Source organism: Chenopodium album, chromosome 11 (assembly GCF_948465745.1).
Source record: "Chenopodium album chromosome 11, dcCheAlbu1.1, whole genome shotgun sequence".
Lineage (NCBI taxonomy): Eukaryota > Viridiplantae > Streptophyta > Magnoliopsida > Caryophyllales > Amaranthaceae > Chenopodium > Chenopodium album.
In genome coordinates this window covers 24153011-24225099 of record NC_137844.1, presented here as the reverse complement: position 1 = coordinate 24225099, position 72089 = coordinate 24153011, and the positions used below count along the sequence as shown (strand labels likewise).

The following is a 72089-nucleotide window of genomic DNA, read 5'->3' as shown; positions in this document are numbered from 1 at the left end:
ATTAGCTATGTTTGAATGTCTTAGACTTTCATTTGATTAAAAAAGCTTTGTTTGAATGTGTTTGACTCTCATTTTAGTTAATTAGCTTTTTTGAACGCATTTTGACTTTCATTTGATTCAAAAAGCTTCGTTTGAATGTTTTAATTCTATTTTATTCAATTAGCTTTGTAGAATTCATTTGACTTTCATTTGATTCAAACATCATTATTTGAATGTGTTTGACTTTCATTTTATTATTAAAGCTTTGTTTAAATGTGTTTTACTTTTATTTGATTCAAAAAGCTTTGTTTGACTGTGTTTGACATTCATTTACTTCAAAATTCTTTGTTTGAATATGTTTGACTTTCATTTGATTCAATTAGCTTTGTTGAATACATTTGACTTTCATTTGATTCAAAAAGCTTTGTTAGAATATGTTTGACTTTCATTTGATTAAATTAGCTCTATTTGAATGCGTTTGAATTTCATTTGATTCAATTATCTTTTTTAAATGCATTTGACTTTTATTTGATTCAAAAAGCTTTGTTTGTATGTGTTTTACTTTCATTTGATTCAAAAAGTTTTGTTTGAATGTGTTAGACTTTTATTTTAGTCAATTAGTTTTGTTGAATGCATTTTGACTTTCATTTGATTCTAAAAGCTTTGTTTGAATGTGTTTAACTTTCATTTGATTCAATTAGCTTTGTAGAATTCATTTGACTTTCATTTGATTCAAAAAGTATTATTTGAATGTGATTGACTATCATTTTATTCAAAAAGCTTTGTTTAAATGTGTTTGACTTTTATTTGATTCAAAAAGCTTTGTTTGTATGTGTTTGACTTTCATTTAATTTAAAATGCTTTGATTGAATATAATTGACTTTCATTTGATTCAATTAGCTTTGTTGAATGAATTTGACTTTCATTTGATGCAAAAAACTTTATTAGAATGTGTTTGACTTTCATTTGATTAAATGAGCTTTGTTTGAATTTTTTTGACTTTCATTTGATTCAATTAGGTTTTTTAAATACATTTGACTTTTATTTGACTCAAAATGCTTTGTTTGAATGTGTTTTACTTTCATTTAATTCAAAAAGCTTTATTTGAATTTGTTTGACTTTATTTTAGTCGATTAGTTTTGTTGAATGCATTTTGACTTTTAATTGACTTAAAAAGCTTCGCTTGAATGTGTTTGACTTTCATTTGATTCAATTAGCTTTGTAGAATGCATTTGACTTTTATTTGATTAAAAAAGCTTTGTTCGAAGGGTATTGACTTTCATTTGATTCAAAAAGCTTGAGAAAGCCAAGTCTCATCATTTAAATGACCTAGTTGGAGGTCATTAATCGTCCATCATTTAAATGACCTTGATTAAGGATAATTTTCGATTATAATATTCAAAGTTCACTTAATATGTGTTTCTTTATCCAAGATTGGTCTTGATACCATATTTTGAATATTCTCATAATCAAATGGACTCAATATTTAATTCTAAACAACAATTAAATAGAAACGGAGTGATAAAATTGCATGAAATTAAATTACTTCAAACTCCCCTTTACAGATTTCAGTTCTAAAATTCAGCACTGAATTCAGTTCAAAATTTCAAATCTGATTTTAGTTCTAGAATTCAGCCCTGATTTCAGTTCTGAATTTCAGCTCTGATTTCAAGTTTGGATTTCAGTTCTGTAATTCAGCTTTGAATTCAGTTCTGAATTTCAGCTCTAATTTCAGTTCTAAATTCAATTATTCTTGTAGCTCAATATAGAAGACAGAATGTTGAGAGGGGAAAGAAATGGTGACAGTGGTGGGAAATTGGCAGGATCAAGGAGAAATGGCAGTCAAATGATAATACATCTGGTCTGATTTGAAAGATAATTGACCATTGGAAGCATGCTCTAGCAATACACCATAATATCTTAACCTGAAATGAATATGTATGATGTCCTAGAGAAGCAAGACATATTAGGCAAGTTCCAGATTATTAGCTACTGAGCCAACAATATTTATCTGATCTATATTAATCAGAGAGTCTTGAGTTATATACACAAAATAGGCAGATTTTTACATGAAAATTTGCATAATAGATATAAAAACAAAGTTATCATGGTATAATCATAGTAGAAAGGGTACAAATAAGATTCAAAACTAGGACATACAAGCTAACCACCCTAAGATTCCAAGGCATTAATGTATTTTCCATATTAATTTCAATATTGCGGATGCTCTCGCGAAATTGGCCTCAATGGTGAACATTCCCAAAGAGTTGAAAGAAATGCGGATTTCTCTCCGGGTTCAAACCCTGAATGCCATACCTTGCGGAAGGCGATTCGCGAGAGAATCGCGCACAGTTCTGTTTGACCGAGATGTGAATGCCCGTGATCTGCTCAGTATAGTGATGGATTTCATGGCCAACCAAATCATTCATCTATCTCGATCTGGGAAAGAAGCGTCTTGAAAGGCCAATGTAGGATTCGAACCTACGACCAATCAGTTAACAGCCGACCGCTCTACCACTGAGCTACTGAGGAATAAGCCAAAAAAGAAAAAATGAGATAGACAGGAATGAAGAAAGAGCAGCTGACTGGAAATTCAAGTACCTTGAGCACAGAAAGAGAACCTCAGCACCTGACTGCACATAAAACAAAGTCTAGATTAATTTACAAATTCTTAGTAGAAAGGGTATTGCAACAGTTAGCTAATTGTAATTTGGGTCCTAATGAAAATAAGAATGACCCTCTGAATATTCAACAACTCATGGGTATTCAACTTCCACTATAATATCAAACCTCAAATCAAATCAAATTTCAAAATAGAGGTGCTCTATCGCATAAAACTAAATTTAACCACTAACTTACAAAAAAAAAATAACACAAGTTCAAATAGAAAAATAAAACACTACAATGATAGTTTGTCAAAATCACATAAGAAAACAATAAAGAATGAAAGCATTAACTTACCCCAAAAACCAGGAAGTTTAGGAAAATAGGTAGCCTGATCTGATCCTTGGACCCATTTTAGCATTAGGGGAAAGGAACCTAGAATCAGCAATGATGCAGGAAGAATAGGTGGTCTAACACCAGGTCTCCACACTGCATAGGTTGGCCACTAATACCTTAATTCTCTGATCGATCAAACTTTGTGTTTGTTCGTTGCTCCTCAAATTGTTGATAGTATATCCATACATTTGCATTAAGCGTGATAGTTGACAGCTATTTAAACTAATGACTAACCCCTTCCCCAACTCACATACACACACACACACACACACATGAATGACAAAGTCTGAACCTTTTATGTAGATTTGGCACCCCTATGACCTCCTATAAAGTGCGCCTTTCATCTTTGCTAGTTTTATTCGTTAATGGTTTGGAGGTCCCTTCCTGTCTTTATGATGAGACGCTTGTGCTTTTGATACGTTTCCTCCCTTCTCTGCATCATTGTTTTCATTAAAAAAAGTACAGCATAGATCATGTTCACATATAAAAAGAGATACTTACTCTAGGAAATTTAAATTAAAAGTAAAATGATTACATGAATGCAATCAATGTGAGAGAGGAAAAAAATGACATATAAAATCCCACACAATAAAAGGCTACAAAATGCATATATTAAATGCAAATCAACACAACAGCAATGACAATTACGTCTATATTGTAGCTTCTTGTTGGAGGAGGTCTAAAATAGATGTACAAAGCCCTGCCCCTAAGTCCCGAACTCTATTAATGGAGAATTAGTGACAGAAGTCAGCCAAAAAGTGTAGCCAGATTTGAAATTCTTGACCCCATTCTAACTTGACCGTGGACATTGTAAAAGGCTGAAAGCATGGCTTCCCATAGCAGTTTCCCAATTTCCTCCCCCTAAGGATTTTTTTTATATAATACGGAGTACTCTTTTAGAAAACTTACTTTGATTGGTTTTTATATACTGTAACTGTAATCTGATAAAGAATATTTAAAGTGCACCAAGATAAATTCACTTTTGTTCAATTCATTCCCAAGAATACTACTACAATCATATTGTTTTGATTCAATTAAGTAGAGTTAATTCGACAATCACCATTAATGGACTTCCTTCAAAACCCAATTTAATGCACAATCATGGCATAAGCTACTTTGTAGAATAACTTGTTTAAGAAAATATGCAAAGTGACTTGATGTAATACCTCGTATTTTTATACGTATTTTATTTAAAATAAGTATTTTGAGAAGTATTTAATTGAATTTAAATGTTTTATTCAAAGTATTTTATTTATTTATTTATTTTAATAAGTTGGAAATATTTTATAAAAGGAAAGTTTATTTAATTAATTATTTTAATTAAGTTGGGGTTTAATTTAGGAAAGTTTATTTTAGTAAAGTTTTATTAGAGATGGGATTAGGAAAATTAAAAAGGGAAAGTTTAGGGAGAAGGTTTTTAGAGAAGGAGTATAAATATCCCACATATGAGGCAAATCAAACTTTGACCAGAGTGGAGAAAACCCAAGGTAAACTTCTCTCTCCTTTTCCTTATTTTTCTTTTTTTTCTTTTTCCTGTCTCCCCTTCCCCTTCTTTTTTTTCGGCCACCCCCCCACCACCACTGCCAGCCACCGGCAGCAGGTGGCTGCCGCCACCAGCAGCACCAGCCGCCGGCAGTAAGCGGCCACCGGTGCCGGCAACCGGCGTGGTGGCTGCCACCTCCTTCTTTCTCTCTCCTTTTTTCGAATATAAAAAAAAAATTATTAACTTTTGTTTTAAAAATCAATTTAATCCTAGATCTAAATATTAATTATGGGTTTTGTGATTTGATTTTTGATGTTTGATTAAAAGTATTATGTTAATTAATTTTCAGATTATGTTTTTAATTAAAAAGCCCAAATTTTTGAAACCCTAGGTTTTTGATTTATAAATTATTGAAGGATTATGATATATAATGGTGTAAACCTTTGATTAAAGTGTTTTAAGACTAAATTACAGCAAGATTTAATTAAAATAAAGTGCTGAAAATTTTGGTAAAGCATTAGAAATCAAGTTTCTTTAAGGAATTTTAATTACCCATTAATTGAGATTTAATTATAATGTTTTAAATATAATTTCAGCTTATTTTAAATAAATTATGAGGGGTTTTATAATGGTATATATTGCTGGAAATTTGTGTAGAGTGGGTTTTAATATCCTTTTATGATTTTAAATGAAGTGAGTGATTTTTATTAATTGTGGCGATATTAAGATCGTATTCAAGGTACGTTCGCGTACTTAGCATAATTATGTTGATGTAATAGCATGCTAAATGTGTTTGATTGATTACAAGTAGTATCATGCTAAGTTTGGATTGGAAATTATGATTTGGATGTTATTGGTAATTGGATTGTGAAGCATGATTTATTTGTGATGGATTATTGAATGGAAAATAATAGCTTGGAATATTATTTATGAACCACATATTTATTTATGGCATGATATAGAGCATGTTTAATTACACTAAATGTTTAATTTGCTTTGGAATATTAAAAAGGAATTTTATTGTGGTTCATATAATTTTTATTGATGCTTTAAGCATGAGGAAAGGAGCTATATAAGTGTCTATGTACACGAGGAGTAAATTGTATGTTGGTGCCTTAGTGCACTTAAGGTGTTTTTAACACCGAGGGATAGGATTTGTGGCGTTTTATGCGTTTAAGGTGTCATTGGCACCGAGGTAGAATTAAAAAGGGTTCAACATTAAATATTATGTGGTCACTAATTATTCAAGAATTAAATTGATATATTTGATTGTTTGAATAATTATTGTTGATTGAATGATTATGGTTCGAGAGTCATCACCAAGTTTAATAATCGGTAAATAACGTAAAGTGAAAGAGATTACGCACCAAAACTCTTGGAACGTATATACCTTGAGTATGAACATACGGGGGGAGTTATGGGGTTTTATATTTAACCATAACTTCTAATGGAGTACAGGACGCTGTATATTCCTTTTTATTATTATTATGCGCAGGAATTCCGCCACCTATGTGTGGTTTTTTATGCTGGCACGATTAGCTCCCGTGTCAGTAACCTCAATTTATTGGGGGAGGCTAGGGGGAAACCCGTTCGATGCGTAATCAATGCTAAATAAATTATTTAGTGTCTAGTGAGAATTTTTATTGAGTGTTGTATGCTTGGAAAACAGGTGCAACAAGGTAAGTCGTGTGTTGATAGGAATTTGTATGCTAGTGTGTTAATTACGCTTATATACTCAGCTTTGCTGATTGTGTGTTTGTGTGTTTGTTGGCCTTGTCTTTATCTTGGCCCTATGATGACCCATTTATAATGGAGAGTAGTGGAAATAGGTAGAGATAAGCTTTTCAGGTGTTGAAGCATATTCATGAATGGGCATGAGTGAAGAGCGTATCATGCTAGTTTCCATAAGTTTATGATGTGTTTATCGCTTTAATTATTTATGATAATATTATTATGCGTGACTAACGAAAAGGTTTTGAATTTGGTTTGGTTTTAATAAGGGCCTATAATGGTTCCAAGTTGTAGGTCGATTTTATTTTACCTTGTTTGACTTTGGTTTGACTTTACTTTCGTTGATTTACTTTTTAAGTTGACTTGTTTTGAAAGGGTTTGAAATTAGTCTTCCGCTATGTGTCTTTGATAGTTGCCTTAGCCGTTATCACGGTGGCGGTAATATCTTAGATATTCCTAATTAAAGTTTTAAACAGAGAAAAACAGGTATTTTAAAAGAAAGGAATTTCTAGGGTGTTACACTTGATCATATCTATAAATGGCCACACATAGACAAAATACAAGCAATAATACTCTGAATTCTACAAAATAAGATAAGAAATTAAATTAATGTAAGATTTTACAATAAAAAAATAGTATATATATAATATGATCTTAATTAGATATACTATTTTACTCACAAGAGTATCTTGAATTCTTGTAATACCTAAATAAGTATGACTTTCATAAGCTTTTTAAACAATAGCTAGGTTTATGACAAGTTGTTGGACACCTTTACGCAATTTAATCAACTAATGAATAGGTACTACGGACCTTTCAAATAGAATGGTTTATATATTTTGTCATCATTAGAGTTTCTTTTGACTAATACTATATAACAAAATGTTTCAACTAGTTATTAGTCTTGATATGCATACAAGCAGCAATATACAGGCAATGACTAAAAAAAAAATCAGAAATTATTGTCAATTACTTCATAGTAGCAGGCACCCAAACCGTTATATAAATTAAAACAGCTAAAATAACTTCCCATAAGCACCAACACCACCCCAATTGAAAAAATCAAGCCAATTTGAAACTCCACAATAGCTAAAATCCCAATATCATAATTTCAAAAAACATAGTCAAACCAATTTCAGCAATTTCACCATCAATTAAAATTCTAACTAGTAGTATACATCTATATTACAGAAATTTCAAACATGAGAATGAATTATACACATAATTAACTGACTACTTCAAGCTAAAATCACTAAAACTTCATATTTCAGCAAATAACTAGCAACTGAAAGATAACCTAATTTAAGAAAATTGAGGATGAATTGTACACACTCATACACAAATTAAAGCTAAAATCACTAAAACAAACATCATGAAAACCCTAAATTAGAGAAAAAAGAAGAGGGAGGGAAGTGAAAACTTATTGGTGGAAATGATTTTTCATTGAGAAAAAACAGAAATAGGAGGAATTGAGAGATTGGAGAAGAGTAAAGCGAAGAAGCTGAACGTATAGGTGAGAGAAATTATGCAGATGAACATAAACCCTAATGCTAATGAAGTAATGAACATCATTGTAGTACCATATGTTGTGATTCCTTCGCTCTCGATTCATTTGATGATGTTGATTGTGATTCAGATGATGGTATTGATGATGATGATTCAGAGGATGATGATGAAGGTGACTCCTTGGATTAAAGAATCTAAACTCATTTAGAGAGAACAGATATTTGAGCGAGAATGAGAGGAGGAGATAGATTAGAATGAAAAATTAAAAAATTAAAATAAAGGGCACCGATCAGTTTTTTCTACAATGAGATTAGAAGAAAAAAATATTTAATTAGAAAATAAAAGGATCGAGTAACATCAAATTAAGTGTTACAACTAAGTGATACCTAATATCAAAGTGTTACCATAAAGTGTTACATAATATTAATGTGTTACAAAAAATGTTACTTAATACGACAATGTTACAAAAGTGTTACGTAAAAATCAAACAATCCTAAAAATTTTAAAGTGTTACCAATGGGTGTTACTTAAGCCCAATTTTGTACTAGTGTTGTGTGTCGTATCGGCTTCATTTATTATAAGTGTAGTGAGAATAATGACATCTTTTACTTAGATGCATATATTAAATACTCTGCTTGGTGTCTGACACTCCAAAAACCTGTTTGTCATCAATGATGTCCGCCGACTAACTGTCTTGTATGTTCTTTGTAAGAAGCAAGATCCAAATGGCAGATTATGAGAAAGCTAGATAAACAAGGATATAACAAAATAGAAGCAACCGGGGATATGTTCACTAAGGGGAAAAAGCAACAAACCAATAATTCTTGATGAGTTCTTAAAGCCCTATAAAGACCAAATTGTGAAAGAAACTGTAGCAGAATTAATGAAGACACTTGAGCAAATTGATCCGGAAGTGTTGGATACTTTGACTCGATCACTTGAAAATGTGTCATCCAATCCAGAACTTACAGATCATATTCCCATTGTACACTCTAATGAATAACAGCGAAATGAGGTAATAGTTAATATATAATCTTTTAAAAACAAGTAACTCTTATTATTGCGTTATTTCATTTTTTTTCTAGTTGTTTGATATATGATGCTTTCACACATAGGATCAATTGGATCAAGATGAAGAATTGGGATAACAATTTATGATGCTACAAGAACTTAATTTTACCGCTGTTTTGCTGCTGTTTTTAGCTGTTTTGCTACTGTCTTTTGCTGTTACTGCTGCTACTGTTGTCTGATCTGTTGCTAACTCTTGCTCATTCGGTTTGCTGCCACTGCTCTGCTAATGTTGGTTGCTGCCAACTGATGTCTGCTACTGCTGGAAGCTTCCACTACTGTCTGCTACTGTTGGTTGCTGCTAAAGACTACTGATGGCAGCATCTGTTACTGCTTCTACCATTCTGCTAGCTAGCTGTGTAGCTGCTGCTATACGCTGTTATTATTAATGCTCTTTACTGTTATCGCTGTCTTTTTTTTAATTTGGAGTTTTTTGTTTTTCCTTACTTTTTCCAACCTAGAGATCGAACTTAATAATCTTTGTGTTTGGATTATTATATTGTTTGGCCACAAACATTAAAATTGGTGTTTATGGATTTATTTTGTGAGAATTATGAAAGTATTTCAATCCAAATTGTTTTCTATCATATGTGTTGATTTCTTATTCATATAGTTGTTGTACATATAATTTTTTTTCTTATATTTAAAAAAAAAATATAGTAAATAATAATTAATAATAATAATAATAATAAATGTTACCTATTAATCTATAAAGTGTTACATTACTTTGTAAAAAGTGATACATAATGTCGAATAAAGTGCTACTATATGTCAAAACATGATTGAAAAATGTTACCTAATAATCAACAAAGTGTTACATTAGTTCGAAAACGTGATACATAATATCGGATAAAGTGATACTATATGATTGAAAAATGTTACTAAAGATAAGTAAGTGTTACATAAGAAATAAAAAGTAACACTTTAAAAATGATACTAATAATGTAAAAAGTGATACATAAAAGGGTTTATAATAACACTCTTGAAAGTGTTACCATACGTTACCCAAAGTGTTGCATAAGACCTTAGGTAACATGGGCGGATGTATCACCTAATAAAGTGTTACCTATTGTCTATAATAACACTTTTATCACCTTGTGTAACACTTTTTGGGTGTTACTTGAAGTTAGTTTTATACTAGTGTAATTCTTCTGAGCCTTCATATACCAGGAATTTATCCTTGTTCCTTTTCAGGTACTTTAGGATATTCTTGGCCGCAATCCAATGCACCTCTCCTGGATCTGATTGGTATCAGCTCGTAGCACTCAAGGCATACGATACATCTGTCCTAGTACATATCAAGGCATACATGATCGATCCAATTAGCGAAGCATATGGGATCTCATTCATCCTTTCTCGCTCATCAGGTGTCTTTGGACACTTCTTCTTGCTTAAGGTTATGCCATGTGACATGGGTAAGTGACTTCTCTTGGCCCCTTCCATCCTGAATCATGCCAATACCCTATCAATGTAAGTACTCTAGCTCAATCCAATCATCTTCTTAGATCTATCCCTATAGATCTTAGTGCCCAATATGTACTGAGCCTTTCCCAAATCTTTCATTGAAAAATATTTTCCAAGCCAGGCCTTTACAGACTCTAACATCGGAATGCTATTTCCAATGAGCAATATGTCATCGACATATAAGACTAGGAAGGCGATGTCACTCCCACTGACCTTCTTGTAAACACAAGATTCATCTGGATTCTTGATAAAACCAAATTTACTGATGGCTTCATCGAATTGCAGATTCCAACTTCTTCTAGCTTGCTTTAGCCCATAAATGGACTTGTTAAGCTTACATTGTTTCCCAGCATTGTTTTGGTCGACAAAACCTTCAAGTTGTGTCATGTACACAGTTTCTTCCCAAATTCCATTGAGGAAGGCGGTTTTAACATCCATCTTCCATATTTCATAGTTGTAATATGCAGCAATCGCTAGGAGGATCCGAACGGATTTAAGCATTGCGATTGGAGAAAAGGTTTCATTGTAATCAATACCATGAATTTGCCTGTAACCTTTTGCTACCAATCTGGCTTTGTAAATGAATACATTTCCATCTTTGTCGGTTTTCAATTTGAAAATCCACTTACATCCGATAGGCGTGTAACCCTCGGGTAAGTCAACCAAGTCCTAGACTTGATTTTCAAACATGGAATCCATTCAGATCTCATGGCCTCTTGCCATTTAGCAAAGTCGGTGCTCGCCATCGCTTGCTTGTAGGTTGCTGGTTCGTCTCCATCCAATACCAGGATGTCCTGATTCTTGGTTAATATAATACCAAGATACCTATCAGGTTGAGACCTCGGCCTCTGCGACCTACGTAGGGTAACGAATTGAGCATTTGCATCGTCGGTTTGAATTTGCACATTTTAACCAACGTCAACAGATGTTGTTTGAGCACTTTGACTGTCAATCTGATTTTGTTGCTCGTCCTCTCGAACTTCATCGAGTTCGATTTCCTCCCAATTGTCATTTTGGAAAGGTGTTCCTTCTCCAAAAAGACACCATCTCAAGCAAGAAACACTTTGTTTTAGAATTTATTGTAGAAGTAATACCCTTTGCTTTCTTTTGGGTAGCCCACAAAGAAAACCTTGTCAGATTTGGGGTGAAGTTTGTCAGAAATTAATTTCTTGACATATGCTTCGCATCCCCATATCTTTAGAAAAGACAATTTAGGAGGTTTCTTCGTCCATAGCTCGTATGGAGTCTTTTCTACAGCTTTTGATGGGGCACGGTTCAGTGTTAGTGCCGCAGTTAGAAGATCGTGTCCCCAGAAAGAGATAAGAAGATCACTAAGACCCACTGTTGATCGTACCATGTCCAGAAAGGTTCGATTTCTCCTTTCGGATACTCCGTTCCATTGTGGAGTTCCTGGAGGTGTCAATTCTGAAAGTATACCCTTTTCTTTCAGATGGTCATTGAATTCTTGGCTCAAGTATTCACCACCTCGATATGATCGAAGGGCTTTGATTTTCTGACGTAGGGAAAATGTAGGTCGTTTTCTACCCTCCCCTAGAGCCAAACAAAATTTATAAACACTCGACCAACCTAATATGAGTATATGGTAAGTCAAGGGTCGAACCTAAAGGAATGAATAGGCACAAGCTATAGCATAGGTCAAGCTACTTCGAAGATTGTAGTAAGAAATGGTTGGTAACTAAGGTATCAAAAAGCTAGATAAATCGAGAAATTCAATATGCTAAACACTAGGGATATAGGTTCCACATGCAAGCTCAATGATTATGCTAATTGATAGATGACTCAATCGATTCAAACATTGCAAAGGACAAACAATAGTTGCAACTAATGGAACTCAAAAGCTATCTCCTATAAGCCAAGCTAGGGTTCAATATGAATGGCTAACAAGGAAAATCACAATCAAATTCAATCAATTAAAGCAATTCTCAAATCAAGGGTTCATGTCATTGAAATTTGCAATGCAATCTAGATTAATCTTATAAGTTGATTACCCCTAGTCTAATTAATCAAATGCACAACTATGTCAACCAATTTAATTGCAACAATTCAATCAATCAAGGTTCATCAACTAGCAAAAATCATCAATCAAGCATGCTTCCTCTTCTTCGTAGCAACTAATCTACTCACTAATCATGATGGAATTGAAAAACAATACAAATTGAATCACAAACATTATCATTTCAAGTTTAATCAAGAAGAAAATCAATCACTCAACAATTTCTCAACCAAAGATTAAAATTCAAATTAAACATTCAAGAATTAAAGGAAATTGCAACAAAAGTAAGTTCAAGGGAAAGAAATCTCACAAACTTTCATTGATTTGAAGATGAAATCTAAGATCAAGTTGAAATCAAAGATCAAAGTGAAGTACAATCAAGCAATCTTAAACTTCTCTCTCTACTTTCTCTCTCTTCTATTTCTGGAAAATAAGTCTCTAGTATAAGATAAAGTCGTCTCCCTAAAAAAAGAAAAGTCAAAAGCAATATATAACAAATCGAGCGAAGGGAGGCGGAGCCTCTCGTGCGCACGCACCAAGCCTGCCGCGCACGCGCACAGCAGGGCCTGCGCGCACGCACAGAGAGGTCTGCGCGCGCACCCCTGATGTGGTGCTCGTGGCTGGCCTCCCTTGCTCGATCGATCAAACTTCACGCTCCCGAGCATCCCTATCCTCGGTGCACTCGAGGTGATGCCCGCGAGGAGGGCAGCCTTTTATTCTCCAAACACTTGTACACTCCGAACCTAATCATCGCTTCCTTGGTGTTCGTGCTTGCGGAGCCAGCTTGGTTTGCTTGAGTTGCATGCTTGGATTCCCGAACTTAGCTCCATCAACTTCCTTGAATGCGCTCGAGCTTCCTCCTTGATAATTAAATCCCGGGAAGCTCGACACACCTATGAAACAAGTCAAAGAAACGAAGAAGCAAGAGAAATAACCGAGAGATGGATAAAATAATAAGAAAACTATCAAAAGCACACATTTCTCTAAACTTACACACAAACATGCAAAACAAGCATTATTATGTAAAAACACGACATAAGAAACTAAAAACGAGCATAAAACTACGAAGAAAACCTAGCCTAAGAGTGTCATATATGACATTCATCATTTTCTTGCCAAGATGATTTTCAACTTCACTCTGAAATTCTTTGAACTTTTCAAATGATTCAGATTTATGCGACATAAGGTAGACATAGCCATATCTACTATAGTCGTCTGTGAAGGTGATAAAATATCGATGGCCGTTTCTTGTGGTGGAGCTCATTAGTCCACATACATCGGTGTGTATTAGGCCCAACAAGTCACCTGCCCTTTCTCCCAATTTGGAGAATGGCTGCTTTATCATCTTGCCTAATAAACGTCCTTCACAATTCTCAAACGATTGTAAATCGAATGAGTCAAGAACACCTTCCTGTACAAGTTTCTTGATGCGTTTAATGTTAATGTGGCCAAGACGACAATGCCACAAGTATGTCTGATTTACTCAATGGTCTTAACTTTCTTGGTGGTATTATTAACATTATAAACTTGTTTGTCTAATGAAAGCACACATTTTAGATAAACCTGTCATACCATAAACATATAAACAAGACTTTGAAAACAATAGTCTTGTGATCAAAACAAAACACGACGTCCTAAGTCAAAAGATCAATGTATGGTTGATAACAAAAAGTTAAACAAGTTCTATGTCAAGACAAACTATGTGATTACAAGCCTTCCGGAAAGATTAACTTCTTCTTCCGCTTGTATATCCACATCCACTTGGTAAGCCCTTCTCATTTGTTTCCTGAAATAGGAGCATATAGTGAATCATTAATGGTATTTGATACCTTATGAATTGCTTGTATTCAAGTGTAGTTTATAAAGAAGAAACCTGAGGTAGAGATTTCTCTTCCCTTTGCCTCATATTCCAGGTACATGATGGGTGTCATAAATGGCACCCATTTTATGAGTATTTAGGTTATTTTTACCTTCTTTTCATAACTTTTCTTCTTAATAAATGCTTAGTTTCATGCTTTTCCTATTTGTTTTACCTTTTCTCTCTTTTTTTGTGGTTTAGTGCATTTTTATGGTTTTTCTAGTCTTTTCTCCTTTATTTGCTCTTTTTTCGTGGTTGTAGGTATTGTACGAGGTCCGGGTCTTGATATTGGGGGTTTACTAAGGTGGAAGATGCTTTTGGAGCAAGCTCATGGCAATAGGAAAGCTCAAGATGCAAGGAAGCGAATTCTCCAAGTTCTAGCTCTTGCGCTCTCATGAAGGAGTGGTGTTGAACCCACCGTCAAGATCCTTTGGATCTACCATCCTTAGTGTCCATCATCATCATTCGGTGCGCTCATTCGAAGCCATTAGCGAACACACGAAGCCTTGAGAAGAACCAAAGGAACCTAGAGGAGCGCGGGCGCGCCGCTCTAGGTCCTTGTTTTTGCTCGGTTTCGTTTCGCGCCTCCTATAAATATCTAATTGTAACCCGATTTTAGTAGAAATTGTAGACATATTTTTATCATATTTTTAGCTTAGTTGAGAGCTTCTCTCTCTAGTTTTAGGGTTAGTTTAGGAGTAGATTTAGAGAGAGAAAGTGAGGAATTTTAATGGTGATTGAGAGATTGAAGATTCAATGGTGACAATTGTGTTAAAGATCTTCTTTATTATTAATGAGCATTTCTAACTCTATCTCATTTTATTACTTTGTTTAATATTCAAGTTTGTTTGGATTGATTTTGATGTTTGATGCTTGATTAGTGTAGTTGTTCTTGATATTTTGTTGATTCTTGATTTCCTTAGTTGTTAGTTGATTAGATGATGATGTTAGAGTAGTTGTTTGGCTAGGGATTGGGTGAAACTTGTATGATTTATTGATTATGCTTAATTTGGAGATTATGTTGATTAATTGTTGAGATTAAAGTGATTAATGGAAATTGTGTATGTGTGTAATTCGATTAGGCCTTGAGAATTATGCTAGATTGCATTGTGAGTCTACATTGATACGGACCATTGATTTGTAGCTTGCAATTGTCGATTGAGCTTGGTTTGTGACATTCCTAGTTAGAGTCTCTCGTAGTTAGCGCTAGCTAGACCTCTAGGAGATAGCTTGTCGAGCTCTTTTGATTACTCTTACCATTAGTCTTCGCAACCATTGATTTACATGTTGTTCCCGAGTTGTTGCAATTATCATGATTACTTGTTGATCCCCATTCCTAGTGTTTTATTTGTTTGGTTGTTTGGTTTGTTAGTAGTTAGGCGTCCAAATTGAAAGCGCTTGAACATTACCGTTCCTTTGGGTTCGACCCTTGACTTGCCTCTATACTTATATTTAGGTTTGTTAAGTGTTCATAAATTTAGTTTGACCGAGGGAGGATTAGTCAACGACCTAGTTTTTTCCCTCGTCAGTACATGCTGCATTCTCTCTCGTAGTGGCCCCGCCGACTACAATTAGCTTTGTTTGCTGGGTTTCAATAAGTCCGACTCACCGCGGAAAATAAAACCCGAGCCCAAGGAAAAACTCACAATTAATATAACAAAATGCATAAATAACAAGATTAAAGAAAAGACTAAATTACGCTTGTAGCGTGCTTCGCTGAACCAAATGGAGCTCTTACTTGAGAAAGCCAAGTCTCACAAATGGCGATGACCTCCGACGGTATTCACCCACAATGCGACCCGACCGGTCTACTACTTGGAGGTTAGCCAAGTCCGACCAAAACGACTACCTGAGTAATTAATGAGCTTATAGGTTTTCTCTCAAGTGGAGATGCCTAATTGAGCTCTTACTCAAGTGAGTTTTCCCAATTCCCAAGTGGGATATTTATAGGGAAAGTCAAGTGAGAAATCCACTCTCCTATCAATGTGGGAGAGTTGGTAAACAATTTTGTCCTTTTATTATTAAATCAAAAACAAAAGAAAATAGCAAACAACTAATTAATCAACAAGTGGCATTCTAAGGGGAGGGGTTAGGTAAGGACCACAAGGGAAGAGGGGACCAATACTTGATCCCCAAAGCTCCCAAGAGAACCGGCCAACACTCCCCACATGGCCTAACCAACGCGCGCCAGCCGGCGCTGCCAGCCTTGGGCGCTCAGGCTGCCCAGCTGGCTGCCTGGCCCCTTGGCTGGGCACACCAGCTGCTCGCACAGCCCAGCAGCAAGCGCCAGCACGCCACGCATTGCTGCGGGCTGTTGTGCGTTGTTGCCTGCCTTCCCTGCACCAGCCAGCAAGCACAGGTAGTAGTGCCAGCACGCTAGCGCGCTGCTAGCTAGCTGGTGTTGCTAGCTCGCTGCTGCTTTGCTATATCAAATGCCCCCAGGACTCGGTTAGCTCGGGGCATTCCGATGCTAGGGGTATTCCGGTAAATTGTTGATTAATTAGTGATTTTTACCGTCCCGTCTTTTATTAATTCGACTCGACTTGCGATGCTCGAATTTTGACGCTCCTAGCTTGATTTCCGACGTCTAAATATTTATTACTCGAGCAACTCATTAATTCCTTCCGAATTAATTCGTCGTGTCGGATCGATAGTTGCTTGGGTGTGACCCGAAGGGTTCAGTCAAGATTAAGTTGTAATATTAATTATACATTATTATTACTGATCAGAAGCGTCCTCCACCTAGGCATTCCGATCACTTAAACTTACTGATTAGATAGCAATCTAATAGCTCCGAACCCTCTATAAGAATAATACACGTGTTCGAAGGACACCATTCCTATCACTGTTGAATGCATTTGACTTTCATTTAATTCAAAATTCTTTGTATGAATGTGTTTTACTTACGTTTCAATAATTAGCTTTGTTGAATGCATTTTAACCTTCTTTTAATACAAAAGGCATTATTTATAAGTGTTTGACTTTCATTTGATTCAAAATGCTGAGTTTGAATGTGTTTGAATTTCATTTGATTAAATTAGCTTTGTTAAATGCATTTGACTTTCATTTGATTCAAAAAGCTTTGATCGAATGTGTTTAACTTTCATTTGATTAATTAGATTTGTTTGAATGTGTTTGACTTTCATTTGATTCAATTATCTTTTTTAAGTACATTTGACTTTATTTGATTATAAAAGCTTTGATTGAATGTGTTTGAGTTTTATTTTAGTCAATTAGCTTTGTTAAACGCATTTTGACTTTCATTTGATTCAAAAAGCTTTGTTTGAATGTGATTGACTTTCATTTAATTAAAAAGCTTTGTTTGAATGTGTTTGACTTTCATTTTAGTTATTTAGCTTTGTTGAATGCATTTTGACTTTCAATTGATTCAAAAACTTTGTTTGAATGTGTTTGACTTTCATTTGATTCAATTAGCTTTGTGGAATGCATTTGACTTTCATTTGAATCAAAAACCTTTGTTTGAGTGTGTTTGACTTTCATTTGATTCAAAAAGCTTTATTTAAATGTGTTTGACTCTCATTTTAGTCAATTAGCTTTTTTTAATGCATTTTGATTTTCATTTGATTCAAAAAGCTTCGCTTGAATATGTTTTATTTTCATTTGATTCAATTAGCTTTGTAGAATTCATTTAAATTTCATTTGATTCAAAAAGCATTATTTGTATGTGTTTGACTTTCATTTTATTCATAAAGCTTTGTTTCAATGTGTTTGACTTTTATGTTATTCAACAAGTTTTATTTGAATGTGTTTTACTTTCATTTCATTCAAAATGCTTTGTTTGAATATGTTTGACTTTCAATTGATTCAATTAGCTTTGTTGAATACATTTGACTTTCATTTGATTCAAAAAGCTTTGTTAGAATGTGTTTGACTTTCATTTGATTAAATTAGCTCTGTTTAAATGTGTTTGACTTTCATTTGATTCAGTTGTCTTTTTTAAATGCATTTGACTTTTATTTTATTCAAAAAGCTTTGTTTGAATGTGTTTTACTTTCATTTGATTTAAAAAGATTTGTTTGAATATTTTTTACTTTTATTTTAGTCAATTAGTTTTGTTAAATGCATTTTGACTTTCATCTGATTTAAAAAGCTTCGTTTGAATATGTTTGACTTTCATTTAATTCAATTAACTTTGTAGAATGCATTTGACTTTCATTTGATTCAAAAAGCTTTGTTTAAAGGGTTTGACTTTCATTTGTTTCTAAAAAATTTGTTTGAATGTGCTTGACTTTTATTTGATTCAATTAACTTTGTTGAATGTATTTAATCATCATTTGATTAAAAACGTTTTGTTTTATTGTGTTTGACTTTCATTTGATTCAATTACCTTTGTAGAATCTGTTGACTTTCATTTGATTTAAAAAGCTTTGTATGAATGGGTTTGACCTTCATTTTAATCAAAAAGCTTTGTTTGAATGTGTTTTACTTTCATTTGAGTCAATTAGCTTTGTTGAATGCATTTTGACTTTCATTTGATTCTTACAGCTTTGTTTGAATGTGTTTAATTTTCATTTGATTTAATTAGCTTTGTATAATGCATTTGAATTTCATTTAATTTAAAAATCTTTGTATGAATGTGTTTCACTTTCATTTGATTCAATTAGCTTTGTAGAATGCATTTGACTATCATTTGATTCAAAAAGCTTTTTTTTAATGTGTTTGACTTTCATTTGATTCATTTAGCTTTGTAGAATGTGTTTGACTTTGAGTTGATTCAAAAACCATTGTTTGAATGTATTTGACTTTTATTTGATATATAAAGATTTGTTTGAATGTGGTTTGACTTTCATTTAATTCAATTAGCTTTGTAGAATGCATTTGACTTTCATTTTATTCAAAAAGCTTTGTTTAAAGGGGTTTGACTTTAATTTGTTTCTAAAAGTTTTGTTTGAATGTGCCTGACTTTTATTTGATTCAATTAACTTTGTTTGAATGTGTTTGACTTTCATTTGATTTAATTATATTTTTTAGTTGCATTTGACTTTTATTTTGATTTTAAAAGCTATGGTTGAATGTGATTAACTCTCATTTGATTCAATTATCTTTTTTGAATGCATTTGACTTTTATTTAATTCAAAAAGCTTCTTTAGAATGCATTTTGATTTTGTTTGATTCAAAAAGCTTTGTTTGAATGTGTATGACTTTTATTTGATTTATTTAGCTTCGTAGAATGGATTTGACTTTCATTTGATTCAAATAGCTTTTTGAAATGTGTTTGACTTTTATTTGATTCAAAAAGCTTTGTTTGAATGTGTTTGACTTTCATTTGGTTTAATTAGCTTTGTTGAATGCATTAGACTTACATTTGATTAAAAAAACTTTCATTTAATGTGTTTGACTTTTATTTTATCCAAAAAGATTCTTTTGAATTCATTTTGATTTCTTTGATTCAAAAGGCATTGTTTAAATGTGTTTGACTTTTATTTGATTCAATTTGCATTTTTGAATGCATTTGACTATCATTTGATTCAAAAAGCATTATTTGAATGTGTTTGACTTTCATTTCATTCAAAATGCTTTGTTTGAATGTATTTTGACTTTTATTTGATTCATAAAGATTTTTTTTTAATGTTGTTGACTTTCATTTGATTCAATTTGCTTTGTTAAAGCATTAAACTTTCATTTGATTCAAAAAGCTTTGTTTAAATGTAATTGACTTTTATTTAATTCAAAAGGCTTTGTTTGAATGCATTTTGACTTTTATTTGATTCAAAAAGCTTTGGTTAAATGTGTTTGACTTTCATTTGATTCAATTAGATTTGTTAAATGCATTTGATTTTCATTTGATTCAAAAAGCATTTTTGAATGTGTTTGACTTTCATTTTATTCAAAATGTTTTGTTTGAATATGTTTGACATTCGTTTTATTCAATCAGTTTTGTTGAATGCATTTGACTTTCATTTGATTAAAGAAAAGCTTTGTTAGAATGTGCTTCACATTCATTTGATCTAATTAGCTTTATTTAAATGTGTTTGACTTTTATTTAATCCAATCACCTTTTTTAATGCATTTGACTTTTATTTGAATCAAAAAGCTTTGTTTGAATGTGTTTGACTTTTATCTGATTCAATAAGTTTTGTTTGAATGTGTTTGACTTCATCTGATTCAAAAAGCTTTGTTTAACTTTGTTTGACTTTCATTTGACTCAAAAAGCATAGTTTAAATGTGTTTGACTTTCATTTGATTCAATAAGCTTTGTTTTAATGTGCTTGACTTTTTCTTGATTCGAAAACCTTCTTTTGAATGCATTTTGACTTTTTTTGATTCAAAAAGCTTTGTTTGAATGTGTTTGACTTTCATTTGATTCAATTAGCTTTGTTGAATGAATTACACTTTCATTTGATTCAAAAAACTTTGTTTTAATGTGCTTGACTTTTATTTGATTCGAAAACCTTCTTTTGAATGCATTTTGACTTTTTTTGATTCAAAAAGCTTTGTTTGAATGTGTTTGACTTTCATTTGATTCAATTTTCTTTTTTGTATGCAATTGACTTTCATTTGATTCAAAAAGCATTATTTGAATGTGTTTGACATTCATTTTATTCAAATTGCTTTATTTGAATGCATTTTGACTTTTATTTGATTCAAAAAGCTTTGTTTAATGTGCTTGACTTTCATTTGATTTAATTTGATTTGTTGAAAGCATTAGACTTTCATTAGATTCAAAAAACTTTGTTAAAATATGTTTAACTTTTATTTGAATCAAAAAACTTTGTTTGAACGCATTTTGACGTTTATTTAATTCAAAAGGCTTTGTTTGAATGTGTTTGACTTTGGTTTAATTCAATTAGCTTTTTTGAATGCATTTAACTTTAATTTGATTCAAAAAGCATTTTTGAATGAGTTTGACTTTCATTTTATTCAAAATGCTTTGTTTGAGTTTGTTTGACTTTCATTTTATTCAATTAGTTTTGTTGAATGCATTTGACTTTCATTTGATTAAAAAAAGATTTGTTAGATTGTGTTTGACATTCATTTGATTTAATTAGCTTTGTTTAACTGTGTTTGACTTTCATTTGATTCAATTATCTTTTTCAAATGCATTTGACTTTTATTTGAATCATAAAGATTTATTTTAATGTGTTTGACATTTATTTGATGCAAAAAGCTATGTTTGAATGTGTTTGAGTTTTATTTCATTTAAATAGCTTTGTAGAATGCATTTGACTTTTATTCGATTCAAAAGGCTTTGTTTGAATGCATTTTGGCTTTAATTTGCATTAAAAAGCTTTGTTTGGTTGTGTTTGACTTTTATTTGATTCAAAAAGCTTTGTTTGAATGCATTTTCACTTTTATTTGATTCAAAGAGCTTTGTTTGAATATGTTTGACTTTCATTTGATTCAATTAGCTTTGTTGAATGCATTAGAATTTCATTAGAGTCAAAAAGCTTAATTTGAATTTGTTAGACTTTCATTTGATTCAATTAGCTTTGTTAAATGCATTTGACTTTCACTTGACTCAAAAAGCATAGTTTTAATGTGTTAGACTTTCATTTGATTCAAAAAGCTTTGTTTAAATATGTTTGACTTTTATTTTATTCAATTAGCTTTGTTGAATGAATTTTACTTTCATTTGATTCAAAAAGCTTTATTTGAATGTGTTTAACTTTTATATGATTCAAGAAACTTTGCTTAACTGTGTATGACTTTTACCTAATTCAAAATGATTTGTTCGAATGTGTTTGACTTTCATTTGTTTAAATTAGCTTTGTTTGAGTAAGTTTGACTTTCATTTGATTCAATTATATTTTTTAAATGCATGTCACTTTTATTTGATTCCAAAAGATTTGTTTGCATGGGTTAAAATTTCAATTGATTTAAAAAGCTTTGTTTGAATTTGTTTGACTTTCATTTTAAACTATTAGCTTTGTTATATGCATTTTGACTTTCATTCGATTCAAAAACCTTTGTTTGAATGTGTTTAACTTTTATTTGATTAAATTAGCTTTGTAGAATGCATTTGACTTTCATTTGATTCAAAAAGCTTTGTTTAAATGTTTTTCACTTTTATTTGATTCAAAAGGCTTTGTTTGAATGTGTTTGACTTTCATTTGATTCATATAGCTTTGTTGAATGCATTAGACTTTCATTTGATTCAAAAAGCTTTATTTGAATGTGTTTGACTTTTATTTGATTCAGAAAGCTTTGTTTGAATGGATTTTGACTTTTATTTGATTCAAAAAGCTTTGTTTGAATGTGTTTAAATTTCATTTGAATCAAGTAGCTTTGTTGAATTCATAAGACTTTCATTTGAGTCAAGAAGCTTTGTTTGACTGTGTTTGACTTTTATTTGATTCAAAAAGCTTTGTTTGAATGCATTTAGACTTTTATTTGATTTAAAAAGCTTTGTTTGAATGTGTTTGACTTTGATTTGATTCAATTAGCTTTATAGAATGCATTTGACTTTCATTTGATTCAAAAAGCTTTGTTTAAATGTGTTTGACTTTTATTTGATTTAAAAGGCTTTGTTTGAATGTGTTTTACTTTCATTTGATTCAAATGGCTTTGTTGAATGCATTAGACTTTCATTTGATTCAGAAAGCTTTGTTTGAATGCATTTTCACTTTTATTTGATTCAAAAAGCTTTGTTTGAATGTGTTTGACTTTAATTTGATTCAATTAGCTTTGTTGAATGCATTAGAATTTCATTAGATTCAAAAAGCTTTGTTTGAATTTGTTAGACTTTCATTTGATTTAATTGGCTTTGTTAAATGCATTTGACTTTCATTTGACTCAAAAAGCATAGTTTTAATGTGTTAGACTTTCATTTAATTCAAAAAGATTTGTTTAAATGTGTTTGACTTTTATTTTATTCAATTAGCTTTGTTGAATGAATTTGACTTTCATTTGATTCAAAAATCTTTATTTGAATGTGTTTAACTTTTATATGATTCAAGAAGCTTTGTTTAACTGTGTTCGACTTTTACTTAATTCAAAAAGATTTGTTCGAATGTGTTTGACTTTCATTTGTTTAAATTAGCTTTGTTTGAGTAAGTTTGACTTTCATTTGATTCAATTATCTTTTTTAAATGCATTTCACTTTTATTTGATTCCAAAAGATTTGTTTGCATGTGTTAGAATTTCGTTTGATTTAAAAAGCTTTGTTTGAATGTGTTTAACTTTCATTTTAGACAATTAGCTTTGTTAAATGCACTTTGACTTTCATTTGATTCAAAAAGCTTTGTTTGAATGTGTTTACCTTTTATTTGAATAAATTAGCTTTGTAGAATGCATTTAACTTTCATTTGATTCAAAAAGCTTTGTTTAAAGTTTTTTCACTTTTATTTGATTCAAAAGACTTTGTTTGAATGTGTTTGACTTTCATTTTAGACAATTAGCTTTGTTAAATGCATTTTGACTTTCATTTGATTCAAAAAGCTTTGTTTGAATGTGTTTACCTTTTATTTGAATAATTAGCTTTGTAGAATGCATTTAACTTTCATTTGATTCAAAAAGCTTTGATTAAATGTTTTTCACTTTTATTTGATTCAAAAGACTTTGTTTGAATGTGTTTGACTTTCATTTGATTTATATAGCTTTGTTGAATGTATTAGACTTTCATTTGATTCAAAAAGCTTTATTTGAATGTGTTTGACTTTTATTTGATTCAGAAAGCTTTGTTTGAATGGATTTTGACTTTTATTTGATTCAAAAAGCTTTTTTGAATGTGTTTGACTTTCATTTGAATCAATTAGCTTTGTTGAATTCATAAGAATTTCATTTGAGTCAAAAAGCTTTGTTTGACTGTGTTTGACTTTTATATTATTCAAAAAGCTTTGTTTGAATGCATTTAGACTTTTATTTGATTTAAAAAGCTTTGTTTGAATGTGTTTGACTTTCATTTGATTTAATTAGCTTTGTAGAATGCAATTGACTTTCATTTGATTCAAAAAGCTTTGTTTAAATGTGTTTGACTTTAATTTGATTCAAAAGGCTTTGTTTGAATGTGTTTGAATTTTATTTTATTGAAATAGCTTTATTGAATGCATTAGACTTTCGTTTTATTCAAAAAACTTTGTTTAAATGTGTTTGACTTTTATTTGATTCAAAAAGCTTTGTTTGAATGCATTTTAACTTTTACTTGATTCAAAAAACTTTGTTTGATTGTGTTTAACTTTCATTTAATTTAATCAGCTTTGTTAAATGCACTAGACTTTCATTTAACTCAAAAAGCTTTGTTTTAATGTGTTTGACTTTTATTTGATTTAAAAAGATTTGTTAGAATACATTTTGACTTTTATTTGATTCAAAAACATTTGTTTGAATGTGTTTGACGTTCATTTGATTCAAATAGCTTTGTTGAATGCATTAGACTTCATTTGATTCAAAAAGTTTTGTTTGAATTTGATTGATTTTCATTTGATTCAATTAGCTTTGTTGAATGCATTTGACTTATATTTGATTCAAAAAGCGTTATTTGAATTTGTTTGACTTTCATTTTATTGAAAATGTTTTGTTTGAATGTCTTTGACTTTTATTTGATTCAATTAGCTTTATTGAATGCATTTGACTTTCACTTGATTAAAAAATCTTTGTTAGAATGTGTTTGACTTTCTTTTTATTCAATTAGCTTTGTTTGAATGTGTTTGACTTTCATTTGATTCAATTAGCTTTGTTGAATGCATTAGACTTTCATTTGATTCAAAAAGCTTTGTTTGAATGTGTTTGACTTTTATTTGATTCAAAAAGCTTTTTTTGAATGCGTTTTGACTTTTATTTAATTCAAAAAGCTTTGTTTGGATGTGTTTGACTTTTATATGATTCAATTAGCTTTGTTTAATGTATTTTGACATTTATTTGATTCAAAAAGCTTTGTTTGAATGTGTTTGACTTTTATTTTATTTAATTAGCTTTGTTGAATGCATTTAACTTTCATTTGATTCAAAAAGCTTTGTTTGGATGTGTTTGACTTTCGTTTGATTCAATTAGCTTTGTTGAATGAATTTGACTATCATTTTATTCAAAAAGCTTTGTTTAAATGCATGTGTTTGACTTTCATTTGATTGATTTAGCTTTGTTGAATGCATTTGACTTTCATTTAATTGAAAAAGCTTTGTTAGATGTGTTTGACTTTCATTTAATTCAATTAACTTTGTTTGAATGTGTTTAACTTTCATTTGATTCAAAAAGCTTTGTTTGAATGTGTTTGACTTTCATATGAGACAAAAAGTTTTGTTTAAATGTGCTTGACTTTCATTCAAGTCAATTGGCTTTTTTTCGCAACTAACGATTTTATTACCAAAATAGTACAATTACAACTTACAAAGCTAAGTTGCAACCCCAAAGCTACACAAACCTGGAAACCAGGCAACCATACACCCAACATAGTTCCTGTTACTGTGATGCCACCTTCTAGGAAGGGTTTGCCACAGAAACAGAGAACCAGCATGTCCTACACCCCTAACCACCTTTTAGGAAGTGTGTCAAAGGTGAGGAACAAGATAAAACAAATAAGAACACACATGCCTCCCTTAGACTAGCTACAGTGCAGATCTGATAGCAGGATTAGACAAAAGAGGCAAACAACAGCAGACAGCAAAGCAAGCTTACAAATAAGCAATTTTCTATCACTAGTATTACACCTACAGTCAAAAACAAATAAAATGTTCCTGAAAACAGCATCTACAGGTTTACAACTACCAGTGAAGATCAAAGCATTCCTCTGCACCAGATATGGTAGACAACTTCAGCAAAACACATACTCAGTAATCTGTATTTGGGTCTAGACTTCCTGCAGAATTTTGAAATCCACAGAACTTCAGCATCAAAAGCCCAAGCAGTTCTGTTAAACCCAAAAAGATGAAGCAGTTTCATCCAAATACCTTTAGCATAATCACAATCAAAGAAAAGATGTTGCACATCTTCCAAATTCTGATTACATAAAAAACAAATGGGATCACAATGAATGTTCCAAGAAAGTAACTTCTCCTTAGTAACCAGTCTATTTCTCACAGCAAGCCAAGTGATAAACAGGCTTTTAGGGGAAGCAGCATTATTACAAATGATTCTTCTCCAAGCAACTTTGGGAGCTTAAGCAATGATCAATTGATAAACCCTTTTGATTTTAACTCTACCACCCTGGTGAACAGCATCCCATCCACCAATATTATCAATAATAGTTTTGCACTTCAAGATCTTACTAAGAACCCAAGAACACTTCTTTGGGGCAGGAATAGACCACCAAGCTCTACCTTTGAAATAGTAGATATGCACCCACTTAACCCAAAGGTTATTAGCTTTGTGGGCAAGATCCCACAAAAGCTTAGCAATAGCAGTGGTATTCCAATCAGGGAGGGAGATAAGGTTCCACCCACCACTGACCTTAGGAAGACAGACTTGAGACCAGGACACTAGAGATTTCTTTGAGGGATTGGCCTTCCCAGTCCATAAAAACACTCTGAATCTACTTTTCATTTCTTTAAGGATCTTTTTAGGCAAAACAAAGATTTGAGCCCATTAAGTCTGGATGCCAAAAAGAACACTTTTCACTAACTGCAATCTACCAGCATAAGAGAGATGCACAGTAAACCAGCCATTGATTCTGGCAGTAACTTTATCCACTAAAGGTTTACATTGAGAAACAGTAACCTTCTTTGAAGATAAAGGAACCCCTAAGTACTTAAAAGGGATAGAACAAGGAACTACCCTAATCAGGCTTCTCAAAGCATCTTGCTCAACGGTAGGAAGTCCACCAAAATAAACGTCACTCTTGTCTAAATTTGCAGAAAGACCAGAAGCTGTAGAAAATTTTGTGAAAGCTTGAAAAAGCAAAGTAACATAATCTTTATCAACTCTGGAGAACAATAAGAGATCAACAGCAAACATTAAGTGAGTTAGCATCATTTTCTCACACCTTGGGTGATAATTAAAGTTGGGACCAGGTGCAACTCAGCAAGACATCTAGAGAGATACTCCATACCAATTGCAAAGAAAATGGGGACATAGGATCACCCTGCCTGAGCCCTTTCTTTGCAGGGAAAGGCTTAGTTGGAATACCATTTATCAATATGGAGAAAGAGACAAAAGAAAGACAGGCCATGATCCAGCCAATAAACTGACCAGGGAAGCCAAGCTCAGACATAACAACCTCAAGGAAACTCCATTCCACAGAGTCATAATCTTTCTTGAAATCAATTTTCAGCATACACCTTGGAGAGAGAAAATTATGACTATAACCTTTAATAAGCTCAGTAGCTAGGAGGATATTATCCCCTATATACTTCCCTGGGACAAACCCAGCCTGAGCTCCATCAATAACTTCAGCAAGAACACTAGCAAGTCTAGCAGTAAGGATTTTAGAGACCACTTTATAGAGAACAGAACAAGAAGCAGTAGGTCTGAAATCCTTAGCTGTTGGGAATTCCTCAGTGGTAACAGGAGCAATGAGTAACTGTTGGGAATTCCTAAAGAGCTGGTTGCCCCTTTTGACAGTGCTAAGATCAATATCAGGGAGAGAATCAACTATTGTACCAAGCAACTTCTTATAGAAATTAACAATTTCAGCTTCAATGTCTGTAGGAACTTTTAACAAAACATCATGTTCATCAAAAATAGTGTCAATTCTATTCCTACCTTGCTTGTGCTTCATGACAGAAAAGAAAAACTTATTATTACTGTCACCAAGCTGCAACCACTCAACTCTAGATTTCTGCTTATATATACTTTCTTGAACACTAAGCCAATGCTTGATGTTTTGAATAACTTCCATTTCCTAATTGTACAAGTCAGCATTATGCACATCAGAATTAATCTGGTTTTGAATATCAGAAAGAATGTTCTAAGCAGCCTCAATTTTTGCAGTAATGTCCCCAAATTTCTGAATATTCAAATTTTTCAAAGCTGTCTTTACTATTTTGAGCTTAGATCAAACTCTAAACATTGCATTACCAGAGACAGAACAATGCCAGGCATTATCAACAATAGAAAAGAAATTTTCATGGTTAGCTAGGCAATTAAGAAACCTAAAAGGTCTTCCTTTACTGGGTTGAGAGTGAAAAACATCAAAAAGAACAAGATTATGGTCAGTAAGAGAGGGAAGTAGATAGACAGCTTCCACCTGCCCATACTAAACAATCCAGTCCTGGTTCACAATCCCTCTATTTATCCTAGAATAAGATCTAGGACCAGTATGAGCCTTGTTACACTAAGAGAAAAAGGAACCTTTACTTTTTATTTCAGTCAAGGCCAAATCATCAAGCACATTCTGAAAGTCCCTAGTTTCATAATCAGTAACTTCAGCTCCATTAATCCTATCCTCAGCAGACAAGATAGAATTAAAATCACCAGTACATAACCAAGGTCCAGAAATGCTAGATAAATGTCTAAGACCAGTCCACAGCTGTAACCTGTCATGAACAGTGTGCAAACCATAGACAAAAGTGATAAAAAATTGACTCTGAAGGTCCTTAGTAGCAAGGTAACAGTGCACAAATTGCTCCTGAACAGAGAGAACAGTGAGATTAATAAGGTCAGCCTTCCAACCCACCCAAATTCTACCTTTTAAGGAGCAACTGTAATTATCAAACCAAGACCAAGCATAACCAATCTTTTTCTGAATTTTGGAACAATTATGTTGTTTCACCTTTGTTTCAAGAATACAGATAACATCACATTTCCGATCCGAAAGCAGCTTCTTGATTGTAGCTACCTTCCCAGGGTAATTAAGACCCCTAATATTCCAAGATAAAATAATCATGTCCCTTGAGGGGATTACCATCACCCCCGATAGTATCATCAGTTTCGTCGGCAATGTCAACCACATCATTAGCATTACTTACCAAAGGAAGATAAGTATTTGAGCTAGAAATAGGGAATTCAATTTTCCTGTTAGTTTTTTTCTTTGATTTCTGGCCAGGAACTTGCTACTCATCTTGTTCCTTAATAGATTGCTAAACCTGAGGAACTGGAGTAACTTCCTTAACAGGTTCAGTAACTTTATTACTAGCAGCAGGATTGGCTTTCTTGGGAACCCAGACTTTCTTAACTTCTACTAGAGAGTGTTTAGCATCACCAGACTGTTTTTGCCTCTAAGCAGGTTTTTGGGGTGCAACACAGTCATGCCCCACCTTGTTACACTTTTTACAAAATGGTGGTGTCCACTCAAAGTGCACTTTTAGCTCAATCAATTCACCAGTAGGGCTTTCAACCCAGATAGAACTAGGCAGGGCTTTAGTGACATCAAAATCAATAAGGAGCCTTGCAAAAGACACCCTAAGCTGCCTAGAGGTGCATTCATCAGCACAGATAGGAACTCCAATTAAACTACCAATTCTACTTAGGGTATCAGCACCCCAGCAGTTCAAAGGTAAATTTGGCAATCTGACCCACAAAGGAATAGTTCTTAAAACCTTAGCATGAAAATCAAATTTGTCAGTCCAAGCTTTAACAATGGCAAGTTTGCCAAAGAACATGTGAGGACCAGAACATAAGATGGCATTCTTATCAGCATCAGAAGATAGATTAATTATAAAGTAACCCTCATCATGCCAAAAAAAATGTTTGTTTTAGTTATATTACTCCAGTTATCAGCAATGAACTTATGAACAGCAGAGATAGTGGGAGAATAGCCTACAACATAGAAGATAAGAGCATTACCCACTTTTTGTTTCCTTCTAGAAGTTCTGTTGTATTAAGCTTTGCAATCGATTTGCCATCTCTAATGAATGGAGCAACAAAGGACAGAGCAGCCCGTTTTGCATTAAGCTTCCCTTTGATCAAACCCTTCCAATCTTCAGTACAAGTGTAAGGAGGTTGATTATTAGCATCAGACCCCTTAGAAGCATCAGGAATTGCAGCAGAAGGAGTGTTAGAGCTTCGATTTTGCCCATAAATCAATGGAACAGTACCCGTAGAAACCCTAGGTACTGTTCCATTGGATTGAGCTGGAATCTAAGCAATTGAGCTCCAATGGATGCTCTCAAGATTCCTCAGATCCCCCTGGATATTATTCCAACAGATGGGTGCACCAAGTGAGGAGGAGGAGTAACCATTTCTTCATCTTCAGCAATCGATTCAGGATTTGAAGAGACCCCAGATTTTCACAAATTATCCAGTATCTTTTCAAATGGAGAATGAATAGTAGTTTGCGTGAGAGGTGTAGACTGCTTTTTCTTGCGAGGAATGGTAGAGAAGAAGCCAGATGAAGATCCCAACCTAGCTCAAACCGTCATGGAAATCGCTAGAGAGAAAAGTCAACGGAAGTCAACGCAAACCTTGATTCAAATGAATGTGTTTAGTCAATTGGCTTTGTTGAATACATTTTGACTTTCATTTGATTCAAAAAACTTTGTTTGAAAGTGTTTGACTTTCATTTGATTCAATTAGCTTTGTTCAATGCATTTGACTTACATTTGATTCAAAAAGCTTTGTTTGAATGTGTTTGACTTTCATTTGATTCATTTAGCTTTGTAGAATGCATTTGACTTTCACATGATTCAAAAAGCTTTGTTTGAATGGGTTTGACTTTCATTTGATTCAAAGAGCTTTGTTTGGATGTGTTTGACTTTTATTTGATTAAATTAGCTTTATTGAAAGCATTTGACTTTCATTTTATTCAAAAAGCTTTGTTTGAATGTGTTTGACTTTCATTTGATTCAATTAGCTTTGTTGAATGAATTACACTTTCATTTGATTCAAAAAGCTTTGTTTGAATGTGTTTGACTTTTATTTGATTCAAAAAGCTTTGTTTAAATGCATTTTAACTCTTATTTGAATTAAAAAGCTTTGTTCGAATGTGTTTGACTTTCATTTGATTCAAATAGCTTTGTTGAATGCATTAGACTTTCATTTAATTCAAAAAAATTTGTTTGAATTTGATTAACTTTCATTTGATTCAATTAGCTTTATTGAATGCATTTGACTTTCATTTGTTCAAAAATCATTATTTAATTGTTCTTGACTTTCTTTTTTTTTAAAAATGCTTTGTTTGAATGTGTTTAACTTTCGTTTGATTCAACTAGCTTTGTTGAATGCATTTGACTTTCATTTGATTAAAAAATCTTTGTTAGAATGTGTTTGACTTTCATTTCATTTAATTAGCTTTGTTGAATGTGTTTGACTTTTATTTGATTCAATTAGCTTTGTTGAATGCATTAGACTTTCATTTGATTCAAAAAGCTTTGTTTGAATGTGTTTGACTTTTATTTGATTCAAAAAGCTTTTTTGACTGCGTTTGACTTTTATTTGATTCAAAACGCTTTGTTTGAATGTGTTTGACTTTTATTTGATTTAATTAGCTTTGTAGAATGCATTTGACTATCATTTGATTTAAAAAGCTTTTTTTATATGTGTTTGAGTTTTATTTGATTTAATTAGCTTTGTAGATGCATTTGACTTTCATTTGATTTAAAAAGCTTTTTTTTATATGTGTTTGACTTTTATTTGATTCAAAAAGCTTTGTTTGAATGTGTTTAACTTTCATTTGATTCAATTAGATTTGTTGAATGCATTAGACTTTCTTTTGATTCAAAAACCTTTGTTTGAATGTGTTTGGCTTTTATTTGATTCAAAAAGCTTTGTTTGAATGCATTTTGACTTTTATTTGAATCAAAAAGCTTTGTTCGAATGTGTTTGACTTTCATTTGATTCAAATAGCTTTGTTGAATGCATTAGACTTTCATTTGATTCAAAAAACTTTGTTTGAATTTGATTGACTTTCATTTGATTCAATTAGCTTTATTGAATGTATTTGACTTTCATTTGATTCAAAAAGCATTATTTAATTGTTCTTGACTTTTTCTTTTTTTAAATGCTTTGTTTAAATGTGTTTGACTTTCGTTTGATTTAATTAGCTTTGTTGAATGCATTTGACTTTCATTTGATTAAAAAATCTTTGTTAGAATGTGTTTGATTTTCATTTCATTCAATTAGCTTTGTTTGAATGTGTTTGACTTTTATTTGATTCAATTATCTTTTTTTAATGCATTTGACTTTTATTTGGTTCAAAAAACTTTCTTTGAATGTGTTTGACTTTTATTTGATTCAAAAAGCTTTGTTTGAATGTGTTTGACTTTTATTTGATTTAATTAGCTTTGTAGAATGCATTTGACTTTCATTTGATTCAAAAAGCTTTTTTATATGTGTTTGACTTTTATTTGATTTAATTAGCTTTGTAAAATGCATTTGACTTTCATTTGATTCAAAAAGCTTTTTGTATATGCGTTTGACTTTTATTTGATTTAAAAAGCTTTATTTGAATGTGTTTGACTTTCATTTGATTCAATTAGCTTTGTTGAATGCATTAGACTTTCTTTTGATTCAAAAAGATTTGTTTGAAAGTGTTTGACTTTTATTTGATTCAAAAAGCTTTGTTTGAATTTATTTTGACTTTTATTTGATTCAAAAAGCTTTGTTTGAATGTGTTTGACTTTCATTTGATTCAATTTGCTTTGTCGAATCCATTAGACTTTCATTTGATTGAAAAAGCTTTGTCTCACTGTGTTTGACTTTTATTTGATTCAAAAACCTTTGTTTGAATGCATTTTGACTTTTATTTGATTTAAAAAGCTTTGTTTATATGTGTTTGACTTTCATAGCTTTGTTAAATGCTTTAGACTTTTATTTGATTCAAAAAGCTTTGTTTGAATTTGTTTAACTTTTTTTTTTGGTAAATTAGCATTTTATTAGTAAAAGAGAGCAAAACATTACAACTTACACCAAGTTAAGCTGTAACCCCCAAACTACACACGGCCTGGAATACAGGCAAACATCCACCCAAACAGTCCTTGTTACCTTGGTGCCTCCTTGTAGGAAGTGTTCACCAAGGAAACAAGAACTAGGCCTGATCCTAGCCATCTTCTAGGAAGGTTGCTAAAGGGTAGAACCAGGAAAGAAAAAAGAAGACAACATGCCACCCCCTAGACTCAGCTGCAGACAAACCCTGTCGCAGGACTAGACAGCAGGTGCCAAAACAAGCAACAGACTAACCAAATTACAAAATAAGGCAATTTCTATCAATAACATCACACCTACAGGCAAGGTTAAAAACAATGTCCTTTACAGCATACTCTTCAGGTTTACAGGTTCCATTGAACATGGTGTTGTTCCTCTGCATCCAAATACAATGCACAACCTCTGCAAAAGCTATAAGCATCCATGTTGATTTAGTACCACTCCTCCTGCAATGTTGATGCATCCAAAGAACTTCCTCAGCAAAACCATAAACAGGTCTGCAGCACCTCAGCTTGTCCAAAACAGCTTTCCAGATTCTCTGAGAATAAGCATAAGAGAAAAATAAGTACTGAACAGACTCATTCTCCTGCAGACAGAGTAAGCAAACTGGATCACAGGCTAAGTTCCAAGAAATCAATCTGTCTTTTGTCAGTAACCTATTCCACAAAGCAAGCCACAAGATAAAAACACTCTTAGGGGAAGCATGATTATTACAAATGAGCCTTTTCCAGTCCATTTTAGGTCTCTGAGGTCTGATCAACTTATAAAGCTTACTAATCTTCATAGTATTCCTAGAGATAACAGAGCTCCAACCTCCCTCATTATCTATAATACCCCTACATTGTAAAATTTTCCTCAAAACACAAGAACATTTCTTAGGGACAAGAAAGTCCCAGCATTGCCTGTTCTTGAAGTAATAAACATGGACCCATTTCACCCATAAACTATCAGATTTATGAGCCAAGTCCCAAACCAGTTTGGTTATAGTTGCTTTGTTCTAGTCAGTAAGGGAGAGAACATTCCACCCCCCCCCCCACTCACCTTGGGAAGACAAATAGAATCCCAAGAGGCAAGAGCCTTCCTAGAAAAGTTAGCACTGTCAGTCCAAAGGAACACTCTAAATCTTGCTTCAATTTCTCTAAAAATATCTTATAAAGGACAAAAATCTAAGCCCAATAAGTCTAAACTCCAATCCCTGCATAGGATAAGTGCTTTGTAGTCCAACATGTGATTCCAGCAGTTACTCTCTTCACTAAGAACCTACATTAAGAAATAGTAAACTTCTTAGAAGAGAGAGGGACACCTAAGTACTTAAAAGGAATAGAACCTCTCCCAATTCCAATAGCCTGAGCCAAAATCTGTTGATCATCACCAAAAATCCCTCCAAAGAAACCTCACTTTTATCAAGGTTGGTAGCAAAACCTGAAGCAGTAGAAAACTTACTAAAAGCTTGGAAAAGCAACTAGATAGAAGCAAGGTCAGCCTTGGCAAACATGAGCAGATCATCAGCAAACATGAGATGAGTAAGAGAAAGCTTCTCACATCTAGGATGAAAATTGAAATCAGGCTGCAAAGAGTGCTTATACAGGCACCTCGACAGATATTTCATCCCATTTGCAAATAGGAAGGAAGACATTGGATCACCCTGCCTCAAACCTTTCTTAGCTTGGAGGGGGGTAGGAAAACCATTAATCAGAATGGAAAAAGAAACAGTGGTGATACACCCCATAATCTAAGCTATAAACTTGTTTGGAAAACCCAGCTCCACAAGCACAGTACTCAAAAAGCTTCATTCAATAGAATCATAGACTTTCTTCGAATCCACCTTCATCATACATCTAGGAGTAATATGCTTATGAGAATATCCTTTAATCAACTCAGTTTCCAGCAAAATATTATCACCTATGTGTTTCCCAGGGATAAACCCTGCCTGAGCATCATCTACAACCTCCCCAATAACCTGAGCAAGCCTTGTAGTAATCACTTTAGATATGAGCTTGTAAATCACAGTATAGCAAGCTATAGGCCTATATTCTTTCACATAGGTTGGGTTAGGAACCTTAGAAACCAAAGTAATGGTTGTGCAGTTCCATTCTCTTTGCATATCATATCTGTTAAAGAAATCTAGAACCCCAGCATAAACATCCTGCTTTATCTCAGGCCAAACCTTCTTGAAAAAGCAAGAATTAAACCCATCAATACCAAGAGCCTTACTATCATCAATATTCTTCAAAGCCAGATCAATCTCAGCATGAGAAATAGGAGCAAGAAGCAAAGTGTTAGCAGAACCAAGTAACACTTTAAAAAATTGACAGATTTCAACGGCAACCTCATCTGAGTCTTTCAAATGAACGTCATTATCATTATAGATAGAATCAATTCTATTCCTGGCCTGCCTTTATTTCAGAGCATAAAAGAAATAGTGATTATTCCCATCACCAAGCTTCACCCATTGAATTCTAGATTTCTGCTTATAAATAGTTTCCTGAACATTATTCTAGTGCTTAACTTTCTCAATACCCTGGAGTTCTAGATCCAGCAAAGTTCTTCATCAATATTCCTAGCCAAATCTTGCTGAATTTGCTCTAAGTTCAACTTAACAGCCTCAATTTTCTCAGGAACATTCCTAAAATACCTCATATGCAATGATTTAAGAGCAATTTTCACCCTTTTCAGCCTATACTGGACTTTCTACATGGCATTCCCAAAAGTAGGACCAGTCCAAGCAGTCTTAACAGTATCAATGAAATGCTCATGTTGAGTAAGACAATTAAGAAATCTGAAAGGTCTACCTCTAGCTGGAGGAGCAAGGGTAACCTCAAATAACACAAGACTATGATCAGATAGGGCAGGAGATAAGTAGAGAGCTTCAACATGACCCAAACTATCCACCCAAGCCTGGTTAATCAATCCTCTATCAATTCTGGTATAAGTAATGGGCCTAGAGGTAGCTTTGTTATTCCAAGAGTAATAGGCTCCTTTATTCTTGATCTCAGCAAACTCCATATCATTAATGAATCTCTGAAAATCCCTAACTTCATAGTCAAAGACAAGATTGCCATTCACCCTACCATAAGTATACAAAACAGTATTAAAATCACCATAACAGATCCAAGGATTCTGATGTACAGGCAACCTTTTAATACCATCCCACAAAGGGACCCTGTCATGAATAAAATGAAGGCCATACACCAAAGTAAACATAATTTGAGAAGAAAGATCCCTATGAGAAATAGAATGGTGAATAAACTGTTCATGAATGATAATAGGCACCAAAGTAATAATGTTAGAGTTCCAGCCAAGCCAGATCCTTCCTCTCTAAGAACAACTATAATTATCCACCTAGACCCAACTATTACCAAACTTCCTTTGCAATTTGGCTTTATTTATTTGCTTAACTTTAGTTTTTAGAAAACTAATCACATTAGCTGAATGTTTATGAATTAGCCTTTTAACATCAGCTGCCCTGTTAGAGGCATTCAGACCTCTAACATTCCAAGTAAGGAGAATCATGTTGGGGAAGGGGGATTATCTTCACCCCCACTTGGATTCTCTATCTCTAACTCTGCAGTTTCATCCTCTAGTAAAGTCCTGTATCATTAGTATTAGTTATACCAGGAACAGTGTGTTTAGCACCATGGCTCTTATTTTTCTTGCCCACCACTCTCCAGCCTTTCTCTGAGTTAACTTGATTTGTAGTAGGTCCAAGAGTGGTAACAACTTTCCCAAGGTCAGCAGCAGGTGGTGAAACAGTAGCTTGAGCTTTAGCAACCCAAACTTTCTTAGCAATAGGAGCATCGTGCTTCTTCTAAGGTTGAGGTTTATAAGTAATTTTTTAGCAATCATGCCCAACTTTGTTACATTTTGCACAAAAATGAGGTGTCCATTCAAACACAACCTTCTGCTCAACCAGTTCCCCAGTTGGACTCACAATCCAAACACTGGAAGGCAAAGCCTTAGTGATATCCACCTCAATTAACATCCTAGCAAAAGACACCCTTAATTGCCTAAAAGTACATTCACCCTGCACAGATTGGAACTCCTAACACACTTCCAATTCTACTTAAAGTTTCCGCACCCTAGTAGTTCAGAGGCAGGTTAGGGAATTTCACCCATAGAGGAACTGTCCTAAGTATTTCAGCATGAAAGTTGAATTTTGTAGACCAAGGTTTAACAATAGTTGGTTTCCCAAAAAAACATATAAGGCCTCGCAGTTAAAATAGCATGCATATCATCATTATTTTACAAGTTCAAAATGAAGTAACCATCATCATGCCAAAAGATTTCAGGCTTCAAAACAATATTCTAGGTTTCAGCAATATACTTGTATACAGTAGCAATTGTTGGATAGTATCCCACTACATAAAACACTATTGCATTCTTCCATTTTCTATTGACCTGCTTCAATTCTAAACTCTGCAACTGAGCTACTATCTTGCCTTCCTTAATAACAGGAGCCACAAAGGACAGGTTAAGCCCCTTTGCAGTGAGTTTTCCTTGAAACCCTTTATTCCATGGATTGTCTTTTTGAACAGGATTACCTTGACTAGGTTGCTCTTGGGGTTGTAGCTACAGGAACACCAACAGAGGTATCAGACAAAGAATCGGGTCTTGATTTCAATGGAATAGTAACTGATTTCAATGGAACAGTAACCCTAGGTAATGTGCGATTAAGATCCTGTGTAATATATCCAAAATTAAGCTCATTATCAGCCCCATTCAACTTAACATTCCCTCATGATTGATTCTTAGTCTTATTCCTAAAAGAATCCAATGAAACAATAGACCTAGCTATTATTTCATCGATTTTCTTCAAATGATCAGGCCAAATCGATTGGTGATGTTTCTCAAGAGCAATCAGATATGGGGTGACCAGCTCTTGAAAATAGTCTTCTGGAATTGCAGTTGCAGATCCAGCAAAACCCTGAACATTCGATTGATTTCGTTCATTATTTGAAGTAATCAAAGAAGCTAAAGTGTTCTTATTATTCTAAAGTTGAGTATTTTGTGGTATGGGGGTGGATTGTTCCTTCTTCTTGCCTATTTTAACCAATTTTCAGCTGCAAAAAACAAGCAAAAACTCAGATCGCCATGAGAAAAGAGAGAAGAGAGAAAAGTCAAGAAAAGTCAACACCCCGACTCAAATTAAATTTGTTTGACTTTCATTTAATTCAATTAGCTTTGTTGAATGCATTTGACTTTCATTTGATTTAAAATTCATTATTTGAATGTGTTTGACTTTCATTTGATTCAAAAAGCTTTGTTTAAATGTGTTTGACTATCACTTGATTCAATTAGCTTTGTTGAATGCATTTGACTTTCATTTGATTTAAAAAGCTTTATTTGAATGTGTTTGACTTTTATATGATTCAATTAGCTTTGTTAAATGCATTTTGACATTAATTTGATTCAAAAAGCTTTGATTGAATGTGTTTCACTTTTATTTGATTCAATTAGCTTTGTTGAATGCATTACTTTCATTTCATTCAAAAAGTTTGTTTCAATGTGTTGGACTTTAATTTGATTCAATTAGCTTTGTTGTATGCATTTAGACTTTCATTTGATTCAAAAAGCTTCGTTGACTTTCGTTTGATTCAATTAGCTTTGTTGAATGCATTTAGACTTTCATTTGATTCAAAAAGCTTCGTTGAATTTTGTTTGATTCAATTAGCTTTGTTGAATGTATTTGACTTTCATTTAATTCAAAAAACTTGTCTGAATGTGTTTGACTTTTATTTCATTCAAAAAGCTTTGTTTGAATTTGTTTGACTTTCATTTGATTCAATTAGCTTTGTTGAATGCATTTGACTTTCATTTGATTCAAAAAGCTTTGTTAGATGTGTTTGACTTTCATTTGATTCAATTAGCTTTATTTGAATGTGTTTGACTTTCATATGATTCAAAAAGTTTTGTTTGAATGTGTTTGACTTTCATTTGAGTGAATTGGCTTTGTTAAATACATTTTGACTTTCATTTGATTCAAAAATATTTGTTTGAAAGTGTTTGACTTTCATTTGATTCAATTAGCTTTGTTCAATGTATTTGACTTTCATTTGATTAAAAAAGCTTTGTTTAAATGTGTTTGACTTTCATTTGATTCAATTAGCTTTGTAGAATGCATTTGACTTTCACTTGATTCAAAAAGCTTTGTTTGAATGGGTTTGACTTTCATTTGATTCAAAAAGCTTTGTTTGGATGTGTTTGACTTTTATTTGAATAAATTTGCTTTGTTGAATGCATTTGACTTTCATTTGATTTAAAAAGCTTTGTTTGAATGTGTTTGACTTTAATTTGATTTAATTAGCTTTGTTGAATGTATTAGACTTTCATTTGATTCAAAAACCTTTATTTGAATGTGTTTCACTTTTATTTGATTCAAAAAGCTTTGTTTGAATGTGTTTGACTTCCATTTGATTTAATTAGCTTTATTGAATGCATTTGATTTTCATTTGATTCAAAAAACATTATTTGAATGTGTTTGATTTTCATTTTATTCAAAATGCTTTATTTGAATGTGTTTGACTTTCATTTGATTCAATTAGCTTGGTTGAATGCATTTGATTTTTATTTGATTTAAAAAGCTTTGTTAGAATGGGTTTGACTTTTATTTGATTCAATTAGCTTTGTTTGAATGTGTTTAACTTTCATTTGATTCTATTATCTTTTTTGAATGCATTTGAGTTTTATTTATCTTTTTTGAATGCATTTGAGTTTTATTTAATTTAAGAAACTTTGTTTAAATGTGTTCGAGTTTTATTTGATTTAAAAAGCTTGTTTGAATGTGTTTGACTTTTATTTGATTTAATTAGCTTTGTAAAATGCATTTGACTTTTATTTGATTCAAAAAGCTTTGTTTAAATATGTTTAACTTTTATTTGATTCAAAAAGCTTTGTTGAATGTGTTTAACTTTTTTTTTTTATTCAATTAGCTTTGTTAAATGCATTTGACTTTTATTTGATTCAAAAAGCTTTGCTTAAATGTGTTTGACTTTTATTTGATTTAAAAAGCTTTGTTTGAATGTGTTTGACTTTCATTTGATTAAATCAGCTTTGTTGAATGCATTTGACTTTCATTTGATTCCGAAAGCTTTGTTTGAACGGGTTTAACTTTCATTTGATTCAAAAAGCTAAAATTAAAGTCTTATAAGACAAGGTTGAGGATTTGAGGTGCCTTGTGCACTTAAGGTGTTTATACGCTGAGGTAGTTAAAGGATTCAATATTAAACATTACTTGCCACTAATAAATCAAGAATTGAATTGGAAACTTGAATTGCTTGAATGGTTGATATTTGATTGATTGTATTGCTTAGCATATGAGTCATCACTAAGTTTAAACTTGTAAATCACGTAAACTTACAAGATAAATTAATACACACTTCTCATACATGTATCAAAACCAAATCATCACATTAATCACCAACCAAATTTACTACCATACAATTTCAATCAATCCACAAATTCCCTAACATGATTCAAAATTTTCCAAGTCCTTAAACATGCTCCTAAAGTCAATGTATTTCGTATCCTTGTACGTATCTTAAGTAAACGAATTGTTTGGCCACTTTACCAACTAGAAATCACCTTTTATAAAGTCCTCTCCTAAACAAACAACAATAATTCAATCAATCCCTAAGCAATTTAGTTTACAGCAATACCAAACTACTTTAAAACCCGTTAAACCATTGAAATAATGTCTTTAAATTGTTCACAATAGTCAAAGTTAATAATTTAATAGCTCAACTATAAGTTTATACGTTAAAATCATGAAAATATAGCTCATGACATGAATTTCCAGCAACTTTAAAGTAAGGAATATAATCTAAAATTAAGTTTAAGATAATAAAAACAATCACATAGACATCTATCCCTGCTTGAAATAATCATTATGGAGTAGGTTAGTATATTAAAACCCTAAAAATCCATTATAAAACCATGATTTAAAACCTTTAAAACCAAGACTAAAAATCTGGGTATTTAATTCAATAATAGAATGTATAAATATAACAATCTAAACTTGAAATATATAATTAGAATTCAATTAGTTTCATGAAAACTCAATCAAACCTTCAAATTTATCAACTTAAACCCTAAAATAAACATAATTCAAATCTGAAAATTAATTTTAATACTAACAATAAAATTATATGCTAATTAATATAATCAACATAGGGTTAGTCCAATCCCCTAACACGAATTTAGCCCTAAAATGCCCAAATAATCAAGTTTAAAACCCTAATTTCACAAATTATGCAATCTGAAAATTTAAACTACATATCAAAATTTATAAACTTGATAATTTCTCATGCTTTTAAAGAATTTAAACATGATTAAAGTAATTAAAACTAACAATATAAATTAAAATAAATATCTTTAATAATAACAAGGAAGAAGGAGAAACAAGGGAGGAAGAAGGGAGGAGAAGAGGCGAACTGCAGTGTGGTGCTGGGCGGCACTACAGCGGCGGACGCCGGTGGTGGTGGTGTTGCTGCTTATGGTCAGCGAAAGCAGCGAGTGTAGCAACAATTTTTTTTTTTTTTTTGAATACTCGTGAAACAGAGAACACAAAGAGGAAAGCTGGAGGGGAAAAATTACGTAAAGTAAGGGGAAAAAATGAGGGTTTTGGGGTTTTTATATAAGAATATGGGCTTGGTTTCTTATTTTAAGTAAGAGTGGGAAATGTAATTTGGGTTTGAATAGTAGTTTAAGCTCTCTTTACTTAAGATTGGGCTACTAAGCTATTGACAAGTATGTTGGTGACTAAAAAGAGAATTTTAAATTAAAAAAAAAATGCTTATTGGTTTAATAGAACTCAATTAAATTTTTACATAAAATAATTTATACAATAGAATCGAAATAAAATATTTGTATAAATAATAAAGAATTATATTACTCCGTATAATTTACTATAAAATATGGGGGATTACACTCTTCCTCCAAGTAGGAGGGAAATACCCAACACAATTTGATAGTCATCTCCTTCAATGTTGTTGCAACCTTTAATGTATACGCGACCAAATAGACTTTACATATATTGTACAAGGTGACTGTAACATGTTCAAGGCTCGATACACAACCATCTTCCGCTAAAAAATTAAGACAGTCATCAACCTGATAAACAATTACCAAATATTATGACACAATTAGATTCAAATTAATTTAATTTTTTTGTTACGAAAGGAAAAGAAACAAAGAACTATGTACTTACTCTCTCAAATATCAAAGATTTCAACTTGGGAGCCCGTTTCAGTAACTCGTATGTAAAATCATCGGCCTTGACCTTCCAATGAGTCAATTTCTCTAAAGTTGGTAGATCTTTCTCATAAAGTAGAGAATGCATCGAAATTAAATGAACCTTTGTTAAAAACTTTACAATAAATTAAGTCAATATGTAAGCATCATAAATTAGATGAAAAAATTGTAGTAAGTATAAACTTACCTTAGATTTTATTATAAGCCTCAAAGTACTTACTTTTGAAGCCTTGCTTATAAGATAATTGATACCTTGATAAATATCATAATTGTTTCTTAATTCATTAACTTCATCTCGCATCTTCAATACTAAGATACTCAAGATTTGGTGCTTTAATGCTAATACACGAAGGTGCATATATACTTTGATACGCAGTATCATTTATTTCTAATGACTTTAACGTCAAAGACTCCACATACAATGTCTCATCCAAACCACTACATTCCTCGATAAGTAGTTCTTGGAGAGATGACAATTTGATGTCAAACTTTTCACATGTTCGCCACCATTAAACTCTACTCTAGTAAAGTGGATGACCTTCAGGCTCGGTAGATGAAAAGACTCTGGGGTATCAACTAATACACTTGTTAATTTCAAAATCGTAAGCCTCTTACCACAAATCAACTCTAGAAACCTATAACTTTGACATCCACCAAAAGTAAAATCCAGATCAAGCTCAAAATGTTCACTTTTCTTTACAGCAATCACCATGACTCGTAGTTGTCAGTATCATCTTCACAAGAGAATTCGAAACAAAAAGGTTGTAAATAGGATGTATTGTTCTCAACTAAAACCTTGCTCACAAAATTATTGTAACAAATTTTCGTGTTGTCGCACAATGTGTAATAATATTCTGGTATCTCAGTAAAGTCAAGTACAAAGACTTAAGTTCATATTTTCTAGTCTTAACAGCAGACTTTGTTGGTAAAAAAGAAAGTATATGGCTCAATATCGAATTGTGTAGATTACTAATGTAATCTATGTTTTCTATGGGGTTACTAATGTTACTCATGTTTCTAATTTTATTGGAATAATTAAAAGCTTGATGAGATAAAAAGGTGGCAATGGTTTTATAGTTAATGATACCCTTGGAAAGTCAGGAAAATAAAACAGTAAACACTTATCTAGTAAAAAAAAGTTTCCTAAAAAAATAAAATAAATCACACACTGGTGGCCTTGTTGGATCAATAGGAAGTATTAAGAGAAGGATATCAAGCTTTGGTGGTTGATGCAATCATAAAATTAGTGTAAAAACAAGCTTGAACGATGAATATATAGAATGAAAAGACTAGTTTTATAAGTAGTTAAAAGATACCCTTGAAAAGTTAGGAAAACAAATACAGTAAACTTCATCTTAAAAAAAATAATAAAATAAAATCTTAAAAAAAAGAGTTTGTTTAAAAATAAAAATCCACGTAAATAAATTGATAATTTCAGTTACCGCAAACCTCAAGGCAACATATCCTTAAATTGCAAACTGCAACTTAAGGCCATTATCTATCAGCTCCTTTTTTATGCTACTCGTATTTGGTAAGGACTCTAATCCATATCATATATTGTCTTTTGTTTTTATCTTGGTCACGCTCTATTACTCGTATGAAATGGAATCTTAAGTTTTCATGGGAGATATAATATAACTTCTGTGGCCAGGTTGGAGATGTTGAGTTTAAGTGGCTTCTAAAGTCTATCCTATATCAAATATTTGTTACTTGATCTCGATCACTTTAGGGATAGAATTTATATTTTAGGAAGATAAATAATCTAATTAATTTTATATTTTAGGTAGATAAATAATCTAATTAATTTTATATTTTAGGAAGATAAATAATCTAATTAATATTCCATTACTAGTAGAAAAAAGAAATTGGAAAGCGGTTCGGAAGCGGCCGATTTTGAACCGCTTGAGCTTAGGGGGCTTCCCATTTCCCCTTTAAATGGAAAGCGGTTCAAACCGCTTGCCATTTGAAGGTAATGGGAAGCGATTTTGGCGCTAAACCGCTTCCCATATGCATTTCACTTGTGTAATGTGACGCATAAAGGGGAGCGGTTTAGTAGTCCAAACTGCTGCCCATTGAGCCTTAAAAAAATAACCTTTTAACTTTTTTTTTTTGCATTTTTTTGTTTTTGCGTTTTTTTCACCTAAATTGCAACAAATGCATATATATACTCATAATATACATAATTCTCATATATTTTCTTTAATAACTTGTAATTTTACACTTTAAAAAGGAAGAAAAAAATACATTGACTTGTAACTTTCATTACTTGCGTAAAAAAAAAAAAAAAAAAAAAAAAAAAAAAAACTTTCATTACTAACTAATAACAGAAGCATCAGCATCATCAAAGACAAGGGGAGGCAGTAGCAGCAATTGAGATGATGACGGCGAAATACTAAAGGACCCTTCGAGAGTTGATGACTATAGATGGAGGAGAAGGAAGCAATTGCAGACTGCAGTAATATTGAACTTCTTCTTTTAAAAGTCCCAGAACAGGGAAAGGAAAACATTATCATAAGTCACATCTCTAATGCAAGATCTTATGCAACAAAGCCAAGCCAGGAAAGTAGTCAACTACGGTAAAGAATACTGAGATAAACAAGTCACACTTGAATCATAGAGACATGGGTTATTTTGAATCTTAGCCAACAATGCTTGCAATCATGGTTGATGAAACAACAAGACAAATTTAATTTAAATTCATCAACTGAAAACTAAAACAATTATTAAACCTATATCACAATCTCCAAATAGTACAAGGCAGGAACATCAAAATCAGCAATGGTCCATATCCCACAATCGCAATAAAATGTACCATTGGAGAACCAAATTGAGTATCTAGTTAATCTAACCACAAAATGCATCATCCTTAGCATATTCAATAATTTCTTAAATCAACATTGCAAATAACAGATTTGAAGAACATAATTAGTAACCTTTTATAACCAATTTTAGCATTGTATAATCAACAATTAATCAGAGCTTAATAATCCCAATTAACGCAAATATACAGAAAACAAAAATATAAACATTGCAAAACTCAATTTCAAATTCAGAGGAAACCACCATTTCATTCATTTCTCCATCAAAATGAAAACACAACATCAGAAATTTAAATAAACATCCAATACTCTTACCAATCAAACTAACAAGAGAACAAGGTGACTAACTAATTTGACATTAGACTCAAACTCCAGGAGGTATAGGTTTCTTGACATGGCTGCTCTGATTGGATTGATGTGAGGAGGAAAGAAGGGCGGCAAATGATGATTGGGGTACTGGTGTTGGCGCAGCTGACGGTTATGGTTATTAATTTGTGGCTGTGCGAAGTGGAGATGAGTGCAGTAGAGCAGGTTGTTATGATTGGGGTGGTGCAGGGTGAAGTGGGCTGGTGAGTTGGTGAAACATATCAGCTAACAAAAAGAATATATTAGCCAACACAAAAATCATATTAGTCAACAAGTGAAACATATCAGCCAATGCATGAAACATATAAGCCAACAAATAAAACATGAGATTAGAAATCACAGAGTTTTCAAGTTTCATCCTAGATTTGGGGGTGTGAGATTGAACCATCTTGTTTTTGCTGATGATCTAATAGTCATGAGTAGAGGGGATGTTTCTTCTGCAACCTTGTTAATAAGAGGGTTGGCAACTGTTGCTGCTGCTTCTGGTTTAGCTGCTAATGGAGGAAAATCAAATGTCTACTTCTGCAATGTGGATCAGAATGTAAGGGAAGGCATTAAGAGCATATCTGGTTTTCAGGAAGGTTCTCTCCCTTTCAAGTATCTTGGGGTGATAGTTAATGCCAAGAAACTTTCTAAGGATGACTGTAATGTGTTGATTGATAAGATAGTGGCAAGAATTAGAACTTGGGGTGGCAAATTCATGTCTTATACTGCTAGAGTTGTTCTAGTTAATGCTGTTCTATTGTCCTTGCACACTTACTGGGCTTCTCTCTTTGTGCTGCCTAAGCTATCTTTAGAAGAACGCCCCTATTGCTTGGGAGATTGTTTGCAGACCCAAGAAGCAAGGTGGTTTTGGAATTCACGATTGCCTTACTTGGAATGTTGCTACTTGTAGGAGTTTATAGGTACTATAATGCGGAAAAAACATGAATCATATTCATAAAGCACCTAATCCAAAGATTGCATGCATAACACACAAGACACATAATCATACCTTTGAAGCGTGAATTCCACGAAGCTATTCGACTAGCAAATCAGGGAGAGAGTAGAGCCCCAAGCGTTGCTCCTCTACTTAGTCCACGGGATTCGAACGAGGCGTCTACCAATAGTAGATTGGTCGAGTGAAGGAGGAAAACCGCGATCACCACCTTTAATGGACTAAACTGACCACCACGAACCACCAACACCGGCGTTGAGGGAGGAGGAGAGAGCCGTGAGAGAGAGTGTGTGTGAGAGGGGTTTGGTCTCGTGTTTGCTAATTAGGGTTTGATCAAACTAATTACTGAAAACCCTAGACACCTAGTCTATTTATAATCATATTATAAATAGACTAAGTCACGAAGCCCAAAACCCTCCATACTACTCTATATGACCGGCCATGCTAGGGGATGAGGCCCGTTATGGGCCTCGTCCTCTTGTGCTCGACCTAGGCCCTTTGTGTGACCTTATAGGATTCGTCCAATTGGGCTTTGACCTATTTTACTAACCCAAGGATCGTTAGTACCTCTAGCTATGATATAACGACGACCCAAATAAACGAACTTAATTATCTCCATAATTTGATCCATTTATATATCTAGTAATTGCACATGACAAAGATATAAATCCTTCGCTACTATGGGCAAGTATGTGTGGGATATTGCAAATAAGAATGATAGTCTTTGGCTGAGATGGGTTAGTCATCATTATATTAAGGGTAGAAATTGGAAGAGAGTTGGATGCCCAACTCAAGCTAGTTGGCAATGGAAAAAGATATGGAAAGTTAAGGAACAAATCAAGCATGGGTTTGTTGGGAACAAATGGCAACATAATGCTAAGGGTTATATTGTTGCTTCTGCATACAAATGATTACATACTCCAAAACCAGAAGTTGCTTGCTGTAATTGGATCTGGAATAGATTCAATATTCCTAAGCATCGATTTATTACTTGGATGGCAGTTTGGGGCAGGTTAAGAATAAAGGATAAGCTGAAGCTTTATGGTGTGGTTGATGATGATAACTGTTCTTTGTGTGGTACTTGTGAGTCTAATAATCACATCTTTTTTGAATGTGAGTATAGTCAGAAGCTGATGATGCTGATACAGGACAGACTGAAGAGAAATATGAACTTATGATTGACTATAATGAGTGGTGCTGGAATGCAAAAAACAGATTTCAGAAGCAGGTGTACCAGAGCATTTGTGCAGCTTTGATTTACAGTATATGGAAGCAAAGGAATGAGGCTACCTGGGGAGCTAGAATTTTGAGGCATGAAGTTCTTGTAAAGAGAATAGGTTTTGATGTGTATCATAGAATTGTAGTGTAGTTTCTAGTAAAGTTAAGGCTAGAGATTTAGCTTGGTTAAGGGGTATTTGCCTAGGGGATTAGTTTCCTCAGTGTAATTTCTTGTTTGATTGATTAATAAAATTGCCTTTCGCAAAAAAAAAAAAAAAAAGAAAAAAAAAATATTAGCCAAGCTAGCCACACGGAAATTTGCGTGCGGATGGCTTCTCCTATTTTAATACTATTTGAATTTGCAAGCAAGTCTTTCAAATAAAACATTGGAGATATTCTAATAACCCTCTTGTTTTACAGTTTGTAAGGCGAATTCTAAATCTTATTATGCTTTTACTAAAGAGGTAAGTCACCCTGACTTACCCAATTGTTTTGTTTTGTACATGTATTATCTCCCATACTTATGATTTTATGAATGGATGTTAATTCTCTCAAAACTTAATAAAGTGAATTTACTCTTACAGATCAAACCAAAGTGAACGGTGAGACTACAAGCAAAGCTCACCTACTCAGCAGCTAAAACCAAAAAATATTGCAAGTTGATGATTATATATTCCTTTTAATGGCCCCCCACCTCATACCACTATCCTTGAAGTTTGCCAATTTCCAGTCCATAAATTCATATTTTTAATAAATAAAATAAAAGTAAAGTACAAAAGCTCACCCAATTAAACTTTTCTTTTTAATTACTTTTTTGCTCAGTTTTGGTAGGCAGAATCAACCAATTAAAAACTTCTCTCACCTTATTTAACCGCCTTTTCATTTTCTCACATTAATCAATTTTATGGGTCACTGAAAATTAAAAATAATAATTTATATTTAATAAAATAAAACATTTATAATAATCCTTTGCACTTGGTGTGCCTACAACGCTAGTGGGTCCCTTCCATCCCACTTGTTCGTCTTGAACTTATGTCACCTTCTCCTTTGGCCCTTATCAAAGACTTGTCTTTCAAATTATTTTTTTTCCCTTTTTTGTTTTTCTCTTCTCTGTTCATTTGAGTATTGTTCTTCATCTTTCTCTTCTCGAAGTTCTCAAATTATAAAGGAAAATCCAAATTGCTTGAGTATAAATTCCCTATAAACTTGAAGCCGATTTCATAGAAAGGTAAAATAAAGGGCACTCCATTAACAAGTTTCATAGTAATTATTTATTTATTTGCTGAATTTGAAGTCAACAAATTTGCTTACTATTGTGGGTTTTGTAATTTGTGTGGAAAAGGGTTTGATTGAATCAAGATTTTGGCATCTGAAAATTGTTGATTTTTGAGGAAGAAAAAAATAGAGCTCTTAGATTCATGGAGTGGTATATAGTTTTTCCTTATTTTCGCGGTATATTGGAGTGATTATTGGGTGTATCTTCTTAATCTTTAAATAGAGTTTGAATCAGTGTATTTTCTGGGGGGTTGTTGATGCTTGGTCAAAGACAATGGAGGTGTATATGGCCAGATTTCTACATCTTTAGCAATACGTTTTGCTGCTCTAGAAAATACTATGAAGAATCTGTTGAAGAAGCTGAATATTCTGCCAAATCAAAGTGAAGACATAGAAGGCTCTAACAATAATAGTAATAGTAGTAATTCGTCGAAATCGAGTAAGTTGAATGCTGGACCATCTCCTCATTCACAGGCACACCTACTCTTTGAGCATAATAAACCCTTTACTACTTTGGCTGGATGGTTTCATACAGTTACTAATAGGAAGGGTGGTAGTTCCCCGTCTTCGTCGAATGCTAAGGCACATGATAATATAATGGAGCAACAACACTTAGAATCTGCCAGCACTTGTGGTTTGAGTATTGGTTCTGATGTGGTTGCAAGGCGTGACTCGGAGTCTAGTAATGCGAAGGATCCTGGCATTGAGGAAGAGTATCAAATTCAATTAGCTATGGAGATGAGTGCTAGGGAAGATCCTGAGGCTGTTCAGATTGAAGCAGTGAAGCAAATTAGTTTAGGCTCTTTTACACCAGAGAATACTCCTGCAGAAGTTGTTGCATATAGGTACTGGGTAAGTTTCCAGGCTTCTGTGATTATCTTGAACTACGACTCCCTGATTTGCTTGTTTAGTGTGTGTATGATGAGGTTTTGGAGTTTTCCTTTATGAAAAAGATTATTTGCTCCTTGATGAAATGACAAATTTGTTATTGTAAGTGATGCTGTGTTAATCCCGGATGAAATGTGGTATATTGTGTTTGCTCCTTGCATGATTTTAGCACTGTTTGATTATGTGGTCAATCAATCAATCAATCAATCAAAGCCTTAATCCCAAAAGTGGGGTCGGCTAACATGAACCAAATTTGATTATTCCGTGTAGTCATCAACATAAATCTTTCTCCTCCATCCCTTACGATCCAAAACTTCATCCTCACGTAAATCCATGCACTTCATATCCTTCCTCACTCCTTCCAACCAAGTCATCTTTGGTCTCCCTCTTCCTCGTTTAATCCCTCCATGGTCCCACTCTTCCACTCTTCGCACCGGTGCACCCTCGGGTCTCCGTCTTACATGTCCAAACCAACGCAGACGATTTTCCCTTAATTTATCTACAATGCCCGCCACACCTACTTTCTTGCGAATAACCTCATTTCTGATTCTATCTCTTAAAGTGTTTCCACACATCCACCTTAACATGCGCATTTCCGTAACCTCCATCTTTTTAATATGCTCTTTCTTAGAAGCCCAACATTCTGTACCATAGAGCAACACTGGTCTTATGGCAGTCCTGTAGAATTTTCCCTTCAACTTTAAGGGAATGCTGCGGTCGCATAGCACTCCCGTGGCCGCTCTCCATTTAAGCCACCCTGACTTAATCCTGTGGGTCACGTCTTGATCAATGTCACCATTCTTCTGGATGATCGACCCTAGGTACTTAAAACATTCACTCATGGTCAAATCCTTTCCATCCAAACTCACCACTTCATTGCTTGTCCCCCTCTGAGTGCCAAAACGACATACCAAATATTCAGTCTTACTCCGACTTAGCTTAAACCCTCTAGATTCCAACCTTTGCCTCCATTGCTCCAACTTGACATTAACCCCATCCTTAGTCTCATCCACCAAAACGATATCATCTGCGAACAGCATACACCATGGAACCTCATCTTGAATTGGTCTAGTTAATTCGTCTAGAACCGTTGCAAAAAGAAAAGGGCTTAATGCAGACCCTTGATGCAATCCGATTGTAATAGGGAAATCTTTTGTCAACCCTCCGCATGTCCTCACATTTGTTGACACATCCCGATACATATCCTTAACTAGGTCTACATACCTTCGTGGGATACCTTTCTTCAACATTGCCCACCAAAGTATCTCTCTTGGCACCTTGTCATATGCCTTCTCTAAATCAATAAAGACCATATGAAGATCTTTCTTCTTTACCCTATAAAACTCCATCATTTGTCTTATCAAATGGATTGCCTCCATAGTAGATCTCCCAGGCATAAAACCAAATTGGTTATCTGAAATGCTTGTGCATGCCCTCAACCTTTGTTCAATCACCCTTTCCCACAACTTCATAGTATGGCTCATAAGCTTAATTCCTCGATAGTTAGAACAATCTTGAGCGTCTCCTTTGTTTTTATAAACCGGGACCAAGGTGCTCTTCCTCCAATCTTGTGGGATCCTTGTAGCCGTCCATATCTTGTTGAAAAGGTTTGTTAACCAATCAATACCAATCTTACCCAAACACCTCCACACCTCTATCGGTACCCCATCAGGGCCAACCGCCTTCTTAGGTTTCATCTTCCTCAGTGCAATCTCCACCTCTACTCTCCTAATCCTTCGCACATACTCCATGTTGATTTCTTCATCACTCATAGAGGTATCTCCTATCACAACTCCATTACTTCCATTAAATAATTCATCGAAGTACCCCTTCCACCTGTCCTTGATGCCCTCCTCTTGCACTAGGACCATTTGGTTCTTATCTTTGACACACTTCACCATGCCAATATCCTTCCTTGCCTCTTGTCTTCTCTTTGCCATCTTATAAATGATCCTTTCTCCCTCCTTGGAATCAAGCTTTTCATAAACCTCCTGATATGCCTTTTCTTTTGCTTGGCGAACAGCTGCCTTTGCCTTACTCTTAGCCTCCTTATACGCTGCAAAGGTTTCATCACTCCTACATTTTCCTAAGGCTTGATAGCATTCCCTTTTTTGCTTAATTACTGCTTTCACCTCTTCATTCCACCACGAAGTATCTCTCTGTACCGAAGTTCTTCCCCTTACTTCCCCTAAGACCTCTTTGGCCACTCTTAGGAAACAGTTCTTCATTCGTAACCAGGTCATGTCCGGATCCACCTCTCCATCCCAATCCGCTTCTTCAATTACCTTTTCTGTAAAAACCTTAGCTTTTGCATCCCTTAGGGTCCACCATCTTATCCTTGGTTCTTCTTGTCTAACTTTTTTCTTCGCCTTCTCTTTCAGACGAATAGTCATTACCAATAGCCGGTGTTGGGTGACCACACTCTCCCCTGGGATAACCTTACAGTTTATGCAACTTTGTCTATCTATGCTCCTTGTGAGCAGGAAGTCTATTTGAGTTGCATTTGCTCCATTCCGAAAAGTTATCAAGTGTGAATCCCTCTTCTTAAACCAAGTATTAGCCAAAATTAAATCATATGATTGGGCAAAATCCATAATAGCTTCACCACCGGCGTCCCTCTGCCCATACCCAAAGCCTCCATGGACACTCTCATAGCCATCTCGGCTCGCCCCAACGTGCCCATTTAGATCCCCTCCAATATATAACTTCTCTGAGTGGTGGACACCCTGCACCACCTCGTCTAGGTCCTCCCAAAATTGTCGTTTCTCTTCTGCATCTAAACCCACTTGGGGAGCATAAGCACTGATAACATTCACAATCTCCTTGCCACATAGCAACTTCAGCCTTATCAACCTATCGTTCTTCCGATAGACCTCGATCACCTCTTTTGCCAACCTCTCATCGAGAACCACACCAACTCCGTTCCTAGCTCCACCATTCCTTGTTCTGTGGCTCGTTTCTTGCCCAACATACCATACCTTATACCCCAAAACCAAGCCTCGAGCTCCTTCTCCTGTCCATCTTGTCTCTTGGAGGCACATGATGTTCACGCGTCGTCTTTTCATTACTTCTACCAATTCTGCTGATTTTCCCGTAAGAGACCCCACATTCCAAGAACCAATCCGCAAACTAAATTCTTTTCTCCCACGCTCCCTCCTGATCCCAACTCCAAGTCCTTGATTATTTGACACCACAATTGGGCAATATGGCGCGTCGCTTCTGGGCGACGACCTAGCAACCCTTACATACTTATCACTGCACCCGGGTCTGGGAAGTGCAGCGCGTCGCTCAGTAGGGAACGCCCCAATGGCACGCCCTTGCTCATTTGACACCACACTCGGGCAATGTGGCGCGTCGCTTCTGGGCGACGACCTAGCAACCCTTGCATACTTATCACTACACCCGGGTCTAGGAAGTGCAGCGCGTCGCTGAGTAGGGAACGCCCCCACGAAAATATCTGTTTGATTATGTGGTAATTTGTTTTAATGATTTTGACGGATTTATAATTTTTTTCCTTATGTCTACAAACTATTTTTGTGCATCATGCTGTTTGATTGATTTCGTATCATCCTTATGCTGAACTAGCAGATTTCTTGTCTAGAAGCTTAATTGAATGGTCATTACATTGGCCGGCGTTTAAGCTATTATGGACTATTTTGAAAATTTTATTTTTAATAATGATGGTACACTACAATATCATTCAAGAGGAGTCCTAAAGAACAACCTAAGCAGAACAGTGCATGTATCATTCTAAAAGATGAACCTATCTGGAAACACTGTCGTTGAACCTTAACACATCGAAGCAAAAAAAACTAGAAGTTCACTGTTGGTCTGTAGGCTTACAACTCTTATCTCATCCTAAAAGATGGTCTTCTTATCACAAGTGTAGTGTTATTGTAATCTTTGTATTTTCTTCTCTCACTTAAGGCCTTAAGGGCTTCAACCACTTCATTGAATAAGGTGAAAGAAGATATGACTTGACATAATTCCCTTATGGGGCTCAAAACCCTAACCTACGGTTCAAAAATATGGTTTTATCTGTGATCACGGGCACGAACATGATTCATTGATTTTGGGACCGTGTCACATGTTTTGTGATGTGAATTAGATTTCAAAGTACTTTTAGGATTTTTATAGTAGTGGCATGCTGTTAAAAAAAAAAAATTATAGTAGCATAGTTGACATGTGGAGCCATTGGTAGGGAGGCATATCAGCAATTTATAAGTGAAACACTAGATGTAATTTTCAATGTAGCGTTGGAAAGTTTGATCAGACGAGATTATGGGTTTTTGAAACACCCCTTGTCGATATGGATGATTTCATTTCGATCAATTGAAATTTTTTCAAAATGCAGCCCCATTGAAACGATGCAACCATGTTTTTGCACCATGCCCTCACTGCCTAGACCGAACGTTAATGAGAATGATATCTCATCATACACTTTTAAATCCATCGGGCACTATCAATTCATCGTATCCTATCATGGAGATTCTCTCCCTTATTTTCTTTCATGCACTTACGAACCCAAATTCTTCATATCATTTTGAACTCCTTCCATCTAAGTTGTCTTCAATCTCCAATGACTTCTAAAATCCTTATGAAAGGATATTTTATTAGTCCTTCCCCATTCTTCTCCAAAGTCCAAACCTTTAATAGGATTACCACCTGAATAAACTACTTTATTTAGTTTCATTCATCTCAATGCCTTCTATGCTTCTACTTTAGTTGTTCGTATATATTTGTAGTCTACTTCATGGTCTTCAATTGAAATGACTCTTTGCATCCTATGATCTTTATTCTTGCTCCACTTCACTTACAAAGGTCCTTATTTAACATTTGTCTATCCTATAAATAGCCAAAATTTGAATCTACTTTGTTGTAAACCTCTCATCCACCATCACACCCTTCTGTTTGCTTGTCGCAGCACTTCACTTACATGTCATTCTTGCATTTGCCCTAAGCCAAATAACTACCTCATTACGTTTAAGTCCTTATTTCATCAGCACCAATGTTTTCCTCATTACCTCTCCTAGAACATCAGCCACTCTAAATTAACTTCTCTTCACCTTCAACTCAGGGCTTGTTTAGTTCACCTTATTTATGCTTATCTGACTAGTCTAGTCTAATCTGATTGTCTAATTTAACCAAACTTTGACCTTATGTGTAGTGTGTATGATAATCTATACAGAAAAAATATATCAAGTGGAGTCTTGTTAGATTCGTAATAATGTGTATTTTATTAATATGTAATTTTTATAATTTTTTTCCTAGCGATAAGAAACCGCACATAAAACGATGATTTGATGTTAACTTATTTTTTTTGAATTAAGTTGAATTAAACAAGGCCTAAGTATGGTCCACCTTGAACTTATTTTTTTATTAAGCTACACCATCTTATTGTTGATTCACCTTGAACTTTCTTCCACCTTAAACCTGTGTTGATATGGAAATCCAAGACTAAGATTCTATCTTGAGTAGCAAAACTCCCAGAAATAACCTCACATCAGCAACACTCCCAGAAATAACCTTACATTAGTATTCTTACAAGGAAAAAGTCTACTTGGATTTCATTTGCTCCACTTTGAAAAATTCTGTGCACTCTCCCTTGTGCCTGGGTGGGTATAGGTATGACCCACCTTGCCCCATTTTATGAGAGAATGAGGGAGCCTTGTAAATGGAACTTGGCTAATGGCATGGTTCCAAAATACAGTTATTATTGCAATTGTGGGAGTGATCATAGTGTTGCGGGAATGGAAATGATAGTTGATCGCGGACTCTACCTTGGTTTTTGTGATACAAATTTGATTTTAAAGTATTAGGAATTTATCTTGATTTAACACTGTTAGAATAGTTAGAGTAGATTATTAGAGGTTTGCAACCATTATTGTGGGAGACATGGGGAATCTTTAACTATATCTTTTAATAGCAAATAATTATTTGACTGAAACATGGGATGTAACATTCAAAAGCCGGATGATGTAGAGTAGGGATGTAAAATGATTTTAGGTTTTAAATCCCTATACTGAATTGGATGATTTTTGGTTTGGTCAATAAAAATCCTTTACAGTATGACCTAACTGAAAGGTTGTGGCTGTATTCTTGCACCATGGCTGATGGTTTTCTATGGTTATGTTTATTGTTAAGTGATCATTGTAATGTAGTTATTGGTTTTTCTAATTTCAGTTGGATGTCTGAAAGATCACTATGGAGTGCAGATTGCTCGTACTAGGCAATATTATCACACAACAGTGATTTAATTCGTTATGATTGAATTTTAATTGTTGATGAAATCTCTGTCCAATACAAAAGTTTTTTTTTTTTCTTTTTTCTTTAGCAGCTACATGGAAATGAACTCCTTGAAAAGTATTCATGCATGCTTATTAACTTTATTTGTGGAAGGGATGTTGGACTATAATTTTATCAGTCAAATTGAGCTATCTCGGTTTCTCAGTTTTGTACTGACAAGCAATAATGACATGTATATAAAAGACATCAAGGGGCGAAGGGAGTGTTACTTATTTTCATAAGGGAGAGGTAGTAATAGACAGTCACCTTTTAAACTCTAATAAAAAGGATAGAATAACACGATACATCCAGCTTCATTCCTATCTATCTCTGTAGATTTCATAGCAGCTAACTAAATGGAAATAAATTCCTGGGAAGTGGTTGTGCATGCTTATTATTCTAGAAAGGATTTTGGTATTAAACTTCATCAGTTGCTAAGGGTTGTCATGGTTTTATAATTTTGAAGACAAGCAATAAAGACATTTATTAAGAAGACATCAAGTGGGTGATATTCTGTTACAAACGAAAGGCTAGGAACAAACAGCAACCCTTTAAACTCAATGAAAAAGAAAAAAAAGACACTTAATAGTGTTAATACATCCGGATGCTATGGGGTGAAGAAAATCTTGAAAGAATACAAAACAGTGAACACTATTTCAATGCCAGGATTACAATTTAAATTTGGATTCATTTAAAATTTTGTGGTTGGCCATTTTTCATTATCAAGTGAATTACCAAAATAAATTTGGGTATATGTACTGCCATTATAGCAAATAACTAAATCTTTTACTAGAACAACTTGCTTTACTGTTGTGAGGTTGATGTATCTTCTTGTATTCCTTTCTAACCTGTCTCATATCTTAGATTTGTCCATGCCTGACAGAATTACAATGCTCTTAGCTATAATGACAAGATCTTGGATGGTTTCTATGACTTTTATGGTGTGATCACTGGCTGTGAGTCATCAAGGATGCCTACCCTTGTTGACCTTCAAGCAACACCAGTATCTGAAGGTATTAGTTGGGAAGCAATTTTGGTCAACAGGGCTGATGATGCTAATCTGCTTAAGCTTGAACAGAAGGCCCTTATTTTTGCTGTCAAGGCAAGGTCAGAACCTCTTCTTCTAGGTGATTCTGCACTAGTGCGACAACTTGCGACTATGGTATCTGACTACATGGGTGGACCCGTTGGGGAACCGGAAAATATGTTAAGAGCATGGAAAAGCCTTATTTATAGTTTGAAGTCAACTCTTAGGAGCATGGTGTTGCCGCTAGGTTCTTTAACAATTGGACTGGCTCGTCATCGTGCTTTACTATTCAAGGTACTTACTTCAATCTTGGCTCTCTTCAATTCAAATTTGCCCCAAAATTAAGCCTAAGTCTAGCTTTATACTTGCAATTGAGGCATTAATTAAAAACTTAATTATGGCGATTGTAATCCAATATTCTGCAAAACTTGTACATCAACAATTACGGCCTTATCTTGGAGTAACATGAATATCTTCATAGTTATCTAGTGTTGATCTTTCTTCCATCTTGCTGTTGAATTGGACCACCATGCTCTTACATCAACCTGAGAATATTGAACATACAATATCAAAAGGTCTTCTTCTTTTCTTTTTTTTTTTTTTTTTTTTTTTTTTTGTGTGTGATGTGAATTACTACATACGTAGTTCTGCAGTCTCTCCCTCTCTCAAATTTTTTTGTGATAATCATGCTTGTCTGTTAAAGCGAGTCAGTGCAAAAGAATTAAACATTCACGGGGAGTTAATTTTAAGCTGCATTTGTATGAATGTTCTCTTAGAGAATCCACTGAAAGCTTAAGTCTTGTTGCTCTGGGGTTCTTATTCATCGGCAAGGAACCAACTCAACTCTTCTTATCTGGTCACATACAACAGGAAGAATCACAATTGCAGGCTAATAAACCCTCATAACAGCTAGCTATGATGGCAGCAATAAAAATATGTCAACTAAGAAAGGGGACTTCAGTTATGCAGAGTTACAATAAATTGGCAAGCTTATAGAAAGAGAAGTATTGAGAAATTTGTAATGGGATCAATGTTGGGAGAGTATTTGCACCTCTTAAAAGTGGGAAGGTTGTTATTGGTTCAATTACACTAATTAAGCTAATACAATAATTTTTTCTTGCTTTATTTCTACTAAAACAATGCAGAAAAAATCAATATTACGAATTACATTCCTAATTAGATAGTAGTTTCTAGCATCATCTGGTGTTTGACTACTTGCAAAATTAATTTGTAGGGAGTCATTAATGCCTTCAAACGCTTGTAGCTGTTGAATAAAAACTAGTGGCATTAGGAAGATAGCCAAAATTTGAAGTTGAATAATTTTTATTTAGATCCTAAACATTTTACTGCCAAAACATAGCAGTCATAGTCTCATAGAGAATCTATTTTCAGCCATCATAGAGAATCTATAGGGAACCGTTAATGCTTACGAGCTTTTGGTTGCTGCGTAAGTCGAACACATCAGGAAGACGGTCTAAATTAAATTAACTCTACTTCCTGAGTTGAGTCATATATATTTTTTAATTCCTTAATTTATTAATTGTTGTTTATTTTGTGTTGCAATTCCTCATTCTTATATCTTTGACACATCTTTTTGTTTAATCTATTTCTGAAGGTTTTAGCCGACAGTGTGGATATTCCATGTCGTTTAGTGAAAGGCCAATTATATACCGGCTTCGACGATGTTGCAGTGAGCTTTGTAAGGATTGATGATGGAAGGTAAGGACACTGTGTGTAAGTTTTTTGTACATTGAAAGTGTTCAGAATGCTTTGTGGCTTTTGTTTGTTCTCTATAGTCCAATAAAGAAGTATTGAAATCTTAATGGAGGTGATGCTTTCCAATTTAAAGTCTGCACAGTTTAATCAAAATTTATCAATGGCATATCATCCTCTGGTGTGGGATTTGGCTCTTTTGCAGTAGCTAACTCAGAGCAAACTTCATGCTTGTGATTTGTTTGATTGCAATTGTCAGATTCTAGGAAGTTATTGTCATTTTTGTTTTCACTACTTTATGGAGGTGATTTAAAGGCTTAAAGAAATGTACTACTCTTTAACTCTTGACATTTGGTGATTAACTTTCTAACATATAGGTTTTATAATTAACTTGCAGAACTTTGGATTATTATTGGGCTGAAATAGGATTTGTTTCGGACTACTTTGGAGGTTGTAATTGAATAAATTATTTAGTGTATTATTTTATTGTATATTTTTCTTACTCTTATCTTCTATTTTTTTCTTGTGTCTTATTTGGTGCACGTTCTCGTATCTCATATGATTTCATAATGAATATTCTGGTGGTTGGTTTTTCATTTTCTGTTATTGTGAAATCTGAAAATGGGGGAACAAAAATCCCTTTTTGGGTGGGGGTGAGGTGGATCAAAGTAGAGAAATTTGGGTTTTTTAGGATGTGTGGTTTACATGCTCTCGTGAACTAAATGTAGCATCTAAGCTGGATTTTTTTTTTTTTTTTTTTTTTTTAATTGATGAAGGGACTAAGGAGTTCTGGATTTTGGTACAATTCTTTTGGGATAAGTTTGTAATTGAGCATTTGCTTATTACCTTGGTGTCTTGTCCAGTTATATGGGGTCCTACTTTTCATGTTTGAAATTATGTAGGTTGCTCATTTTGTTTGGCATCTAAATGCTCTATGTTGCATATGGTTACACTACAAAAGCACTGCCAATTTTCTCTATTCTCCATGCATTAGGATGGAATGTTGATGAGACTTTGGCTTGTCACTTGTTTTCAATGGTAAATCAAAGCAAGTTAATCCCTCGAGTGTAGATTTTATTTATTTTTTATTATTATTTTTTTTATATAAGAAATAGAGAAGTGAAGCTACAAAACTTTTGGTAATATTATTTTTCTTCCAAAAAATTCATCCTCTATAATCCTGCTACTTAAAGGTTCACAAAACTTTTAGTAGTCTAACCTTTGATTTTTATTTCAGGGAATTCATTGTTGATCTAATGTCTGATCCAGGAACACTGATTCCATCCGATATGGCAGTTACCCATGTTGACTATGCGGATTCCCTTTCTTCTACTAGTCCCTTGTCCCGGGACATTGAGTCAAATATGGGCACTGGTAGCAGTGAGGCAGTGAGTTCATTTGATGAGCCATCAGATTGTGGTACACTAGATGAGAAGATTTACTTAAAGAAGCAGCCTGTTAAGATAGAAGATCCCAGTGGCAGACTTGCTTCCACAACTTCTGCTAACCTTCTCAGATCAGGATTTAGTGATGACGAAGCGCATACATCTACTAAGTTCAGTCCTAGTGAAGTCAAAAAGCTACCAACAGAGGCGGTTCCGTCTAGAAGTCAATATCCTATTTCGCATGCAAGATCCCCTTCCTGGACAGAAGGAGTTAGTTCACCAGCGGCTCGAAAAATGAAGGTGAAGGATGTTTCACAATACATGATTGATGCTGCCAAAGAAAATCCCCAATTAGCTCAGAAACTCCATGATGTGTTGCTCGAAAGTGGAGTTGTTGCTCCTCCCAATTTGTTCACTGAAGTTTATTCAGATCATTCAGATGTATCAGTCACTTTTACTAAGACTGAAGGAGAAAGAAGGCAAGAAAATAAAAAGAGGCTGGAAAGCAGAAAGCCTAATAATCTGGATGATTCTGCTCAACCAAAATTCTTGCCTCCTTTGCCTCTCTATAAAGAGCCACCAAGGGCTACTCCTAGCCTGCAATTGGAAAGTTTAAATCCTGTACAAGATACCGGGATTGACAACATAGTAGTGGATGCTGGAAAACGTAGCACAAATACTTTTGTAATGCAATCTGATGTGACTCCAGTAAAATATGGGAAGAATGTTCCTGTTTCAGCAGCTGCAGCAGCAGCTGCTGCTGTTATTGCCTCATCCATGGTAGTTGCTGTGGCCAAATCGAGCCCTGATCCAAAGTTTGAATTCCCTGCTGCAGCTGCTGCAACTGCTACTGCTGCCGCTGTGGTAGCAACAACCGCTGCTGTTGGTAAGCAGTATGAACATATGGATGCTTCTCCTCGCTCTCCAGATGGAGATGTTGGTTTCTTCAATGAAATAGTTGGCTCAAGGATTGGGGAAGGAGATGATGCTTGTGAGGATCTGCGTGGTTCTGGCAAGGAGCGAGACACTTCTGGAGCAAATTCAGAGGACAGAACATCTGATAGGTCAGCAGGGGGAGATAGTGCAAGCAGTGTAAGATCTGAAATGCCAGATGATGTGTCAGATTGTGAGATTTCATGGGATGAAATCACCTTGGGTGAGCGTATCGGACTTGGTACTAGACATTACACTTTGTTTTGCAGGAATTCTGTATTCACCTATTTTTAGTTAAATTCATACTCTTCTTTTCTTTGCACTTGTAGGGTCATATGGAGAAGTTTATCGCGGAGATTGGCGTGGAACTGTAAGTAATATATGCTGATTTTCACATTACATACTTTTGTCTCAAGGAGTTCATTTATCCTTTTTTTTTTGTTTATTGTTGGTTGAAGTAGATTCTTCAACATTTGACCAGATGACCAACATCTAAAACCTACAAAAGGCGTTAAATGTAATTGTTATTGTAAAGTATGGTGTCCATTGTGGTGCTTCAGGATAATTAAAAAAGCTGGGCTTGGGAAAGGACTTTCTGACTACTGTATCCTGCTCTAAAATATGTGATATTTAAAAAAGATTGGGGTTCCAAATTACAGAATTGGCAATGGCACAGAAGAATAAAGATCTTTTCTAAATTAGAGATGAACTACAATACAGTGTCGTGTGGTCCTCCTTAGGGTGGGTCTTTCTCTTAATATTTGGTGCATTTTAATGTTTGCTTCATATGTTTTGGAGGGAATAAGATGAGGAAGTTTCTTTGGAGGTAAGCCTGCCCAATATTTTTTGGGTTTTGTAAGACTACTGCAGCATATACAGATCAATCTTTATAATTACAGGGTGTGAGTTTTTTGGGGTAGAGTACTTTTATCGGGCTTTCCTTTGGTGCCGCTTTAAGGAACATTTTGTCAGCTTTCCCCCGATGATGCTTTGTATGGTTGACATGGCATTATATTGTAATAAGATCTCATAGAGGAGAGTTCACATACCTGCTATGATTTCTACTACTTTACATTCCTTTTGATAAAAGGTTATTTATTGGAAAAAAATAAAGTACATGCTTATCTCATGATAAAGAAGCACATTGGAAAAATGAAGATCGAGTCTACGATTAAGAACTTCAAGTTTTAGTTATTACTTATCCTTTGAAATTAATTACCATACCTTTAATGCTAAAAGTATAAGCTTCAATATAATCCTTAATATTATGGAGAAACAAGATGAGAATAAGTGGCAATTGGAACAGTGAAGCATGCAACTGATTGAAATAAAAATGAAGCAGTTTGAAATGATAGAGCTACAAAGTCAGCAAAGGTACATCTCAGTACAGTGGCTGATTTGTACCCAAATATGAAGTAATGACAAACCCATGGATATTTTATTTTTGGCTTTAGTCTAGCCTCCCATTGAAAATTTGCGTTTGTCTCCTGCATGACTGAGGTCATGGACAACTTATGGGAGGTGTTAGTTATCTGTATAGCTTTCTTAGGAACAACATGGTTTTACCATACTCTTAATCTGTGGGTTTAGCATGTGGATTTGTCTCATATTATTTGGTCAGTTACTTGATGAGCAGCTGTAGTCCTACAAACAACATCTTAGTGAAATAAGGGTGTTAATTACCTCTCCCTTTCCTGACATCTCCAGTGTTGAATGTCATTTTGATAAAGAAAGCTGTAATGACTTGAAAAAAAATTGCTGTTAAGTTTGTTGCTCTTCTTGCTGTGGCCTTTATCTTATCTGTTTCAAGCTATTTTATTGTCTTTATGTTTTGTCTGCATGGTTTATTTGGAATTTATATTTTTCCATCTTAATTTGTTGTAATCTTTTTTCATGTATTCTCAAATTTTGAATGTCAGGAAGTGGCTGTTAAGAGGTTCTTAGACCAAGACATTTACGGGGAGTCTCTTGAAGAATTTAAAAGTGAGGTAAATATCCACCCCTCTCACGTTTTGAGTGCACTTGACAGAGCAATCACAGTATCTTTATAGTTCAAAATGTTAAGACAAGATAGCAGTTACTCCCTCCGCCCCTATTTATAGTTCTCATTTGGACTGCACGTTTGCCAATGCAACACTTTGACCGTAAATATCGTTAGTTGCTTATTAGTAAAAATATAACAATTGAATATTAATAATCTATTCATTGAGACGAATCAAATAAGACCCAACATTACTATTTTATATCTTATATATTAAGAGTAATTAAAAAGGTTTTCTCACATTATGAATAGTGTCAAAATTACAAATAGGAACTATAAAAAGGGGCGGAGGGAGTATTTGCTTTTACTTGTTATTGGTTAACATCAGATCAAAAGAAGGGTCAATGTTGTCAATTTTCATAACAGAGTAATACCGACGTTAACTTCTCTCATTGTAAAATTGTTTCAAGTATTTTATGAATGCCATAATTTATACTACGTATTAAATTTTATGGTCTCATTTTCTTGCAAAGAATGAAAATGTTAATCAATACAATAGACCCAAGTTTTCTAGAGAACCTAATAGAACAATAATTCTGCTACATGTGCTGTATTTGGAATAGCAGTTGAATTTTAAATGAACTTGAATATTATTGCATTTCTCACTAGATCTAGAAAATCATATTTGATGAAATTCAGGCTGCAAATTAAGATTTCTTTATACATGTCCTTTAAGATGAGAACTTTGCACTCACTATAGATTCGGATTGTTTAACATATATGATGAATTGTTCAAATTGTCAAGGGTAATGCTGCATACATTTAAGGTAAATCCTACCTTGCCTCTGATGTAGGGTCATTTAATGATTTTTTTTATTGGGTCTACATTGTCAGTGGATAATATACACCTTCTCATGACTAGGTTCGTATCATGAAAAGACTAAGACATCCAAATGTTGTTCTGTTCATGGGAGCTATTACTCGTCCACCAAATCTATCCATTGTTACAGAGTTCCTTCATAGGTATGCTCTCTTTCTATTGTGACCTTTAAAAGTATAATTTTTTTCAACTCTGCACGAACCAAATTTTGGTATGCACGTACAAGCTTGGGATTCTTGAGCATATCACTTCAATATGACACGTGATAGGTACTCCCTAATAAAACACTTGAAACTGTTAGCAATGAAATTTCATTCAATTGCACATTATGGTGAAGAATTTCATGCTTTGGTTTAGGTAGAAAACTTACCTATTGCAGCCTTATTGTTTACTTGATCTGCTTCAGCATCATCTTCAACATCTTTGTGATCCATGACTTTTCTGATATCATTCAAATTCACTTGGTCTTTGTTTTTCGTAGTGGAGTAGGATAAGGTCCCTAATACTAGGGTATCTACCCAAATCAGTCCCTAACCGGATAAAAAGATTTAAATGCCACATGGCAGGTATAATTGGTCAGCTTTATTTTTTGCTTTTTTATTTTAATCACTTTTTCCAAGGAATAATTTTTATTCCCCTCACTCTGGTAATGGAGGCTCCCCTCATCAAGGTTTTAAATGAATTTTTTTTCGGAGATTATTATATGGTTGCAAGCTAGTACTAGGCTATGATAAACACTTGAATTTTCTATATATTGTGGATGAATTGCTACATGATAGTTGTAGGGCTTGTTGTTTTCCACGTTTTGTCACAAGACCTTAGTGGCACCTACTTGGTTTCCTAATATGTTTATGTATCATTCACAAGAAAGGTTTTAGGTGATGGGGGGAGAAAATCGAATGTATGTTTAAGCCTTTAACTTGAAAAACAGTAAATTCATTTTGGGATGTCTCTATAGTAGTATGGATCTTTATTTTTGGACAGGACTACCTTTTAATAAATAAAAAATTCAAATTTCAGAGATGTGGCTGTATACATGGGATAACACCTTTTTCTGTTTTGCAGGGGTAGTTTGTACAGATTACTTCACCGACCTAACAATCAATTAGATGAAAGGCGGCGTTTAAGGATGGCGTTTGACGCTGTAAGTGTCTTTCATTCGTCTAGTGTTTGTACAATTTAATCAACCAATTGTAAAATTTGTAATACACTCAATGACAGTATTTGAAGTTCCATTTCAGGCAAGGGGTATGAATTATCTTCATACATGTTCACCCGTTATTGTTCATCGTGATTTGAAATCTCCAAATCTTCTTGTTGATAAGAATTGGGTGGTAAAGGTTGGGTCCACCTCTTTTGTGTTTTTTTTTTGAATTGGGCTCTTATGGTTCGGTTCTCTATGTATGGATTTTTATCTGATGATTTAACACCTTTTTTGTTAGGTCTGTGATTTTGGCTTATCTCGTATGAAGCACAGCACATATCTTTCTTCTCGTTCAACTGCAGGAACGGTAAGTTATTATTCAGTTGTCATAGAGTTGGCATTTAATTCAGCAAAAGAAAATTTGACCTTCATTTGGATAGTTCACCCATCTTATGCGTTTGTTTTTCAGTAAATCACTGTCATGCTTTCGAAATATGAATATTGATCTAAATACCATAAGCAGAGTATCTTTAACTCATGTGTCTTTGAGAAATGATCGAATCTTGGAGGAACAAAATCTGCGTGAAGTTTAAATTCAAGGGATATGGAGCTATATTATCACATACAGATAATACTCCCTCTGTTTCAAAAAGTTATTATCACTTGGAATCTTGACACTATTCATAAGATGAAAGAATCCACATCCTCCGTTTTTTAATAGTTGCAACACACTTTTTCATGCTATTTAAGAAAAGTGGGGTTCACATGATGTAATACATTTTAAAATGAGGTGAGAGGTTTTTTGGAGTATTTTAGTGGGCCATGTGCTTTAAATAAGAGAAATAGTACAACTTTTTCCAAAAAAACTTTCCATTTATAGTGTGTTGCAAGTATTTTGATATTTTCATTTTAGGGAAGTGTTGCAAGTATTAAAAAACGGAGGAGTAATAAATTACTCTTAATATATGAAAAATTACATAGTTATGTTGGGTATTGTTTGATTCGTCTCAATGAGTAGTTTATTAAAATCATTTGTTATATATTTTAATATCATGCAATTAAAAAATATTCATGGTCAAAATGATGCGTTGACAATCGTGTACAGTCAATGTGAGAAGATCCTTTTGAAATGGAGGGAGTAATTAAAAGACCGTAAACTACCTTTCCACCTCCGCAAATAGTTAGATTATTTTTCCTAAATTACTAAGATTAAAGGGTGAATGTAGATTTTGGCCTCACTAAGAAAATTGAAATTCACAAAAAGTCGGAATTTTATAACCATACAGCTTGAAATAGAAGCTTGTTTTGGTATTTTTCAGGAAAGGGGACACAATCAACTGCCTTATTCCCTTTCATGTTATATTATAAATCAATTTAGTCATTGCCCTACACTTTCCTTTACCATGCAACAAGGCTAATTGCACCCCTAATAAAAAATTCCCAGCAACTAGTACTATCTTAATAGAGAAGCCAAGATCGTACCATATGAATGTCTATAGCAACAACCTAACAAGTGATTAAATATGAAAGGTAAATCAACTAATTAAATCTTATGTCATAGGTTCAATATGAATGTAGGACGTACATATCAATTACAATAATCATGATCATACTATCTAGAATTTTAAAACTTTCTCAACTCAATGTTTCATTTATAACAAAAGTTTACTAGGCTTTTCAAAATTTAACAGATAATTCTACATATTAGTTAAGTCTAGATGTGTACTACCTGCTCTAATGATGTTTTTGAAAATCGCAAGTTTAGTTTCTTTATGTTTAAAATCAATCAAATCGATATAACTTTTCACAAATGTGCTCTTGAATTTATGATTCAAATCCCCAAATAATTAACTCGCTCTTGGACTTTATTTAATAACCCACTCTTGGACGTTATTATTTGAGACTAAACCCTTAGCATACCTCCTGGACACTATGGGGGGTTGTTTCGTTGTCTAGAGGGTAGGGAAAGGGATAAAGAAAAGGATACTTGGGGAAAGGAAAGAAAAAGTCCTACTTGTTTAATGTTGTTTGTTTAGATTTAAGTAGGGGAATGGGAAACAAAAATACAACAATCAATCCACAATATTAAAATCTTTACTACACCAAGAAGACTTCAAACACAATCATTGATCCCAATCTTTTTGGGTCACCAACAACTAGCATTGGCCACCATCATCCCACCTTTTGGTGAGGTGGCGACCACCAATAAGAAGACTGCCACCATCATCCCCCTTTTTATATATCTTTCTTTTCACTCTTCTTCAAATCTTGTCTTCTAGTGGGCAAGGGAAGGGTTTCGTGGGGTTATGGGTGGGTTGGAGTAGGGTTACAAGTGGGTTGGATTGTGGTTTTGTGGGGTTATGGGCGGTGGTTGGGTAAATTTCGTGAAGGTCGATGGTGGTGGTTTGTGGATTTGTGGAGTTTAGGTGGGTTATGTAGTTGGGTGGTGGGATGGTGGTGGTGAGGCCGGTGCTGGTGAGGGTGGGTCAGGAGGATGGAGGTAGATGTATGGCATTGGCTAACGAAAGGGAATTCAAGTACCTAGAGGGGGGTGGGGAGTCAACCTAGACTTTGGGGGAATGGGGAAGGTAAAGGGAATGACCTAAATGTCATTACAAACATCAGCCTACCCTTCTCTGGATACCCTGAACCAAACGCTCCCTAAGAAATGATTTTAAACTACTCTTGTAATTAAGAATAAGCAAAATAAGCAAGCGACGAAGCTGAAACTCGTAATGAAAGCCTTCTCAAGTTGGTTCTAGAAACCTAGAAAAACTAGGACTTTGATCAATTTAATTAATTGATGAACCACTTTAACATGATGCATTTATGTATCTGAATTTATTTAATTTAATTTGTAAATTAACCATGCCCAAAAATGTAAGGATTAATTAAATGATTAATCTTTAATTGACACTTCGATTTTGTATCATTCTCACCTTCTTTGAAAGAAATTGCTCCTTGAAAAATCTCAACAGCAAGAAACGATCAAAACCTCAAAACGAAATTGCTCCTTGAACCACGATTCACGAACACCAGAACGGATCAAAAATTGGAGAATTAAAATTGAAATTTTAAGTCACAATTTTACCTTCACAACCAGTAACAATATCATTCTTGACAAGTTGTCAATCCCAAAAGTATTGATCAACTAATCAGGTGTAGGGTCGAATATAGAATCGAAATCATTGACAAACATTTGTTTTTTGATGACCTAAACAAGGTTTACTGGCTACTTAAATCCGTTTTAATATTTGAATCATGTTGATCAATTTACACCACATCTAATTTATCTACCACCATAGGAAGACATGAATTTTCCTATTTGATTTCCTCCTTGTGAGCATTCGCACTAATTTGAACCACAGCCAAATTTTCTGAATCGCAAGTATCTCGTACAAAAATAATTGAATTATCATAACTAGGATAACCTCCATCTTTGTAGAACGATATACTGGCTGTCATTCACATACATTCTTATTATGATCCTTGAGTAGCTAATGTCCTCTTTAAACCATTGCAGCCATTGAACTTGAGTCATTTATTTTGAACTAGTGCATTGGAAAGTATAGTGACCAAATCCTTGACAAAATGAGTACCTATTAATCTTCGGTACAGTACCCTGACTTGCAAAGTTGCAAGCAACCTATTTTTAGGCAAATTGGAAAAGTCATGAATTTATGAATAATAGGCTCCTGAAATTTCTCCTGAAGTCTGCTTGATTTGGCACGAATGCAATTCTAGGGAAAATTAATTAAGACTTCAAATACGATTGGTGCAATCCCATTAGGCAGGTTGCCTGATCAGGCGCGAACTTCTGGTATTATTTCAGGTGAAAGTCAAAGTGCTGTATCTAGTTATGGTTACAGTTCAGATGTTGGCTTGACTGATTCCTTTCAGGTAATCGTGTATGTTAGTTTTTAGGCCTACCTCCTAGGTGCTGCACTTGCCTGTACCCAATATTCTTTGGAAATTGCATTGTTCTTGGGCAAAACACATGTGAAATGACCTGGCCAGTACCCTTGTTTTTTGGACCTGCCAATGTATATTATCATTCAATAATTCTCACCGTGGTCATTCTCTTTCATATGTTTGTTGTTTTGGTCATGCATTCGCTGCATCACTCACACATTTCTTGTGAACTTGGTGTGCAAAGAATTGAAATGTATTTGCTTGCTGCAGGCTGAATGGATGGCTCCAGAAGTGCTTCGAAATGAACCGTCTGATGAAAAGTATGTCCTGTGTCTTAAAAATGTTTGAAAACGTTTTATATGCACCTTTAGTTTAGCACATTGTTTTTATCTATGCCAGTCTCAATTCTTAATTTTCTAATCTGTTGATAATTGTGTTACTCTTTCTCACTTGGACCTTTTGAGAAAATAATATGCGTAGTTTTTAAGATTTCATGTTCCCTAATATATTTCATTTTCCTCTAACATTGACAAATTTCTTGTGGGTATAGTGCTTATAAAGTTATAAGATTTAATCCATCATCTAATGACTTAATACTTGTAGGTGCGATGTATATAGCTTTGGAGTTATACTTTGGGAGCTTTGCACTCTCCAGCAGCCATGGGGAGGCATGAATCCTATGCAGGTGGTGGGTGCTGTTGGCTTTCAGCATCGGCGTTTGGACATTCCAGATGATATTGATCCTGCAATTGCTGATATCATTCGTAAATGTTGGCAAACGTGAGTATATGATTGCAATTATTTTGCTTTTACTGAAGCATTCTTCATTTATTTGGAGGTTTTATACAATTTAGTTATATTTTTTTTTTGCTTATCTTTGATTTAGTTGCTACATATTCTGGTTGCATTATTCCAAAGCTCCAATTACCACGATTATCTGATTGCTCTTGATTAGCTGTCTTTCATTTGCTTACGTGTGTCAAAATGTTTAGAGAATTTCAATATAGATAAAAGCTGCACTAAATTTCCTCTCGTGTTTATTGAAAAACCTGATACTGCATCCCTAGCTCCCTGGAAATATTTTTGAACAAAAATGTAATACTGAATCTTCAAAAATTAGTCCGTATTTTCTATTATATTTATTTAGATTACCTGCAGTAGATGCTCCACACTAAACTGAGGGACTCCGATTCATGATTTGTTGTTTAAGAGCTATATTGTGTGTTTAATCTAAAGAGTTATTTACATGGTGGTAGTACTGATATTAGTTTTGATGTTTTTGAAATGATAGGGCCCTGCCTAGGAGTGTGTAGGAGCTATAATATGTAGAAATGCACTTTTTTTTGGATAGAAGTGGAGGAGGTTGATATTAGTGTCTTAGAATGTGATTTTGCATCCCTAAACCCGATAAGACCTGCGAAAAGGAAAAAAATAAGGAAAATATTTTTAGTTGATCAACCATAGAATATGAGCCTATTTGAAATGAGCTGAGTTGAACCCTGTTTGGTAGATCTTTTTTGTGATCATTTTTCATTCACGTCTCCTGTGTTCAAGGTTCATTGCTTTTGCTTCAGCTCTAATACTTTGTCAATTGCACCTTGAAGCGTTTTAAGTTATATACAAACTTTTTGAGTCCCTTTTCTGTTAAGCCTTGGTAAAGTTGGAGAGTGGTATAAAGGAATTTTTGTTTGTTCATGGCATGGATTTCCCCTGGAATTATTTATGAACTAAAACATAATTTACTTAGGATAAGCTTGAGTGTGTTATCCTTTAATAATGATTAATGACAGTTGAAGTTGATCTGTGGAAGCTCTTCCATAAAAGAAAGAAATGGTTTAACATGAACTACTCCGGCTGAAATTCACTTCCAGTTATGCCATTAGATTTTTTATCCTATTCGTTATGCTATACGAACTAATTACATGTGAACTTAATATTCCAGAGATCCAAAATTGCGACCTACTTTTACTGAGATCATGGCTGCATTGAAGCCGCTACAGAAGCCTATAGGTCCACAGTTGCCAAGACCGAGTTCGTCAAGAAGTGGTGAATAGGAGAAATAGTGATCATGGATCAGCAATGGCTTTTCACTCATGAAATTGCTCTTTCTGATGGAATAGAGTGTGGCAAAATAGCATGTTGCCTAAAGTTTGAGGCAAATTCCTAGCAATCTGGGAAAAAAAATTGTACAAATGAGACTGGATCAAGATCCTGAATGATATATACCCCAAACTTTAGATAAATATGATTCTTTGAACGTTGTTTTCTCATGTGATCCTGATTACTGTTGTGATTCCTTCCTTCCCTCTCTCTCTCTCTCTCTCTCTCTCTCTCTCTCTCTCTAGCGGTTAAAAGTTCTTCAATATTATTGTAATCATTGAATTGATTTTGATTTTCAAGGGTTGATATTACTAATTGGGATGACTTTTGAGGGCCTAAAATAAATTTTTTAGTTACTATACTAGATTAAATTGCAGATGTTTAGGTAGACCCGAGTCCAGCCATCACTGGCTGGTCCCTGCACAAAATGACGTCATTTTGTCATGTTTAGGATGTTTTGTCAATTAACTAATTTGAAAATGAACATTTACTGATTTAGAAATGGACATTTACATATTTGGAAATGAATATATAGCATATCATATATAAATACATATAATTTTAAATGTTATTTATACTAATGGTATTTGTCTAATAATACATTTTGATCGATTCATTAACGTCATTGGTTTTATTTTCAGTAAGAAATATTACATTATATAATTATTTATCAAATGAAAAATTGACATATTTCTACGTAGAACATCTAAGCCTTTTAGGCATTGCATTTGTAAAATTTAAAGTGAATTACATTTTGTCATATTGTTTATATCTTCAACATTGAATCTTCCTTTTGCTATATTAATTTGAGTACAATATTTGATGTTCAATATCGTCATGATTGTTGTAGGATGCATTATAATACGATTAGTAAATGTAATATTAGTGATAATGAACAAAATATATATTATAAATAAACATACATAGTTTATGATCAAATCATCTTATAAATTGATGATATATATATATGAAAAAAGAACTAAAATGAACATACAACTTATTGAAAATAATGAACATGTACATACCATTTATTCTCATTATATAATACTTCCTCCGTTCTTTTTTACTTGACCCGCTTTGACTTTTACACTATTCATAACCCCTCTTTTGACCATCTTTTGTGAATAATATGTAAGAAAAAATATATTCATGTTGGATATTTTTAAATTCGTCTTAATAAATAC

At 33.9% G+C, this 72089-nt stretch overlaps 3 protein-coding genes across 4 annotated transcripts; 1 reads left to right on the top strand and 2 right to left on the bottom strand.

Annotated features, from left to right (window-relative positions):
- Nucleotides 1–28267: 28267 nt before the first annotated feature.
- LOC145566465 (uncharacterized) lies at nucleotides 28268–28894 on the bottom strand. Its single transcript, XM_081625877.1, has one exon. It carries the CDS (start codon nucleotides 28892–28894, stop codon nucleotides 28268–28270), a length of 627 nt encoding a protein of 208 aa, XP_081482003.1.
- Nucleotides 28895–34582: 5688 nt separating this feature from the next.
- Nucleotides 34583–35997, bottom strand: LOC145566464 (uncharacterized). The gene is made up of 2 exons (XM_081625876.1): nucleotides 35489–35997; nucleotides 34583–35189 (listed from the first exon to the last, which is right to left on the bottom strand). The coding sequence occupies exons 1-2, from the start codon at nucleotides 35995–35997 to the stop codon at nucleotides 34583–34585; spliced, it is 1116 nt and encodes a 371-aa protein (XP_081482002.1).
- A 12329-nt stretch (nucleotides 35998–48326) lies between these two features.
- Nucleotides 48327–71080, top strand: LOC145567499 (putative serine/threonine-protein kinase SIS8). 2 transcript variants are annotated; one of them, XM_081626790.1, is made up of 14 exons: nucleotides 48340–48610; nucleotides 48725–49509; nucleotides 56714–57151; nucleotides 58473–58576; nucleotides 59808–61129; nucleotides 61218–61258; nucleotides 62808–62876; nucleotides 63792–63892; nucleotides 64815–64893; nucleotides 64991–65089; nucleotides 65192–65260; nucleotides 69076–69125; nucleotides 69409–69585; nucleotides 70748–71080. In XM_081626790.1, the coding sequence occupies exons 2-14, from the start codon at nucleotides 48997–48999 to the stop codon at nucleotides 70857–70859; spliced, it is 3174 nt and encodes a 1057-aa protein (XP_081482916.1). In that variant the 5' UTR covers nucleotides 48340–48610; nucleotides 48725–48996; the 3' UTR covers nucleotides 70860–71080. The 2 variants fall into 2 exon arrangements, 1 of the variants encoding a protein (XP_081482916.1); XR_014095656.1 differs by lacking the exons at nucleotides 69076–69125; nucleotides 69409–69585; nucleotides 70748–71080 and having other exon boundaries at nucleotides 48327–49509; nucleotides 64971–65089.
- The last annotated feature ends 1009 nt before the right edge of the window (nucleotides 71081–72089 follow it).

Excerpts from the sequence above, each read along its gene's own strand:
- LOC145566464 (XM_081625876.1), bottom strand. The coding sequence starts at position 35,997 with ATGTTTACTTTGGTGTATGGCCTTCATTTTATTCATGACAGGGTCCCT. Across the intron at positions 35,190-35,488 it reads CCTACTTTTGGGAATGCCAT|GCAGGCCAGGAATAGAATTG; the intron begins GTAGAAAGTCCA and ends TCTGAAATAAAG.
- LOC145567499 (XM_081626790.1), top strand. The coding sequence starts at position 48,997 with ATGAAGAATCTGTTGAAGAAGCTGAATATTCTGCCAAATCAAAGTGAA. Across the intron at positions 57,152-58,472 it reads ATCGTGCTTTACTATTCAAG|GTTTTAGCCGACAGTGTGGA; the intron begins GTACTTACTTCA and ends CTATTTCTGAAG. Across the intron at positions 64,894-64,990 it reads TAAGGATGGCGTTTGACGCT|GCAAGGGGTATGAATTATCT; the intron begins GTAAGTGTCTTT and ends GTTCCATTTCAG.
- LOC145566465 (XM_081625877.1), bottom strand. The coding sequence starts at position 28,894 with ATGCTAATGATGTGGTTGACATTGCCGACGAAACTGATGATACTATCG.